This window comes from Triticum dicoccoides, chromosome 5B (assembly GCF_002162155.2).
Source record: "Triticum dicoccoides isolate Atlit2015 ecotype Zavitan chromosome 5B, WEW_v2.0, whole genome shotgun sequence".
Lineage (NCBI taxonomy): Eukaryota > Viridiplantae > Streptophyta > Magnoliopsida > Poales > Poaceae > Triticum > Triticum dicoccoides.
This window is the reverse complement of record NC_041389.1, coordinates 376,483,496-376,555,584: the sequence shown is the minus strand read 5'-3', so window position 1 is coordinate 376,555,584 and position 72,089 is coordinate 376,483,496.

Below are 72,089 nucleotides of genomic sequence, written 5' to 3'. Positions count from 1 at the left end.
TTTGTAGGAGAATAGTCCTTACACTTTTGTCATAAACCGGCCCACCATTAAACGTGAACCGGCCTTCTGGGCCTTGGGCCTCGTCATCCATTTGATCCGCCCGCCGGGTTACTAATGAATCGTCAAGATTGGGCGGGTTACCCGTGAATTGCCAAGCTCCGGGAGGGTTACCAGTGAGTCGCCAGTCCGGCCGGGTTATACTTTCGGCCGGGTTACGCTGCGGGGTATATCCCCGACACATCTGTATACTGATACGTCTCCAACGTATCTATAATTTTTTATTGTTCCATGCTATTATATTATCTGTTTTGGATGTTTAGTGGGCTTTAATATGCTCTTTTATATTATTTTTGGGACTAACCTATTAACCGGAGGCCCAGTGCCAGTTTCTGTTTTTTTGCCTATTTTAGAGTTTTGCAGAAAAGGAATACCAAATGGAGTCCAAACGGAATGAAACCTTCGTGATGATCTTTCTTGGACCGAAAGCAAACCAGACGACTTGGAGTTGAAGTTAGAGACGCAACAAGCCATCCATGAGGCAAGAGGGCGCGCCCAGGGGGGTAGGCGTGCCCCCCACCCTCGTGGGCCCCTCGTAGCTCCACCGACCTAGTTCTTTCGCCTATATATACTCTTATACCCTAAAAACATCAGGGGGCACGAAACCACTTTTCCACCGCCGCAACCTTCTGTACCCGTGAGATCCCATCTTGGGGCCTTTTTCGGCGATCTGCCGGAGGGGGAATCGATCACGGAGGGCTTCTTCATGAACACCATTGCCTATCCGATGAAGCGTGAGTAGTTTACCACAGACCTTCGGGTCCATAGTTATTAGGTAGATGGCTTCTTCTCTCTCTTTGATTCTCAATACAAAGTTCTCCTCGATGTTCTTGGAGATCTATTCGATGTAATATTATTTTGCGGCGTGTTTGCTGAAATCCGATGAACTGTGGATTTATGATTAAGATTATTTATGAATATTATTTGGTTCTTCTCTGAATTGTTATATGCATGATTTGATATCTTTGCATGTCTCTTTGAATTATCGGTTTAGTTTGGCCTACTAGATTGATCTTTCTTGCCATGAGAGAAGTGCTTAGCTTTGGGTTCAATCTTGTGGTGTCCTTTCCCAGTGATAGTAGGGGCAGCAAGGCATGTATTGTATTGTTGCCGTTGAGGATAAAAATATGGGGTTTATATCATATTGCTTGAGTTTATCCCTCTACATCATGCCATCTTGCTTAATGCGTTACTCCGTTCTTATGAACATAATACTCTAGATGCATGCTGGATAGCGGTCGATGTGTGGAGTAATAGTAGTAGATGCAGGCAGGAGTCGGTCTACTTGACACGGATGTGATGCCTATGTTCATGATCATTGCCTTAGATGTCATCATAATTATGCGCTTTTCTATCAATTGCTCGACAGTAATTTGTTCACCCACTATAATACATGCTATCTTGAGAGAAGCCACTATTGAAACCTATGGCCCCTAGGTCTCTTTTACATTATATTGTATCTCTTTTCCATTATATTGCATCTCTTTTCCATATTATTGAATCTCGTTTACTATTTTGCAATCTTTACTTTCCAGTCTATACATCAAAAGTACCAAAAATACTTACTCTATTATCTCTATCAGATCTCACTTTTGCGAGTGATCGTGAAGGGATTCACAACCCCTTTATCATGCTGGTTGCAAGTTCTTGATTGTTTGTGCAGGTATTTGGTGACTTGTGTGTCGTCTCCTACTGGATTGATACCTTGGTTCTCAAAACTGAGGGAAATACTTACGCTACTTTGTTGCATCACCCTTTCCTCTTCAAGGGAAAACCAACGCAACCTCAAGAGGTAGAAATAAGGATTTCTGGCGTCGTTGCTGGGGAGATCTGCGCCATGTCAAGCCATACTAAGTACACGTCATAAACTCTTTTCCCTTGCATTACATTATTTTCCATTCGCCTCTCGTTTTCCTCTCCACCACTTCTAAAACGATTTTCGAAAACCTTTGCCTTTTCTTCGCCCCTCTTCCATTCATCTCTTTTTGCGTGCTTCTTGTGTGTTCATGTGTTAGATCGTTTGTTTTGCCCTCATGGCTAGTCCTCCTATCATTTTTAGTACTCTCGCTAATGAAGTTCTCAATTTTAAACAAAGGGAGGGAAAAAATCTAAAAGATGCTTGGTATAGGATTTGCAATGCTCAAAATAGATCTACTAGAAAGCAATCCACTTCCGTTCTTCTTCGCAATTTTTATGTAGGCATTACTCCTTGGAATAGATATGTTCTTGACACCATTACTGGAGGGAATTCCTTGGTAAGCCATACTTTTGATTCTTATAATTCCATGATAGATTTGTTAGGCCCAATACCTCTTTTGGTCAATGGAACCATTTTAACCTTGGAACATGTGATGCAAAGACTTGATAGTATTGAAAATAAAATTGCTACTGTAGAGTTAATCGAAAATTTGGATAAAAAGATTCACAATCAAATTACTCAATATGGATTTATGGTAGGAGTCACTCTAAAGAATCTTAGGGAAAAGGAACCCATAGTTAATGAAAAGATAGATCAAGATTCTACTAGAATTGATAGACTCGAAGATATTATTACTAACTTGGGTTCCGCTTTTTCCGCTGATAAAAATACCTCTAATCCTCCTCCTTCCAAAGTTGCCAAGTTTATCTACGTTCCTAAGAATAAGGGTGAATCTTCTAGTAAGGAAAATAAAGATCTCAAATCAATAAGTGTTCACCCCAATTTTTTCGATATCATTAAGGAACCTTTTGCCACAAATGAATTTCTTGATTTCTTCCCTAGGAGTTTTATCATTAGAAAAACCAAAGAACCTCCTAAGGGTTATGTGTGTTCAATTTAAGATTTGCATGCCGAAGATGGCAATACATAGATCTATTCATATTTTTATGCCTAGCTAGGGGTGTTAAATGATAGCGCTTGTTGGGAGGCAACCCAATTTTATTTTTGTTCTTTGATTTTTGCTACTGTTTAGTAATAAATAATTCATATAGCTTATGTTTAGATGTGGTTTATGTTTTAATTAGTGTTTGTGCCAAGTACAACCTTTAGGAAGACTTGGGTGAAGTCTTTACAATCTTGCTGTAAAAAACAGAAACTTTTGCGCTCACGAGAATAGCTGTAATGTTTTACAGAAGAGTGATTTTAGGTTGATTATTTTTGAAGATGATTAATAGACAAATTCCCCACGTCCACCAATTAATTTCAGAATTTTTAGAGTTACATAAGTATTCTAAAGTTATATATTTCTGCAGACTGTTCTGTTTTTGACAGATTCTGTTTTTCGTGTGTTCTTTGCTTATTTTGATGAATCTATGAGTAGTATCGGGGGGTATGAACCATAGATAAGTTGGAATACAGTAGGTTTAACACCAATATAAATAAAGAATGAGTTAATTACAGTACCTTAAAGTGGTTGTCTATTTTCTTATACTAATGGAACTCATGAGATTTTCTATTGAAGTTTTGTGTTGTGAAGGTTTCAAGTTTTGGGTAAAGATTTGATGGATTTTGGAATAAGGAGTGGCAAGAGCCTAAGATTGGGGATTCCCAAGGCACCCCAAGGTAAAATTCAAGTACAAGCAAAAGCCTAAGCTTGGGGATGCCCCGGAAGGCATCCCCTCTTTTGAGCTAAACAATATTGCTCTAGTGCTTCACTTATATCTTTTTAGAGCACGGTGGTGGTTTTATTTTATAGAAATTTTTGATCTCTCATGCTTCACTTATATTATTTTGAGAGTCTTCTAGAACAGAATGGTAATTTGCTTTGGTTATAAAATTAGTCCTAATATGATGGGCATCCAAGATGGGTATAATAAAAACTTTCATATAAAGTGCATTGAATACTATGAGTAGTTTGATTCTTTATGATTGTTTTGAGATATGAAGATGGTGATATTGGAGACATTATAGTTGAGTAATTGTAAATTTGAGGAATACTTGTGTTAAAGTTTGTGATTCTCGTAGCATGCATGTATGGTGAACCATTATGTGATGAAGTTGGAGCATGATTTATTTATTGATTGCCTTCTTATGTTGGAGGTCAGGATCGCGCGATGGTTAACTCCTACCAACCCTTCCCCTAGGAGTGTGTGTGTAGTACTTTGTTTTGATGACTTGTAGATTTTTGCAATAAGTATGTGAGTTCTTTATGACTAATGTTGAGTCCATGCATTATACGCACTCTCACCCTTCCACCATTGCTAGCCTCTCTAGTACCATGCATCTTTCGCCGGTACCATACACCCACCATATACCTTCCTCAAAACAGCCACCATACCTAGCTATTATGGCATTTCCATAGCCATTCTGAGATATATTGCCATGCAACTTTCCACCATTCCGTTTATTATGACACGCTCCATCATTGTCATATTGCCTTGCATGATCATGTAGTTGACATCGTATTTGTGGCAAAGCCACCGTTCATAATTTTTTCATACAGGTCACTCTTGAATCATTGCACATCCCGGTACACCGCCGGAGGCATTCACATAGAGTCATATTTTGTTCTAAGTATTGAGTTGTAATTCTTGAGTTGTAAGTAAATAAAAGTGTGATGATCTTCATTATTAGAGCATTGTGCCAGTGAGGAAAGGATGATGGAGATTATGATTCCCCCACAAGTTGGGATGAGATTCCGGACTAAATTTAAAAAAAGGCCATAAAAAAGAGAAAAGGCCCAAATAAAAAAATGAGAGAAAAAAGAGAGAAGGGGCAATGCTACTATCCTTTTTCCACACTTGTGCTTCAAAGTAGCACCATGATTTTCATGATAGAGAGTCTCCTATGTCGTCACTTTCATATACTAGTGGGAATTTTCATTATAGAACTTGGATTGTATATTCCAATGATGGGCCTCCTCAAAATTCCCTAGGTCTTCGTGAGCAAGCAAGTTGGATGCACACCCACTTACAGTACAAAAAAATACACTTCTGTGATGATACATGTTTGTCACAGTAGGTCGCGTTTTTTGTCATGCATGTACATCCATGACGATTTTATGACAGAATCAATATAGTCATACCTTTGCTGTCGTAGAAGTGTTCCATGACATTACCAAAATTATCATCACGGAAGTTTCCACTTCCATGACGATAAATCGCGCATCACAGAAGTGCTTTTGTCAAGGGTGACCGACAGGTGGCATCCACCGTAATGGAGCACCGTTAAGCTATCGGGTCCGGTTTTGGATCCGATAACCCGTTAATAGCCCGGACCCATGGGGATTTTCCACGTGTAAAATCATCATTGGCCGCAGGAAACACATGTTGCCTCACCGTTGGGACAGATGTCATCCACTCATTGGACAGGAGGCACCTATTATAGGTCAACACGTGGCATGGCCCAACAGTGGTCCATTCCGGTGAAAAAGGTCGGCCCAGTAAAAATTAGCAGGCCGGCCATATAAGGCCTACTTGTGTCAGGTCCATTTAAGCCCATGGCCCATAGAAGATGTGCCAATTCGGCCCGTCAAGGGCCCATTAAAGATTTGACACCATTGCAGCCCATCGTAAGTTCGAGCCCGTTAAAAGCCCGCTATATATTTGGGCTCAATATCGGCCCGATGAGATTTCGGTTGTTAACGGCTCATTCAATGGATCGGCCAATTTTTAAGATGTACATCTTTCGGCCTTTTAGCGACCCATTTAAATGTTCGGCTAATTTCCAGGCCGCTGTGTCTTTCAGCCTATTAACGGCCCATAAATCTGATGGGCCATTTGTAGTCGGACCTGAGTTTCGGCCTTTTAGCGGCCCATTTAAGTGTTGGGCCAATTTTCGGCCCGGTGTCTCTTTCAGCCTGTTGACGGCCCATAAATCAGTTGGGCCATTTGTAGTCGGACCTGAGTTTTGGCCTTTTAGCGACCCATTTAAGTGTTGGGACAATTTCCGGCCCTGTGTGCCTTTCGGCCTGTTAACGGACCATAAATGAGTTGGGCCATTTGTAGTCGGACCTTAATTTTGGCCTTTTAACGGCCCATGCCCTTCATGGTCCAATACCATCCCGGTTTCTCTTTCGGCCTGCTAAAGGCCCACAACACAGTTGGGCCATTTACAATACGACTTGACTTTCGGCCTCTTAGCGGCCCATGCTCTTCATGGTCCAGTACAAGCCCGCTGTCTCTTTCGGCCTGCTAAAGGCCTACAGTATAGTTGGGCCATTGTAGCCCAAACTTAGTAACGGCCTGTTAAAGGCCCGTGAAATCAACTGGGCCCACCTGTTACCCACTTCGATGTCAGCCTGTTAACGACCCAGGAGGTAAGAGGGCCGACCATTAACTTTTGGCCTAGGAACGCCCCATTAACTTAATGGGCCCACTAAAGTTCGTACATGTCTTTAGGCCAAATTAGATAATTTGAGCCCATTACGACGAGCAATTATGCACAGGACCAAAACCGATCAAGCAAAGGTATGGCATACAGGGAATAATGTTGGACATGCAGCATATATTACAAGAAATTACATCCACTGGGCAATCAAAGATTGATGCGAGTGCAAATAAATGAGCAGAACCTAACCATCTACAACGTCACAATCTGCAACCTCAGCACAGATGACGCCCATAAGCATGTGGGCAAGTTCTTGCTGCTTTGCTACACTGTCTCTGAAAACATTGATCAGTTGTTGTGTCGCACGACTCTGCACCTCTGATTTATCCACCATTTCCATCATTGCTTCAGCCATTAATTGGTTCACAAACATACATTTATTCCGTTGCATTCGAGATAGAGGATACTGAACAGATTCAAATGGCGATTATGATAGGCTTGTATTATTGATAGTGGAGAGTGTCTCGACCACTACATCATAACATAAATTAGGAGGGGAACCAAACAGATTAATCATGAGTTATTGCCATATTACCTGGCCTAGATTTATTGGAAAGAAACAATGGGGTTGCCTTACTGTTTTCAGAGTTTGTCTTCTTATCTTCAGCAGCCTGGACAAAATTAACACACAAGCACTGCTATCATTGGCCAAGTAAGATAATAGGAAAGCAACATTGACACAACGAACGTTTGGGCAACTAGCCTACACCAAATTGACACAATATGGCACAGCTATCATCAGCCAGGTAAGGTAATACAAAAGCAACATTGACACAATGAATGAATGGGCAACCAGAAAAGCACTACAATTCAGTAATGTGCGTGATATGAGATAGTACACTCATGCAGCTCAGTATGCAAAACTACCAGGCAGTTTTCCTTACAAAAATCAACATTGGCGCCTTTAACATTTGCTACAACTAATTTTAGATCAGATAAAGGTTAGATACATGCTAATGTAAAAATATAGTGATATACAATAGGTACTTACATCAGCATTGGAGCACAGAGAATTCCCGCAAGATATTTTCCTCGAATACGATCCCAATGGAGGAAGTCTTCTATCATTTAACCTTATTTTCTAAAAGAGAGATGGGTAAGAAACATGTAGAAAATATAATCAGAATGCTATAAAATTTCATGATGCAAGGATACGCACACGCTTCTTAGAATGGAGTTGACATTCTTTTGCTAGACTGGAGCGCACTAGTTCTTTGGCCACTAGAATCTGCTTATTATCAGTGGGAGTTGGGTTTCGCTAGACTGGAGTGGACTAGTTCTTTGGCCACTGGAATCTGCTTATTATCAGTGGGAGTTGGGTTTCTCTGTGCTGGAGCAGTATCTATGAAAAATGGAGTTGGGTTATTATCTCCTGGCATTTGGATCTTTTGCAAAGACCTGGTTTGTAACCCTTCAGATTCTAACATAGTCGTCTTCCCCTTGCATGCCTTATATAGAAGAATGGTGCTTCAGTTATAAAACATGCTACAACAGAGATGGAATAGGTACTGAAGAATAGAAAGGCATGACATATTGACATGTATTCCCTCCATCCGGAAATAAATGGATGGATCTTGGCATATTTCAGTTCTAGATACATCCAGTTTATCCATTTCCGCGACATGTAATCCAGACGGAGGGAGTATGATGTAAGAGCTAGGGATACGACAGGACAAGACAGTAAAAAAACACTGAAAACCCACTGCAGAACCAAAGTATTCAAACCCAATGATATGAGATAATACACTCATGCAGCTCCGGATGCAGAACTACCAGGTAGTTTTCCTTCAAAAAATCAACATTGTGGCCTTTAATCATACATTTTGCTACAACTAAATTTAGATCAGATAAAGGTTGGATTCACGCCGACTAACAAAATACATGCTGATGTAAAAATATAGTGATATACAACAGGTACTTACATCTTCATTGGAGCACAGAGAATTCCTGCAAGAATCTTTCCTCGCATACGATACCAGTGCACAAATTCTTCTATCTATTAAGCTTATTTTCTAAAAGAGAGATGGGTAAGAAACATGTAGAAAATATGATCAGCATTCTATAAAATTTCATGATGCAAGGATACGCACACGCTTCTTAGAATGGAGTTGACATATTTTTGCTGGACTGGAGCGGACTAGTTCTTTGGCCACTGGAATCTGCTTAGTATCAGTAGTGTTGGGGAACGTAGTAATTTCAAAAAAAATCCTACGCACACGCAAGATCATGGTGATGCATAGCAACGAGAGGGGAGAGTATGTCCATGTACCCTCGTAGACCGAAAGAGGAAGCGTTAGCAGAACGTGGTTGATGTAGTCGTACGTCTTCACGGCCCGACCGATCAAGCACCGAAAGCACGGCACCTCCGAGTTCTTGCACACATTCAGCTCGATGACGTCCCTCGAACTCCGATCCAGCCGAGTGTCGAGGGAGAGTTCCGTCAGCACGACGGCGTGGTGACGATCATGATGTTCTACCGACGCAGGGCTTCGCCTAAGCACCACTACAATATTATCGAGGTGGATTATGGTGGATGGGGCACCGCACATGGCTAAGAGATCAATGATCAATTGTTGTCTCTAGAGGTGCCCCCTGCCCCCGTATATAAAGGAGCAAGGGGGAGAGGGCGGCCGGCCAGGAGGGGGTGCGCCAAAGGGGAGTCCTACTCCCACCAGGAGTAGGACTCCCTCCTTTCCTTGTCCAAGTAGGAGAGGGGGAAGGAAGGGAGAGAGGGGAGGAAGGAAAGGGGGGTGCCCCCCTCCTTGTCCAATTCGGACTAGAGGGAAGGGGGCGTGCGGCCTGCCCTGGCCGCCCCTCCTCTTCTCCACTTTGGGCCCAAGTGGCCCATTAACCCCCGGGGGGTTCGGGTAACCCCTCGGTACTCCGGTATATATCCGATAACCCCCGAAACTATTCCGGTGTCCGAATATAGTCATCCAATATACCAATCTTCATGTCTCAACCATTTCGAGACTCCTCGTTATGTCTGTGATCACTTCCGGGACTCCTAACTACCTTCGGTACATCAAAACATACAAACTCATAATATAACTGTCATCTAACTTTAAGCGTGCGGACCCTACGGGTTCGAGAACAATGTAGACATGACCGAAACACGTTTCCGGTCAATAACCAATAGCGGAACCTGGATGCTCATATTGGCTCCCACATATTCTACGAAGATCTTTATCTGTCAAACCGCATAACAACATACATTGTTCCCTTTGTCATTGGTATGTTACTTGCCCGAGATTTGATCGTCGATATCTCAATACCTAGTTCAATCTCATTACCAGCAAGTCTCTTTACTCGTTATGCAATGTATCATCTCGTAACTAACTCATTAGTCACATTGCTTGCAAGGCTTATAGTGATGTGCATTACCGAGAGGGCCCAGAGATACCTCTCTGACAATCGGAGTGACAAATCCTAATCTCGAAATACGCCAACCCAACAAGTACCTTCGGAGACACCTGTAGAGCACCTTTATAATCACCCAGTTATGTTGTGACGTTTGGTAGCACACAAAGTGTTCCTCCGGTAAATGGGAGTTGCACAATGTCATAGTCACAGGAACATGTATAAGTCATGAAGAAAGCAGTAGAAACATACTAAACAATCAAGTGCTAAGCTAACGGAATGGGTCAAGTCAATCACATCATTCTCTCAATGATGTGATCCCGTTAATCAAATAACAACTCTTTTGTCCATGGCTAGGAAACATAACCATCTTTGATAAATGAGCTAGTCAAGTAGAGGCATACTAGTGACACTCAGTTTTGTCTATGTATTCACACATGTACTATGTTTCCGGTTAATACAATTCTAGCATGAATAATAAACATTTATCATGATATAAGGAAATAAATAATAACTTTATTATTGCCTCTAGGGCATATTTCCTTCAGTCTCCCACTTGCACTAGAGTCAATAATCTAGTTCACATCACCATGTGATTTAACACCAATATTCACATCTGTATGTGATTAATACCCATAGTTCACATCATCATGTGATCAACACCCAAAGGGTTTACTAGAGTCAATAATCTAGTTCACATCGCTATGTGATTAACACCCAAAGAGTACTAAGGTATGATCATGTTTTGCTCGTGAGATAAGTTTGGTCAATGGGTCTGTCACATTCAGAGCCATATGTATTTTGCAAATATTCTATGTCTACAATGCTCTGCATGGAGCTACTCTAGCTAATTGCTCCCACTTTCAATATGTATCCAGATTGAGACTTAGAGTCATCTGGATCAGTGTCAAAAACTTGCATCGACGTAACCATTTACGATGAACCTCTTGTCACCTCCATAATTGAGAAACATATCCTTATTCCACTAAGGATAATTTTGACCAATGTCTAGTGATCTATTCCTAGATCACTACTGTACTCCCTTCCCAAACCAGGGCAGGGTATACAATAGGTCTGGTCCATAGTATGGCATACTTTTATAGAACCTATGACTGATGCATAGGGAATGACTTTCATTCTCTTTCTATTTTCTATCATGGTCGGGATTTGAGTCTTACTCAATTTCACACCTTTGCATCACAGGCAAGAACTTTTTATTTGACTGTTCCATTTTGAACTACTTCAAAATCTTGTCAAGGTATGTACTCATTGAAAAATCTTATCAAGCGTCTTGATCTATCTCAATAGATCTTGATGCTCAATATGTAAGTAGCTTTGCTGAGGTCTTGCTTTGAAAAACTCTTATTCAAATACTCCTTTATGCTTTCCAGAAAATTCTACATTATTTCTGATCAACAATATGTCATTCACATATACTTATCAGAAAGGCTGTAGTGCTCCCACTCACTTTCTTGTAAATACAGGCCTTTCAAAAAGTCTGTATAAAACCATATGCTTTGATCAATTCATCAAAGCATATCCAACTCCGAGATGCTTGCACCAGTCCATTGATGGATCGCTAGAGCTTGCACATTTTGTTAGCACCTTTAGGATTGACAAAAACCTCTTAGTTGTATCATATACAACACTTCTTTAAGAAATATCCATTTAAGGAATGCAGTTTTTGACATCCATTTGCCAGATTTCATAAAATGTGGCAATTGCTAACATGATTCGAACAGACTTGAGCATTGTTATGAGTGAGAAAATCTCATCGTATTCAACATCTTGAACTTGTCGAAAACCTTTCGCAACAAGTCGAGCTTTGTAGATAGTAACACTACTATCAGTGTCCGTCTTCCTCTTGAAGATCCATTTATCTAATATGGCTTACTGGGCAAGTCCACCAAAGTCCACACTTTGTTCTCATACATGGATCCCATCTTAGATTTCGTGGCCTCAAGCCATTTCATGGAATCTGGGCTCATCATCGCTTCCTCATAGTTCGTAGGTTCATCATGGTTTAGTAACATGACTTCCAGAACAGGATTACCGTACCACTCTGGTGCAGATCTTACTCCAGAAGACCTACGAGGTTTTGTAGTAACTAGATCTGAAGTTTCATGATCATCATCATTAGCTTCCTCACTAATTGGTGTAGGAATCACTGGAACTGATTTCTGTGACGAACTACTTTCCAATTCGGGAGAAGGTACAATTACCTCATCAAGTTCTACTTTCCTCCCACTCACTTCTTTCGAGAGAAACTCCTTCTCTAGAAAGGATCCATCTTAGCAACGAATATCTTGCCTTCGGATCTGTGATAGAAGGTGTACCCAACAGTTTCCTTTGAGTATTCTATGAAGACGCATGTCGGTGTCAAAACCGGCGGATCTCAGGTAGGGGGTCCCGAACTGTGCGTCTAGGCGGATGGTAACAGGAGGCAAGGGACACGATGTTTTTTACCCAGGTTCAGCCCTCTCGGTGGAGGTAAAATGCTACTCCTGCTTGACTAATATTGATGGTATGGGTATTACAAGAGTTGATCTACCACGAGATCAGAGAGGCTAAACCCTAGAAGCTAGCCTATGGTATGATTGTTATTCGTCCTATGGACTAAAACTCTCCGGTTTATATAGACACCGGAGAGGGCTAGGGTTACCACAGAGTCGGTTACAATGGGAGGAGATCTTCATATCGTATCGCCAAGCTTGCCTTCCACGCCAAGGAAAGTCCCATCCGGACACGGGACGGGGTCTTCAATCTTGTATCTTCATATTCCGGGAGTCCGGCCAAAGGTCATAGTCCGGCCATCCGGACACCCCCTAATCCAGGACTCCCTAAGTAGCCCCTGAACCAGGCTTCAATGACGACGAGTCCGGCGCGCAAGTTGTCTTCGGCATTGCAAGGAGGGTTCCTCCTCCGAATACTTCATAGAAGATGTTGAACACCAGGATAGTGTCCGGCTCTGCAAAATAAGTTCCACATGCCACCATAGACAGATTAACATTTGCACCAATCTAATCTGCTGACGTATTCCGTAGCGTGACCTCACGCCACGGCTAGGCTTTTATTCATTTTTCTGTTCCACCTCAGCGCGTTTAGCGAGGCGGTTTCCTTGGCACGTCTTGTCAAAGCAGAGATTGTGTCCCCTTATTCCGGGATTCTCATCAATACGGGCGTGGGTAACCCAACCGCGCCATTAACCGTGGCGGTTGGGAGATATGCGAGTTTTATTATGCCGGTGGGGGCTCGTAGTTTTGGCCGCCCATATAAGGGGATAAGAATCCGCCCTTTCCATTCACGCCTTCTTCCTCCTTTGCCTATTCGTCCCTGCGCACTCGAGCTCCAACGCCCAAGCCCATACTTCCCACCTCAACCTACTCCAATCATGTCCAGAGCGGGAGGTAGATGGATGGCCTCCTCCGTCACGGAGGGGCAAATCAAAAAATTGAGGACGCCCGGATACTTGTCTCACGACATCGCGCACCGGCTTCCAGATGCAGGGAAACTCATCCCCACCCCCAGGCCCCATGAGAGGGTTATTTTTATTCCCCATTTCCTCCGCAGACTGGGTTTTCCTCTTCATCCGTTCGTCCGAGGGCTCATGTTCTACTATGGCCTGGACTTCCACGATCTGGCCCTGAACTTTATCCTCAACATCTCAGCGTTCATCATCGTGTGTGAGGCTTTCCTCTGCATCCAGCCCCACTTCGGCTTATGGTTGAAGACTTTTAATGTCAAGTCGAAAGTGGTGAGCGGCTGCCAAGCGGAGTGCGGAGGTGCCATGGTGGGCTGGATGGCCAACGTCCTATGGCTCGAAGGCTCCTTCGTGGAGACAATAAAAGGATGGCAATCGGGGTGGTTCTACATCACCGAGCCACGCGACCCCAAATGGGAAGCGGCCCCCGAATTCTGGTCTGGCTTTCCCACACGGCTCACCTCCTGGAAAGAGACGGGCTTAACGTGGGGATATTCGGAAGAGCTGACCGGACTCCAAACCTGCGTCAAAAAGCTGGTCAGCAAGAACCTCAAGCTCGTCAACGTAGTCCAAGTCATGCTTATCCGCCGGGTCCTCCCATGCCAACAACGGGCCTTCAAATTGTGGGAGTTCGATCCGCCACATCACCAAGCCTTGAGCGGGCTCTTCGATAATATGTACGAACACGCCTGGAAGGTGCTGTTTAAGGGCGTCGAGGCCCCCGCATCCGCTACCGAAGATCACGGATTCAGCTCGCGGCGTCGGGCCAACGAGGTAAGTTATTCTACCCTTTATGGGACTCTCTTTTTTCATAGTCTGACTCTATGCGGGATCTAAACTCCCCTACCTTTGACAGGACTAGCTGAAGAAGTCCGGACAGGTTAGTTGTCCGGCTCCCTTACCAGAAGATCCAGCGGACGCCCGATTGACGGGGATGCTGGTTCCGGCACCTCACATGGTGCCGGAGAAGAAGGCCAAGAATAAGGCCACAGGGACTCGAAAGAGCTCCCGGCACCTGGTGGTGTCGGATTCATCGCCCAACAACCCCGACGCACCCTCCGCCTCGGAAGACGAGGAGGAGGAAGAAGAAGAAGAAGCCACTCCCTGTCGAACAGGGGGAGGAAAGAAAAGGAAGGCCGCCCCAACTGGGGAGGCCGGAGGGTCCAAGAAGGGGAAAACCCTTCCGCCGGACTACGCCTCCGATGCCGAAGATGGCGGGGAGGAATGACCATCCAGGGTCAAGCCCCTGGCAAAATCGTAAGTGTCCGATTACCCGAATGACTCATGGCACTCCTCTATTATTCGGTAATGTCTAACGCCGAATTTTAATCATGCAGTCCGCCCAGAGCTCAGCTTGGCGATTCATCGAGTGGCTCCCTGAATTCATCGGACGTGAACAGTGCTTCACTTCCGATGGCCTCCTCCCCTCTCCCTGCGGATGACGCCGAGGTGGGGTCCCGAAGGGGACCGAACCAGGAGGATGTGGTCCTGGAGGCGCCTCAAGGCGACCTCCCGGATTCCAGGCCCAAAGGGGGTAAAGCCTCAGAGGGGTCTAAGTCCGGCCCCGGGCCGGACAATGCTCCGGAACCACCAACGGTTCCAGAGTCCGACAGGCGGCACCTTCATAAGAAGGTCAAGCCTACGCTGCCGGCGACCTCCGTCCATCCGGAGGCGCCGGACAATTTGCTGGAGGCGCTTAACGGCGCCTCCATCGACGAGGAATACCGCACTGTTATGAGTGCGGTGATTCAAAAGGTTCAGTCCGCCAAGAGCGGGCTGATAGAAGCCTGTACAAGTCTGTTAACAGGCTTTGAGGGATGTGTTCAAAACATATAAAAATGTTACTACATAGACAGTAGCCCCTGATGCTCGGTTCGGTGTTCGGAAAGAAAAGCCGAGCTGAGGATCTAAAAAGATGTACGCAGGAGTCTAATAAAAATATGTCGATATGGGAATGCAGGCTGCGCTGCTGACCTCTGCCGCACTGACTGCAGAGGTCAATGCATTGAAGGGAAGCCTCGAGCGGTCTGAGAACGAGCTCCGCCATGCCAAGAAGCAGCTCGAGGACAAGGAGGGTGACGGTGTCCTAGACTAGGGGGTACTCAACGCGTCGTCTCCCGATCAGTTGGATTGGGCCGAGGACCCCCATGGCCGTATACTCATGGGCCAGTCCGGACAGCTGCCGCATACAAGGAAGAATCAACAAGACTTGGCGATCAAGACAAGGACTCCTTCCCCACCGGCGTATTCGGCTAGGACTCTTGTTATCCTAGGCCTCTGGTGCATTATATAAACCGGGGCCAGGCTAGTCGATAGACATATACAACAACAATCATACCATATGCTAGCTTTTAGGGTTTAGCCTCTACGATCTCGTGGTAGATCTACTCTTGTACTACCCATATCATCAATATTAATCAAGAAGGACGTAGGGTTTTACCTCCATCGAGAGGGCCCGAACCTGGGTAAAACATCATGTCCCTTGCCTCCTGTTACCATTGATCCTAACACGCACTGCTTGGGACCCCCTACCCGAGATCCGCCGGTTTTGACACCGACATTGGTGCTTTCATTGAGAGTTCCGCTGTGTGATCGGCGAAAGGATCAATGGCTCGACTGCAGGTCAACTGCGACATCGGCTTCTTCGTCACCAGCTCGACTGGTCACCTTGGCTTGACCGAGGACTTCGTCCTACCTCCGATCGTCATGTTCGGATGAAGGCCTTCATCAACACCAACTCCGATCTCTATCAAGATCATGGAGGAGTCATCCATGGAGCTCGGGGGCTCAACGTCAACATTGCCCTCAGGCGACTGTGCTGTTTTTCTGGACAACAAACTTGTATCCGCCGCCACCGCCTCCTCGAGTGTCGCCTAAATGATTATTTCGATGGAATTATGCGGAATTAAGTCTACAACAACCCTGCAAAAATTTCGTCGAGTTCCGATGGAGGAATCTCCGGCAATCTCCGATATACCGGAGCCCTGTTGAATCTGGACGAGAATCCGGACGAGTTCAGGGCGTGGTATCCAGCGTCTAGCTCGGATGTCCTTTGGAGGATCCAACCGTTGATTTTCTGCGGAATTCCCTTATCTACCACCTGCCAAAAATTCAGCTCGATCCGACCGTCCAAACTCCGGAAAACTTCCGATTAGTGCATCACTTTTTGGATCTGTTTTCTGTGCGAAAACGAAGCCGACCCGAGTTCGTCTTTTTTATGAACGGGGTTTCGGACATCCTTTTTGAAGGAAGTTTTGTATGGGGTATTGTGTTTTGTTCCCGAACACATCGCACTAACTTTAAGATCTTTTGAACATGATCTTCAACATCATGCTGGTGTCAAACCAGTCCGGCAATATTGCTCCACGGCTGCCGACCTGCGCTAGACACGTCGTCACTTTGTTGAGCCAAGTTCAACTTCTTTGGATCATCATCTTGGAAAGCCAAACAAGAGTCCGGCATCGCGAAGGATAAATCATCACCAACATCGCCGCCCCACGGATTACACGGAGCGGGCATACAGGAATCGCCGCACGGTCGTTTCATCAAGCCGGCGTCGACCACGTCACGACCTGCATCGGCAGGGCCGCACTATTGCTTCTTCAAGCTGGTGTCCATCACGCCGACCTACTTCGACATCTCGGCTGGACCGGGGGCTTCGCCATCTCTTCATCAACCTACTCCGGACACTTCGACGTCACTAGCCGACCAGGCATGGGTGCGCGGATCGAGTCCCAATTTTGGGAATCACCTTCCTTCGGATTGCTACAACAAATAAACCAGGTGCTATTAATCCTAGTATTTCTTTTTGCTTGTTTGGGTGAAATTTTTCCCAAGGAATTATTACTCTGGTTAGTCCAGCATATGTACACAGTTCTATCAAATGGTGGCCGCATTATCGACGGTCGCATGATGGTTCGGTCAGTTTCCGTACACAGTTCGGCGAACGTCGCATCCGGAACTCGGACCGACCTATGAATCCAGGCTTTGCCACGCCTTTATTGCATTACGCCGACGACCTGCATCGACATCGACTTCGGCGCCAGGCCATATTTCTTTTACTACTCACTTTGCATAAATTATTTATTATGCAACATTTTTTTTAATTCCTATTATTACTATTATCCCCGGTATGCACTATTTTTTGTGCACAGGAAAATGATCCAGCCGGACTATATCCTTTGACGTCACCTCGACTGGACGGGGGGCTTCGTCAACACTTCATTACCCCATGCCGGGGACTTCGGCATCACTCTACCGTCCTGCATTGACCGTGCTATGTCACCACTTCGGAGTGTCGAGCTCCTTGCTCCACCACCTCGGGACCGGCTTGGGGGATGGAACCTTGTCCTGCATCAAGCTCGGACCGCGTCGTCAATACCGAACACATTAACCAGCTAAGTTGCCTTCATGCTCAAAGTTTTAAATTTCTAACTTGTGTTCGGTTTGACCAAGAATTATACTTGTTTGTAAAAAAGTTGCTTGTAAAAATTTTCCTTGTCGAAACTTTGTTCGCACACACTTGACGCGCTACCCGCGCTCATTATACCTGGGGGCTTCTTTAACAGAAGCTTATTAATATGGGCTTTATGCCCAACACATGTGTCACACTTCTGCATGTACCTTTTATTCACCATTATATGCATCGATATGACTTAAATTTTGGCCAAGCTGGGTTGCCTGGCTCCTGTGCTTACCCCTACGTTCCCGATTGTTCGGCTAGGTGGTAAAGGGAGCACCTCTGCGATTGTTACTGCCGGGTCAGCCGGATGTGTACCTCAGACAGGGTGAAGCCGAAAGCTAGCGTTCTTAAGGGAATACTCGGTCGGTGAACTAAAAGATGATTTCTTACCTATTTATTTACCTGCCCCCAGATGTTTTTCTGCTCTTTTCGCAGTCCGGACATGCTCTTTAGGGCATGCCTCCCAGGGAAAGGAACCCCTAACGAAACTATTCTCCCTGGAAGATGTTTCTTACTAACCATGTAATATAACATAACTAGTTGGGCACTTGTCTGATAAAGCACTAATGACCCCTACGCCTGGTCTCCACGCATGCCCCAGTTTTCATAACCGCGAGGGTATTCGGACACACTCCGGACTATTGGGTCTAGAGGTTGAAGCGAAAAGGTCCGCTACGACAAACGATCTACAATCCGGCTAGAAGGCATTCTACATGTCACCTTACATTTTATAGTCAACTTTTACCCAAGTCGCTTGGGGGCTCTTATGTTTATTTGAGCCGTTTCATACTAAGTGTTTTTCTTCTTAGTCGTTGCAAAGTTAAAGCACGGCAGAAGCACTTTTTTTCTAAAGTCCAATTTTCGGATTGGAACCGAACACTTGATCTTGTTCGGACGTCATGTTTTTACTGACATTTTTTGGTTTTCTAAGCTTTTGGCACTTTTAACTATTTGTGTGTTTTCAGCACAAGTCTCACAGTGCAACGCCGGACACCTTTACAGATTCGGCAAAAACATTCTCGGATATTGCTATATATGCATCAGCTTCGAATTGTGTCTTCGGTCAATAGTTGGGTTGCCCGGCTCCCGCGCTTGCCTCCTACGTTCCGCTTTGTTCGACTAGGTGTGCAAAGGGAGAACCACTGCGATTGTGCTTCCAGCTCGCATGGTCAAGCACCTCAGTGGAGAAAGCCGAAAACTGACTGTCACAATAGGTGTAAACTGGTCAGCGATCCGATGACTATATTAAATGACGGGCCGTTCATAACATTGGCCGAAGTGTTTTCGGCTTGACCTCGACTGTCGCCGGACACTACCGGGGGCTATTAACTAGCCTCCCGAACTAAATCCTCGATCTTTTGCTCTTACATTGGAGCTGAGGTTTCATGATCATGCTTAGCATGACAACCCAAAGAAAGGAACCGATAGCGGGACTATTTTCTTTGGAAGACATTTCTTCTGTTAAACAGAAATATAACATATCTCTCTACGTACCTTTGTTTAGAAAGCCGTATGACCAGATTGCCTTGTTTGACGTAAATCTTTGCCCTCATAAAGGCTTTATAAAGTAGGACAAACACTCCTCGGCTATCGGCCGAGGAGGTTGAAGCCCATGGCCGGTCAACAAAGTTTTGTACAATGCGGATCCGAGCATTAATGACATAAAGTACTTGGATACATTGAGTCATTACACATAATTTGTGATTTTACTATGGATATTGATCCTTAATTCGGCCACCCGTGCCCGCATTAAGGCTCGGGGGCTACTGGGCTTCGGGCTTATTATTTACAAATATTAAAGGGGCACATTGATCCCCTGATCTGGTGTTGCCACCCGACCAGTGTCTCGGGGGCTACTGCATTGCTTGTTCTATGCAGAAAATCTTAAGTGCAATACAGTTTTCGAGGAGATTTTGATCCTCAGGTTGGTCGGCAGCACCCAACCTGAGTCTCGAGGACTGAGCACGCCGCTTTTTGTGTCCCGAAGTATTCTGCCGAGCTAGGACTTGATCCTTAGACCGATTTTGCAAATCAACTGAGTCTTAGCGGCTACGGGGATCAGCGGTCTTATGTCATCCTTCAGGTGCATCTCGGGTTTTAGACCGATACATACCTTGAGGGCTACTGGCTATATATCTCGTCAGAGAATAAATTACATCAATAAAAAACATTGACCAAAAATCAGCCCATGACCGAGGTGCTTAACCACCTCGGAAGCAGTTCGACATATAGCTCGGATGCAAGTGGCTGGCTCCTTAGAGGGCATTTCCGGCATTAAGCTCGGTTAAACTCCTTCAAACTTCTTTGAACCAAGGTGATTTATGACACCTCGGATAAAGTCCGGCGTTGGAGCTCGGATACATAGTCCGGCGTTGGAGCTCGGATATAGTCCAGCGTTGGAGCTCGGATACATAGTCCGGCGTTAGAGCTGGGAAGCAGTCCGGCATTGGTTCTCGGCTGCAAAAGATACCTCGAATGCAGTCTGGCGTTGGAGCTCGGACGCAAGAGGACGTTGCCACCCGGGAACAACTTCAAACCCGAGGCATGGCATAAAAATAACAAGGCATTGATGAAGGCCGTAAACTTAAAGGGGCTCCTCGGATACCCAACGCGTAAACTCGTCGAATGCATTTCGGCGATCCTCAAGATAGAAGATGAGAAGATTTGTTGAACCAATTTTCAAGACCGGCAACCGAAGATGAAGAACAGTTCGGAAGAATCGAGGAGCGTCCCTAACTTGAAGACCGGTTTAGGGGGCTACTGACGGTGTCCTAGACTAGGGGGTACTCATTGTGTCGTCTCCCGATCAGTTGGATTGGGCCGAGGACCCCCATGGCCGTATACTCATGGGCCAGTCCGGACAGCTGCCGCATACAAGGAAGAATCAACAAGACTTGGCGATCAAGACAAGGACTCCTCCCCCACCGGCGTATTCGGCTAGGACTCTTGTTATCCTAGGCCTCTGGTGCATTATATAAACTGGGGCCAGGCTAGTCGATAGACATATACAACAACAATCATACCATAGGCTAGCTTTTAGGGTTTAGCCTCTACGATCTCGTGGTAGATCTACTCTTGTACTACCCATATCATCAATATTAATCAAGCAGGACGTAGGGTTTTACCTCCATCGAGAGGGCCCGAACCTGGGTAAAACATCGTGTCCCTTGCCTCCTGTTACCATTGATCCTAAGACGCGCTGCTTGGGTCCCCCTACCCGAGATCCGCCGGTTTTGACACCGACAGAGGGTATGTAATACCGCATTTAAATGTATATAGAAATACTTGGTTGCAAATAATGACAGGACCAACTTAAATGTTGCAGGGGCCACGGCCGAGGTGGCGACCCTGAAGGAGGCGGTCTCCAAGGCCGAAAACAGTGCGGCCCTGGAGCGGGCCGAGCGAGAGAAGCAGGAGGCGCGGGTGGCGGAGGTGCGGCAAGAGCTCCAGGCTCTCGTGGAAAAACACGAGAGTTTGGAGCGTGACTCGAAGACTCGAGAGTCCGAGCTCGCCTTGGCTCTTGAGAGTGCCAAAAATGCTAAAGCCGAAGCCCAGAAGGCCCTCCAGGAGATCGAGGCGATGAAGAAAATAGCGGCAGGTAAGGCATTGTTTATGCAAAGCAAGAATATAAAAGTTAATTATCTGCTACTTACCCGAATCCGGAGCTCTCCAGGAGCGTTCGCCGATCTGCCCCGTAGTGTGTCTGATGCCGCCGCATACTACCGAGCCGAAGAGGGGAGCTCGACGGAAAAAGTGTTCTGGTCTCAGTATGCTGAGGCCGAACATCCGGTGCCCCTGAGCGACCAGCTGAAGCAGCCGGTCGAGCTCCACAAGGTGGCCGAACAGGCCATGAAGGGCCTCATAGCTCGGCTGTGGCCCGGAGAAGCCAGGAGCTACTTCGGTCTGGTGTGGCGGCTGGTGGACGCGTGTCCATGGATTGAGGTCATTAAGCGCTCCGTCTGCATCGAAGGTGCCCGTCGGGCCCTTGCCCATGCTGAAGTGCACTGGGGCAAGTTGGATGCTGAGAAGCTTTTGACGGACGCGCCACCGTCGGCAAGGAGTATCGCACACCCGAGATGTATTATAAGGGTGTCTTGAAGGGTGCTCGCCGTATAGCGGACAAATGCTCCAAAGATGTAATTTTTCAATAGGCTCGCATCTGTTATCCTGTACGCTGAAAACTTTGTTCATATGCGTTAAGCAACGCTTGTAAATTTAAAATATTACCTTCTGTGCGGCCCTTTATCAAATCTGAGAGACGCAAGTCGTCGGCATCGACCCCCATGCCACGAGTGCTGGGGTGTTCGGGATAAACCTGAGCGCTCCTGTTCCCATTCTTGGGTCCATCTAGGGAGGCGCTCAGCACAACGAACCAGGCCGTCGGACTTATAATGCTTTATCACTCTCACTTAGCCATAGAATTCTATAATTTTAAATTTCGGCAAAGCCCCTAGTATTCGGAAGACCGAGTTCGGGGTGCTATCCACGCCTAGGCCGGATAAGTCCGGTTCCTCGCTCTAAGCGGCATAAGTCTTTAAGGACTCAAAAAACCTCGCGAACAGCGACCGGTCTCTCGCACTATCATGACAGTCAGTTTTAGCTTTCTCTACTGAGGTGTTAACCCAGCTCAACTGGGGCACAATCGCAGTAGTTCTCCCAGCGCTACCTTAGCCAACAATGCGGAACGTAAGGTACCAAAACATGGGATCCGGGAAAACCCAACTATTGACCAAAGACATGATTCGGAGCCGATGCATATAGTGCTATAAGTTCGGGGTACCGCACTCATGAGAGTGTTCGGTCTTCTCACACCATGTTATGGGGTGCTTAAGCCCCTGGTGTATTGGTCGTACCAAAGTGTATGGATGCATAATGTCATGACTGAACATATATATAAAAAAGGAATACAATAATAGATAGAAGCTATGTATTGTTTATTATTAAGGGGCTGCTATGAAAGCAGAATGATACAAATAGTGCGATAAGCAAGAGATGGGATTATTTGACATGTCCCCCTCCAAGGGCAAGCTGCGGGTTTTGTAAGTAAAAACAGGTATTTAACTCGTTATAGAGGCCACCTGGACATTCGACGCGGCTTGTCCTCACCCTGGCTGTTGCATCGTGTGTTCGGCGAGTGTATTGCCGGACAGGCCTTCTGAGTAGTTGGGTCCTGAAAGTATATATATATATATATATAAAAGGAAAACGGCCAAATAGGGAGCCCCTAACTGCGGTTGAGCCGCATTCTGGGCGTGCCGTAGTTGTGCCCCTCCCCTTATGCCCATGGTATTTTCAAAGCGTAATTATGTACACGTGGTACCGATAGCACCATCTGACGAGGGCTGGGGTTGGGGCCGCACTGCTATGCTTGCTCGGATCGTGCCGGTTGGCTCTGTTGTAGGTTGCTTCGAGCGCGCTTGATGTTGTCCGGACGTTTGATACCCGGATTGGAGAGCTGCCTTGACAGGCTGCTCTGTACTTCCGCCGCCAGGGTTGCTGTGTGCTCCTCTGTTCGGAGAGAGCGTTCGGTGTTTCCATTGACCGTGATGACTCCGCGAGGGCCTGTCATCTTGAGCTTGAGATAAGCATAGTGTGGCACCGCATTGAACTTTGCAAATGCGGTTCGTCCGAGCAGGGCGTGATAGCCACTGTGGAATGGGACTATATCGAAGATTAACTCCTCGCTTCAGAAATTATCCGGGGATCCGAAGACCACTTCGAGTGTAACTGAGCCTGTACAGCTGGCTTCTACACCCGGTATGACACCTTTAGAGGTTGTCTTTGTGGTTTGATCCTTGAGGGATCTATACCCATTTTTCGCACTGTATCCTGATAAAGTAGGTTTAGGCTGATGCCGCCGTCCATGAGGACTCTGGTGAGGTGAAATCCGTCAATGATTGGGTCTAGGAGCAATGCGGCGAATCCGCCGTGACGGATGCTAGTGGGGTGGTCCCTTCGATCAAACGTGATCGGGCAGGAGGACCATGGGTTGAACTTTGGGGCGACTGGCTCCAACGCATAGACGTCCTTGAGAGCACGCTTCCGCTCCCTCTTGGGGATATGGGTTGCGTATATCATGTTCACCGTCCGCACTTGCAGGGGGAATCCCTTCTGTCCTCTGTTGTTCGGCGGCCGGGGCTCCTCCTCGTCATCGCTACGCAGCCCCTTGTCTCTGGTTTCAGCACTTAACTTGCCTGCCTGCTTGAACACCCAACAATCCCTGTTGGTGTGATTGGCTGGTTGTTCGGGGGTGCCGTGTATCTGGCATGAGCGGTCGAGTATCCGGTCTAAGTTGGATGGGCCCGGAGGGTTTCTTTTGAATGGCTTCTTCCGCTGACCGGGTTTAGAGCCTCTGAATCCGACTCTTGTGCTTGTTGCGACGTGACCTGCCATTGTTGTCCTTGGTATCCGAATTACCAGGGCTCTTGGTTATGTTATTGCTACGAGCTAGCCAGCTGTCTTCGCCCGCGCAGAAGTGGGTCATGAGTGTCGTGAGGGCTGCCATAGATTTCGGCTTTTCCTGTCCTAGGTGCCGGGCAAGCCATTCGTCTCGGATGTTGTGCCTGAAGGCTGCAAGGGCCTCGGCGTCCGGACAGTCGACTATTTAATTTTTCTTGGTTAGGAACCGTGTCCAGAATTGTCTGGCCGATTCTTATGGCTGCTGGATTATGTGGCTTAGGTCATTGCCGTCTGGTGGTCGCACATAAGTGCCCTGGAAGTTGTCAAGGAATGCGGATTCTAGGTCCTCCCAGCAACTAATTGACTCTACTGGCAGGCTGTTAAGCCAATGTCGCGCTGGTCCTTTAAGCTTGAGCGGGAGGTATTTGATGGCGTGTAGATCATCACCGCGGGCCATGTGGATATGAAGGAGATAATCCTCAATCCATACCGCGGGATCATTTGTGCTGTCGTATGATTCAATGTTTACGGGCTTAAAACCCTCGGGGATTTGATGATCCATTACTTCGTCTGTGAAGCATAGTGGGTGTGTGGCGCCCCTGTACTGGGCTATATCGCGGCGCAGCTCGGATGAGCTTGGTCTTTTATATTCGGCCTGGTCGTATTTATCATATCTGGTGTGACGGTTATCATCACATGATGCGGGGCGCCCATGCGATCCGTAGATCGATCTTGCTTGCCTTGCCTTGTTCTCCAATATGTCTGGCAGGTCTGTTGCGTCTCCCCGTACTCTGGCATGTTTTGAGCGGTGCCGGGGTGCGGCTTGGGTTGAGGGCCTGAAGGCCTCTCTGTCACGGCCACGAGGTGGCCGATCAGGTGCATCGTACGCTGGTGACGTAGGTTTAGTTGCTTCCTCCTCAAGTTGGCGTAGCAGCCTGCGCTTTGGGTAGCTCTTGGAGGGGCGCTCGAGTTTATACTCTTCGGCCGCCAGGACTTTGGTCCATCTGTTGGCTAGCAAGTCTTGGTCAGCTCTAAGCTGCTGCTATTTTTTCTTGAGGCTGTGTGCCGTGGCCGTAAGCCTGCGTTTGAAACGCTCTTGTTCGACGGGATCCTCTGGCACGACGAATTCGTCGTCGTCGAGGCTTGCCTCGTCTTCGGAGGGAGGCATATAGTTGTCGTCCTCAACCTCTCTATCGGCCGCTCTCTCATGAGGGTTGGCTCTTTCGTCCTCCTGCACTGAATCCTGCTGGAGGGGGTTATCTTCGGCACTGTCCGGCGTGTTGTTATCTCCGGTGTCGGATTCGCCGTTCTTGCTTTGGCGGGATTTAGAGCGGCGCCGCTGACGTTGGCGCTTGGGTTGCTTCTTGGAGGGGTCATCCTCCGTTTTTTCCTCGCCATCCCCTGCTTTGGGGGTGTCCACCATGTATATGTCATATGACGAGGTGGCTTTCCAGTTCCCTATAGGTGCTGGTTCTTGGTCGTCTCCTTCATCGGTGTCCATATTGTCGATGTCTTCGGAGTCAAAGTCGAGCATGTCGGTTAAATCATCGACAGTGGCTACAAAGTGGGTGGTGGGTGGGTTTCGAATTTCTTCGTCGTCCGTATCCCAACCCTGCTGACCATAGTCCAGCCAGGGCTCTCCTGACAAAGAGAGAGACTTTAGGGAGTTCAGGATATCGCCAAAGGGCGAGTGCTGAAAGACGTCCGCGGCGGTGAACTCCATGATCAGAGCCCAATCGGGTTCGATCGGAAGGGGTGCAGAAGATTCGGAGTCTGGAACGGAGTCCGACACCTTGGAGTCACGGGCCTTACAAAGGACTAGGCTAGCATTCAGCTCTATCGCCGTAGAGATTGCGGCTCCTAGGGCGGCGTCCAACCGTCCGTCCCTGGTTAGCGCAGTCGGCTCCGAGCTAATGGTCGGAGCGGACTCCTGAGCGGCACTCTGGGCGCTGTCCGGCGGCAGAGCTAGATCATGCCCCTCGAGACAGTGCGGCGCGCTCAGCCGTGGCTCGAATCCGTCGAAGATCAAGTCCCCGCGAATGTCGGCCGTGTAGTTTAAGCTTCCAAACCTGACCTGATTGCCAGGGGCGTAGCTTTCGATCTGCTCCAGATGGCCAAGCGAGTTGGCCCGTAGTGGGAAGCCGCCGAATACGAAGATCTGTCCGGGGAGAAAAGTCTCACCCTGGACCGCGTCGTGGTTGATGATCGAAGAAGCCATCGCGCCTAAAGGTGACGACACAGAGGAACTCTCAATGAAAGCACCAATGTCGGTGTCAAAACCGGCGGATCTCGGGTAGGGGGTCCTGAACAGTGCGTCTAGGCGGATGGTAACTGGAGACAAGGGACACGATGTTTTTACCCAGGTTCGGGCTCTCTCGGTGGAGGTAAAACCCTACTCCTGCTTGATTAATATTGATGGTATGGGTATTACAAGAGTTGATCTACCACGAGATCAGAGAGGCTAAACCCTAGAAGCTAGCCTATGGTATGATTGTTGTTCGTCCTATGGACTAAAACTCTCTGGTTTATATAGACACCGGAGAGGGCTAGGGTTACACAGAGTCGGTTACAATGGGAGGAGATCTTCATATCGTATCGCCAAGCTTGCCTTCCACGCCAAGGAAAGTCCCATCCGGACACGGGACGGAGTATTCAATCTTGTATCTTCATAGTCCGGGAGTCCGGCCAAAGGTCATAGTCCGGCCATCCGGACACCCCCTAATCCAGGACTCCCTTAACGCACTTCTCCGATTTAGGTTCGAGCTTATCAGGTTGAAACTTTTTCACATAAGCATCGCAACCCCAAACTTTAAGAAATGACAACTTTGGTTTCTTGCCAAACCACAGTTCATAAGCCGTTGTCTCAAAGGATTTCGTTGGTGCCCTATTTAAAGTGAATGCAACTGTCTCTAATATATAACACCAAAACGATAGTGGTAAACCGATAAGAGACATCATAGGTCGCACAATATCCAATAAAGTGCGGTTACGATGTTCGGACACACCATAACGTTGTGGTGTTCCAGGTGCTTTGAACTGTGAAACTATTCCACATTGTTTTATATGAAGGCCAAACTCGTAACTCAAATATTCTCCTTCACGATCAGATCGTAGAAACTTTATTTTCTTGTTACGATGATTCTCCACTTCACTCTGAAATTCTTTGAACTTTTCAAATGTTTCATACTTGTGCTTCATTAAGCAGATATACTCATATCTGCTCAAATCATCTTGTGAAGGTCAGAAAACAATGATACCCGCCACGAGCATCAATACTCATTGGACCGCATACATCAGTATGTATTATTTCCAATAGGTCACTAGCTCGTTCCATTGTTCTGTAGAACAGAGTTTTAGTCATCTTGCCCATAAGGCACGGTTCGCAAGCATCAAATGATTCATAATCAAATGATTCAAAAAATCCATCTTTATGGAGTTTCTTCATGCGCATTACACCAATATGACCCAAACGGCAGTGCCACAAATATGTTGCACTATCATTATCAACTTTGCATCTTTTGGCATCAATATTATGAATATGTGTATCACCATGATCAAGATTCAATAAACAATCAACATTGGGTGTATGACCATAGAAGGTTTTATTCATGTAAACAGAAAAACAATTTATTCTCTGTCTTAGATGAATAATCGTATCACAATAAACATGATCTAATCATATTTATGCTCAACGCAAACATCAAATAACATTTATTTAGGTTCAACACTAATCTCGAAAATATAGGGAGTGTACGATGATGATCATATCAATCTTGGAACCACTTCCAACATACATCATCACTTCACCCTCAACTAGTCTCTGTTTATTTTGTAACTCCTGTTTCGAGTTACTAATTTTTAGCAACCGAACAAGTATCAAATACTCAGGGGCTACTATAAACACTAGTAAAGTACACATCAATAACTTATATATCAAATATACCCTTGTTCACTTTGCCATCCTTCTTATCCACCAAATATTCAGGGCATTTCCGCTTCCAGTGACTGATTCCTTTGCAATAGAAGCACTTAGTTTCAGGCTTTGGTCCAGCTTTGGGCTTCTTCACGGGAGTGACAACTTGCTTGCCATTCTACTTTAAGTTCCCTTTCTTTTCCTTTGCCTTTTTCTTGAAACTAGTGGTCTTGTCAATCATCAACACTTGATGCTCTTTCTTGATTTCTACCTTCATCAATTTCAGCATCACGAAGAGCTCGGGAATCGTTTTCATCATCCCTTGCATATTGTAGTTCATCACGAAGTTTCAGTAACTTGGTGATGGTGACTAGAGAACTCTGTCAATCACTATCTTATCTGGAAGATTAACTCCCACTTGATTCAAGAGATTATAGTACTCAGACAATCTAGGCACTTGCTCACTAGTTGAGAAATTCTCCTCCATCTTTTAGGCGAAGTATTTGTCAGAGGTCTCATACCTCTTGACACGGGCATGAGTCTGAAATATCAATTTCATCTCATGGAACATCTCATATGTTTCGTGGCGTTTTAAAACTTTTTTGCAGTCCCGGTTCTAAGACACAAAGCATGGTGCACAAAACTATAAAGTAGTCATCATATTGAGCTAGCCAAACGTTCATAACGTCTGCATCTGCTCCTGCAATAGGTCTGTCACCTAGCGGTGCATTAAGGACATAATTCTTCCGTGCAGCAATGAGGATAAACCTTAGATCACGGACCAAGTCCGCATCATTGCTACTAACATCTTTCAACGTAGTTTTCTCTTGGAACACATATAAAAACATAGGGAAGCAACAATGCGAGCTATTGATCTACAACATAATTTGCAAAATACTACCAGGACTAAGTTCATGATAAATTAAAGTTCAATTAATCATATTACTTAAGAACTCCCACTTAGATAGACATCCCTCTAATCATCTAAGTGATCACGTGATCCAAATCAACTAAACCATAACCGATCATCACGTGAAATGGAGTAGTTTTCAATGGTGAACATCATTATGTTGATCATATCTACTATATGATTCACGCTCGACATTTCGGTCTCAGTGTTCCGAGGCCATATCTGCATATGCTAGGCTCGTCAAGTTTAACCTAAGTATTCTGCGTGTGCAAAATTGGCTTGCACCCGTCGTAGATGGACGTAGAGCTTATCACACCCGATCATCACGTGGTGTCTGGGCACGACGAACTTTGGCAACGATGCATACTCAGGGAGAACACTTTTATCTTGAAATTTAGTGAGAGATCATCTTATAATGCTACCGTTAATCAAAGCAAGATAAGATGCATAAAGGATAAACATCACATGCAATCAATATAAGTGATATGATATGGCCATCATCTTGTGCTTGTGATCTCCATCTTCGAAGCACCGTCATGATCACCATCGTCACCGGCGCGACACCTTGATCTCCATCATAGCATCGTTGTCGTTTCTCCACCTATTGCTTCTACGACTATTGCTAGCGCTTAGTGATAAAGTAAAGCAATTACAGGGCGATTGCATCGATACAATAAAGCGACAACCATATGGCTCCCGCCAGTTGCCGATAACTTGGTTACAAAACATGATCATCTCATACAATAAAATATAGCATCATGTCTTGACCATATCACATCACAACATGCCCTGCAAAAACAAGTTAGACGTCCTCTACTTTGTTGTTGCAAGTTTTACGTGGCTGCTACGGGCTGAGCAAGAACCGTTCTTACCTACGCTTCAAAACCACAATGATAGTTCGTCAAGTTAGTGTTGTTTTAACCTTCTTAAGGACCGGGCGTAGCCACACTCGGCTCAACTAAAGTTGGAGAAACTGACACCTGCCAGCCACCTATGTGCAAAGCACGTCGGTAAAACCATTCTCGCGTAAGCGTACGCGTAATGTCGGTCCGGGCCGCTTCATCCAACAATGCCGCCGAACTAAAGTATGACAAGTTGGTAACCAGTATGACTTGTATCGCCCACAACTCACTTGTGTTCTACTTGTGCATATAACATCAACGCATAAAACCTAGGCTCTGATGCCACTGTTGGGGAACGTAGTAATTTCAAAAAAATTCCTAGACACACGCAAGATCATGGTGATGCATAGCAATGAGAGGGGAGAGTATGTCCACGTACCCTCATAGACCGAAAGAAGTAGCGTTAGCATAACGCGGTTGATGTAGCCGTACGTCTTCACGGCCCGACCGATCAAGCACCGAAAGCACGGCACCTCCGAATTCTTGCACATGTTCAGCTTGATGACGTCCCTCGAACTCCGATCCAGCCGAGTGTCGAGGGAGAGTTTCGTCGGCATGACAGCGTGGTGACGATCATGATGTTCTACCGACACAGGGCTTCTCCTAAGCACCACTGCGATATTATCGAGGTGGATTATGGTGGAGGGGGGCACCACACATGGCTAAGAGATCAATGATCAATTGTTGTGTCTAGAGGTGGCCCCTGCCCCTGTATATAAAGGAGCAAGGGGGAGGGGGCGGCCAGCCAGGAGGGGGCGCGCCAAAGGGGAGTCTTACTCCCACCGGCAGTAGGACTCCCTCCTTTCCTTGTCCAAGTAGGAGAGGGGGAAGGAAGGGAGAGAGGGGAGGAAGGAAAGCCCCCCCCCCCCTCCTTGTCCAATTCGGACTAGAGGGGAAGGGGGCGCGCAGCCTGCCCTGGCCGCCCCTCCTCTTCTCCACTTTGGGCCCAAGTGGCCCATTAACCCCCCGGGGGGGTTTCGGTAACCCCCTGATACTCCGGTATATATTCGATAACCCCCGAAACTATTCAGGTGTCCGAATATAGTCGTCCAATATACCAATCTTCATGTATCGAGCATTTCAAGACTCCTCGTTATGTCCGTGATCACATCCGGGACTCCGAACTACCTTCGGTACATCAAACATACAAACTCATAATATAACTGTCATCTAACTTTAAGCGTGCGGACCCTACGGGTTCGAGAACAATGTAGACATGACCGAAACACGTTTCTAGCCAATAACCAATAGCGGAACCTGGATGCTCATATTGGCTCCCACATATTCTACGAAGATCTTTATTAGTCAAACCGCATAACAACATACGTTGTTCCCTTTGTCATTGTTATGTTACTTGCCCGAGATTTGATCATCGGTATCTCAATACCTAGTTCAATCTCGTTACTGACAAGTCTCTTTACTCGTTATGCAATGCATCATCTCGTAACTAACTCATTAGTCACATTGCTTGCAAGGCTTATAGTGATGTGCATTACCGAGAGGGCCCAGAGATACCTCTCCGACAATCGGAGTGACAAATCCTAATCTCGAAATACGCCAACCCAACAAGTACCTTCGGAGACACCTGTAGAGCACCTTTATAATCACCCAGTTACGTTGTGACATTTGGTAGCACACAAAGTGTTCCTCCGGTAAACGGGAGTTGCATAATCTCATAGTCACAGGAACATGTATAAGTCATGAAGAAAGCAGTAGCAACATACTAAACGATCAAGTGCTAAGCTAACGGAATGGGTCAAGTCAATCACTTCATTCTCTCAATGATGTGATCCCGTTAATCAAATGTCAACTCTTTTGTCCATGGCTAGGAAACATAACCATCTTTGATAAACGAGCTAGTCAAGTAGAGGCATACTAGTGACACTCAGTTTGTCTATGTATTCACACATGTATCATGTTTCCGGTTAATACAATTCTAGCATGAATAATAAACATTTATCATGATATAAGGAAATAAATAATAACTTTATTATTGCCTCTAGGGCATATTTCCTTCAAGTAGGAGTTGGGTTTATCTATGCTGGAGCAGTATCCATAAAAACTTGAGTAGGTTTGTTATCTCTTGGCGTTTGGATATTTTGCAAAGGCCTTGTTTGTAACCCTTCAGGTTCTAACATAGTCGTCTTCCCCTTGCATGCCTTGTATAGAAGAATGGTGCTTTAATTATAAAACATGCTACAACAGAGAGATATAATAGGTACTGAATAATGGAAAGGCTTGACATATTGACATGTATTCCCTCCATCCGGAAAAAGATGGATGGGTCTAGGCATATTTCAGTTCTAGATACATCCTTTTTATCCATTTCGGCAACATGTAATCCGGACGGAGGGAGTATGGTGTAAGAGCTAGGGATACGATAGGACAACACAGCAAAAAAACACTAGTTGAATGTAAAACTGTATGCTAGCGGAATATGTACAGAAAAAACTAATGCAACATACACGTGTATGATTGGGAAACTTAGATGGCATTGCAACAGAGCACCAGAATAGCACTACAATGTAAAAAAACATGGTATGGTAGACAGATGAAGTACATACTGATGAATAACAATGCATAAGATATTCAGAAGCATGATGTCCAAATTAAGGAGATGGCATTGCGATAGAGTAGAATGATAGTACTTGAATTTGAAAACATGTTATCATGAATGGAATAGGTACTGAAAAACAAGGCGTGACATATTTACATGCATGATCAGCATGCTAAGCACATGGCATTACAACAGAGTAGATACACTCCAGGACATTATATGCATGTTGTACCCATATCACCGGCCAAGTTAGAGCAAGGACCTTGTGGGGTGAAGAGGATTCATCATCTTTCTGCAAGTCTTCTGAAGAACTACGTTTACATGTTCCATCATATTGGGTATCATTGACATCAAGTTTATTGGCCTTTACATTGCTCCGTGAGGTTCTTGTGGATATATCAGTGTGTGCAATTATATCTGACATGCATGGAAGACAACTAGTAGTTAGATTTATGTAATGAGTGCCTGTAGGAGACGACATAAATAGTAAGACTGGGGTTAACTAGCAGCAACAGGTCTCATAAACTAAAGGGAGAACACAGATGAAAGCTAGAGAATATGTATCGTTTTTACTCGAGATTAACTAGATGGCACACAAAAGTATTAAAGAACAACATAGGTAATACTAGAAGTGGTACAATACTATAATCACCAGCCTGTGGGATAGCATTGGCTGATGTATGATAACTATAGAACAACGTTACCTAAAGAACAAGTATCTTAGCTGAATTATGGAACAACGTTAACTCCTGAACAAGACCCATAAGAGATCAGCATGAATATACAGTGAAATGTGATGATCTATTTTCCATGCTTAGATAAATAACAAAGCCATAAATGTTGCACACAAGTAAGATGAGGGTACAACCTATCTGGCCGCCATCCATAAGAGTGAGCATCATGTGCTGACTTGTCGATGGCCCTGCAGTTGTTCTGGTTGTCCATGTCGGGCATGCGCATTCGATGTAGGGAACTGTTCAGTGGGGAATATAGCTCCCTTATGGTGTATGCTTCCCTTGTTGGAGCAGCTGCGGTGAGTCAGAAGACTGTGTGTCTGAAGATGCAGATAACGCATAATGTTAAGAACGACATATCTCTTTGATCTGAAGACATACACTAAGAGATCAAAAGCAAGGTACGAGAGTGGTCACATGTGTGTTGACTGAAGACTAGATTGGGGTCACATGATTTTATTTTATTTTGGTACTATCCAATCTACGCCAGATGGCTTGATGGCCGTCTTGTGCCTCCCGGCTGACACTGTTCGAAATCTTCCCCGAAGAGCCAGCGACCAATGGCAACGCAGCCTGCCTCTGTCATCTATGGCGCCGGCCAAAACCCGCTCCCAGCCCCACCGCACTGCCGTAGTTGCGCCTCCCCCGGGCCAATCCACAAAGACTCCCTATCATCCGGATCCGGCGGCGGCATTACCTTCAACCCACGGAACTCTAAGATAGCCATCTAAGCGCTGCTTCCACGGCGAACTTGCGGCCCCGCAACCTTACGTTAGACACCAGCCAACCGGCAGCCTAGGAGCTCCGCCGCCTCGAGGGGTGCTGCTTCCCATTGGGAATCAATTGCCCAGAATAAAAATTCAGACTACTGACGCCTAAATAAAGTGATTTGAGATGAAGGTGCGACCTATCTGGCGGCATGGTGAAGTAGGCAGGTCCAGGTGCCGAGTTAGTGAGGCCGGCGCGGCTGCGGTGGCGACCAGCGGCAGGGAAACAATGATGCCACGATGGTCGACTGCTATGGGGAAGCAGCGCCGGGACTCTGGACGGATCCGAAGTTGGAGCCACTCCGGTGCCGTGAACAATGGCGGGGGTGAATCGGCTCCGGTACGGTTCACACGGCTGTCGTCGAGGCACCTCCAGCAGCACGGAGTAAGAGGCACACGACCCAGTGCATGACGGCAAATGGACAGCGTCTCCGGCATTAGGGAGGAGGGCGGCTCTGAAATTGGTGCTGTGGGGGCGCCATGGAGGAGGGGCTGAGGTTTCGCGGCTCAGGAGAAGGGAGCTTCCCGGGGAGAAGGTGATTTGGCGCCCACGAGGTATGAATGGGGGGGCGGGGGGATTGGGAGGGGAGTGGAACCATGTCTTACAGACGCATTTGTCTGAAATGTGAGGGGGAGTTACAGTTCTACCCCTGCCTTTAGGCTTCTCGGCTTGGGTCTGTGTATTGAGGGTCGGGGATAGTAGAGTAACTTTGCTTCTCCCCAAATAGTGGGCGGGAGCGATTTCGAGTGAGGAGGGCGTGTTTTGAAATATAGTGGGCGCGAGCGATTTCGGGCGAGGAGAGCGTGTTTTGAAATAGTGGGCGCGAGCTATTTCGGGCGAGGAGAGCGTGTTTTGCCGACCATGGTTTATGAATTATTCGGCACATGTCATTTCGGTCGAGGAGAAGGCGCGCTTGGATGAACTTACGAACCTACCCTCGATGTACAACGGGCCAATTGATGTGTGTCCCACATAGGACGGTAATTTCGCGTCTCCCATTTATTTTCTCAGGCGAATTCCACCGAGCAGAGGATGTTTAACGGCTCATTCAAATTTTGGGAGAACGAGCATCCACGTCTACCTTACCAAGTTGATTCGAATCAAATTTTGAAATATTAGCTTGCCACTTCTTTTTTAGATGGAGAGATGATGCTCGGGAGTAATGTGTTTTTACATGCTCGTTGCTACCGATTTACTATATGACAAATAGTTGACCCACTCAATGAAGGAAATATGCCCTAGAGGCAATAATAAAGTTATTATTTATTTCCTTATTTCATGACAAATGTTTATTATTCATGCTAGAATTGTATTAACCGGAAACATGATACATGTGTGAATACATAGACAAACATATAGTCACTAGTATGCCTCTACTTGACTAGCTCATTAATCAAAGATGGTTATGTTTCCTAACCATAGACATGTGTTGTCATTTGATTAATGGGATCACATCATTAGGAGAATGATGTGATTGACATGACCCATTCCGTTAGCCTAGCACTTGATCGTTCAGTATATTGCTATTGCTTTCTTCATGACTTATATATGTTCCTGTCACTATGAGAATTATGCAACTCCCGTTTACTGGAGGAACACTTTGGGTACTACCAAACGTCACAACGTAACTGGGTGATTATAAAGGAGTACTACAAGTGTCTCCGAAGGTACATGTTGAGTTGGCGTATTTCGAGATTAGGTTTTGTCACTCCGATTGTCGGAGAGGTATCTCTGGGCCCTCTCGGTAATGCACATCATTATAAGCCTTGCAAGCAATGTGACCAAATGAGTTGGTTACGGGATGATGCATTACGGAACGAGTAAAGAGACTTGCCGGTAACGAGATTGAACTAGGTATTGGATACCAACGATCAAATCTCAGGCAAGTAACATACCGATGACAAAGGGAACAACGTATGTTGTTATGCGGTTTGACCGATAAAGATCTTCGTAGAATATGTAGGAACCAATATGGGCATCCAGGTTCCGCTATTGGTTATTGACCGAGAATAGTTCTAGGTCATGTCTACATAGTTCTCGAACCCGTAGGGTCCGCACGCTTAACGTTACGATGACAGTTTTATTATGAGTTTATGAGTTTTGATGTACTGAAGGAGTTCGGAGTCCCGGATGAGATTGGGGACATGACGAGGAGTCTCGAAATGGTCGAGATGTAAAGATCGATATATTGGACGACTAGATTCGGAGTTCGGAAAGGTTCCGAGTGATTCGGGTATTTTTCGGAGTACCAGAGAGTTACGGGAATTCGCCGGGGAGAAGTATTGGGCCTTATTGGGCCATACGGGAAAGAGAGAGGGGCTGCCTAGGGCAGGCCGCGCGCCCCCCCAAGGCTTAGTCCGAATTGGACTAGGGGGGAGGGCTGCGCCCCCTCCTTCCTTCCCTTCCCTCTCCCCCTTCCTTGACTCCTACTCCTACTACTTGGAAGGGGGGGAATCCTACTCCCGGTGGGAGTAGGACTCCTCCAGGGCGCGCCATAGGGGCCGGCCCTCTCCCCCTCCTCTCCTCCTTTATATACGGGGGCAGGGGGGCACCTCTAGGAATAACAACACAAGTTGATCTACGGATCATTCCTTAGCCGTGTGCGGTGCCCCCCCTCCACCATATTCCACCTCGGTCATATCGTCGCGGAGTTTAGGCGAAGCCCTGCGCCGGTAGAGCATCATCATCATCACCACGCCGTCGTGCTGACGGAACTCATCCCCGAAGCTTTGCTGGATCGGAGCCCGGGGATCGTCATCGAGCTGAACGTGTGCTGAACTCGGAGGTGCCGTACGTTCGGTACTTGGATCGGTCGGATCGTGAAGACGTACGACTACGTCAACCGCGTTGTCATAACGCTTTCGCTTACGGTCTACGAGGGTACGTGGACAACACTCTCCCGTCTCGTTGCTATGCCATCACCATGATCTTGCGTGTACGTAGGAAATTTTTGAAATTACTACGTTCCCCTACAGTGGCATCTGAGCCTAGGTTTTATGCGTTGATGTTATATGCACGAGTAGAACACAAGTGAGTTGTGGGCGAACAAGTCATACTGCTTACCAGCATGTCATACTTTGGTTCGGCGGTATTGTTGGATGAAGCAGCCCGGACCGACATTACGCGTACGCTTACGCAAGACTGGTTTTACCGCCGTGCTTTGCACACAGGTGACTAGCGGGTGTCAGTTTCTCCAACTTTAGTTGAACCAAGTGTGGCTACGCCCGGTCCTTGCGAAGGTTAAAATAGCACCAACTTGACAAACTATCGTTGTGGTTTTGATGCGTAGGTAAGAACGGTTCTTGCTCAGCCCGTAGCAGCCACGTAAAACTTGCAACAACAAAGTAGAGGATGTCTAACTTGTTTTTGCAGGGCATGTTGTGATGTGATATGGTCAAGACGTGATGCTATATTTTATTGTATGAGATGATCATGTTTTGTAACCGAAGTTATCGGCAACTGGCAGGAGCCATATGGTTGTCGCTTTATTGTATGAAATGCAAAGCCCTGTAATTGCTTTACTTTATCACTAAGCGATAGCGATAGTCGTAGAAGCAATAGATGGCGTAACGACAACGATGCTACGATGGAGATCAAGGTGTCGCGCCGGTGACTATGGTGATCACGACGGTGCTTCGAAGATGGAGATCACAAGCACAATATGATGATGGCCATATCATATCACTTATATTGATTGCATGTGATGTTTATCCTTTATGCATCTTATCTTGCTTTGATTGACGGTAGCATTTTAAGATGATCTCTCACTAATTATCAAGAAGTGTTCTCCCTGAGTATGCACCGTTGCGAAAGTTCTTCATGCTGAGACACCACGTGATGATCGGGTGTGATAGGCTCTACGTTCAAATACAACGGGTGCAAAACAGTTGCACACGCGGAATACTTGGGTTAAACTTGACGAGCCTAGCATATACAGATATGGCCTCGGAACACAGAGACCGAAAGGTCGAGCGTGAATCATATAGTAGATATGATCAACATAATAATGTTCACCATTGAAACTACTCCATCTCACATGATGATCGGACATGGTTTAGTTGATTTGGATCACGTGATCACTTAGATGACTAGAGAGATGTCTGTCTAAGTGGGAGTTCTTAAGTAATATGATTAATTGAACTCAAATTTATCATGAACTTAGTCCTGGTAGTATTTTGCAAATTATGTTGTAGATCAATAGCTTGCGTTGTTGCTTTCATATGTTTATTTTGATATGTTCCTAGAGAAAATTGTGTTGAAAGATGTTAGTAGCAATGATGCGGATTGGATCCGTGATCTGAGGTTTATCCTCATTGCTGCACAGAAGAATTATGTCCTTAATGCACCACTAGGTGACAGACCTATTGCAGGAGCAGACGCAGACGTTTTGAATGTTTGGCTAGCTCATTATGATGACTACTTGATAGTTTAGTGCACCATGCTTAACGGCTTAGAATCGGGACTTCAAAGATGTTTTGAACATCATGGACCATATGAGATGTTCCAGGAATTGAAGTTAATATTTCAAGCAAATACCCGAGCTGAGAGATATGAAGTCTCCAACAAGTTCTATAGCTAAAAGATGGAGGAGAATTGCTCAACTAGTAAGCATGTGCTCAGATTGTCTGGGTACTTCAATCACTTGAATCAAGTGGGAGTTAATCTTCCAGATAAGATAGTGATTGACAGAATTCTCTAGTCACCATCACTAAGTTACTAGAAGTTTGTGATGAACTATAGTATGCAAGGGATGATGAAAACAATTCCCGAGCTCTTCGTGATGTTGAAATCGACGAAGGTAGAAATCAAGAAAGAGCATCAAGTGTTGATGATTGACAAGACCACTAGTTTCAAGAAAAGGGCAAAGGGAAAGAAAGGGAAACTTCAAGCAGAATAGCAAGCAAGTTGTCACTCCCGCGAAGAAGCCCAAAGCTGGACCAAAGCCTGAAACTGAGTGATTATACTGCAAAGGAAATGGTCACTAGAAGCGGAAATGCCTTGAATATTTGGTGGATAAGAAGGATGGCAAAGTGAACAAGGGTATATTTGATATACATGTTATTGATGTGTACCTTACTAGTGTTTATAGTAACCCCTGAGTATTTGATACTTGTTCGGTTGCTAAGATTAGTAACTCGAAACAGGAGTTACAGAATAAACAGAAACTAGTTGAGGGTGATGTGATGATGTGTGTTGGAAGTGGTTCCAAGATTGATATGATCATCATCGCACACTCCCTATACTTTCGGGATTAGTGTTAAACCTAAATAAATGTTATTTCGCATTTGCGTTGAGCATGAACATGATTTGATCGTGTTTATTGCGATACAGTTATTCATTTAAAGTTAAAGAATAATTGTTATTCTGTTTACATGAATAAGACCTTCGATGGTTATACACCCAATGAAAATAGTTTGTTGGATCTCGATCATAGTGATACACATATTCATAATATTGATGCCAAAAGATGCAAAGTTAATAATGATAGTGCAACTTATTTGTGGCACTGCCGTTTGGGTCATATCGGTGTAAAGCGCATGAAGAAACTCCATAAAGATGGATTTTCGGAATCACTTGGTTATGAATCATTTGATGCTTGCGAACCGTGCCTTTTGGGCAAGATGACTAAAACTCCGTTCTCCGGAACAATGGAACAAGCTACTGACTTATTGGAAATAATACATACCGATGTATGCGATCCAATGAGTGTTGATGCTCGTGGCAAGTATCGTTATTTTCTGACCTTCACAAGATGAATTGAGCAGATATGAGTATATCTACTTAATGAAGCACAAGTCTGAAACATTTGAAAAGTTCAAAGAATTTCAGAGTGAAGTGGAGAATCATCGTAACAAGAAAATAAAGTTTCTACGATTTGATCGTGGAGAAGAATATTTGAGTTACGAGTTCGGTCTTCAATTAAAACAGTGTGGAATAGTTTCACAGCTCACGCCACCTGGAACACCACAACGTTATGGTGTGTCCGAACGTCGTAACTGCACTTTATTGGATATGGTGTGATCTATGATGTCTCTTATCGGTTTTACCACTATCGTTTTGGGGTTGTGCATTAGAGATAGCTGCATTCACGTTTAAAAGGGCACCATCTAAATCCGTTGAGACGACATCGTATGAACTATGGTTTAGAAGTAAACCTAAGCTGTCGTTTCTTAATGTTTGAAGTTGCGATGCTTATATGAAAAAGGTTTTCAACCTGATAAGCTCGAACCCAAATCGGAGAAGTGCGTCTTCATAGAATACCCAAAGGAAACTGTTGGGTACTCCTATCACAAATCCAAAGGCAAAACATTCGTTGCTAAGAATGGATCCTTTCTAGAGAAGGAGTTTCTCTCGAAAGAAGTGAGTGGGAGGAAAGTATAACTTGATGAGCTAACTGTACCTGCTCCCACATTTGAAAGTAGTTCATCACAGAAATTTGTTCCTATGACTACTACACCAATTAGTGAGGAAGTTAATGATGATGATCATGAAACTTCATATTAAGTTACTACAGAACCTCGTAGGTCTTACAGAGTAAGATCCGCACCAGAGTGGTACGGTAATCCTGTTCTGGAAGTTATGTTACTAGACCATGACGAACCTACGAACTATGAAGAAGCGATGGTGAGCCCAGATTCCGCAAAATGGCTTGAGGCCATGAGATCTGAGATAAGATCCATGTATGAAAACAAAGTATGGACTTTGATTGACTTGCCCAATGATCGGCGAGACATTGAGATTAAATGGATCTTCAAGAGGAAGACGGACGCTGATAGTGTTACTATCTACAAAGCTAGAATTGTCGCAAAAGGTTTTTGACAAGTTCAAGGTGTTGACTACGATGAGAGTTTTTCACTCGTATCTATGCTTAAGTCTGTCTGAATCATGTTAGCAATTGCCGCATTTTTATGAAATCTGGCAAATGGATAAACAAAACTGCATTCCTTAATGGTTTTCTTAAAGAAGAGTTGTATATGATGCAACCAGAAGGTTTTTTCAATCCTAAAGGTGCTAACAAAGTGTGCATGCTCCAGCGATCCATCTATGTACTGGTGCAAGCATCTCGGAGTTGGAATATACGCTTTGATGAGTTGATCAAAGCATATGGTTTTTTACAGACTTTTGGAGAAGCCTGTATTTACAAGAAAGTGAGTGGGAGCACTATAACATTTCTGATTAGTATATGTGAATGACATATTGTTGATCGGAAATAATGTAGAATTATTCTGCACAGGATAAAGGAGTGTCTGAAAGGAGTTTTTTTTAAAGAAAGACCTCAGTAAAGCTACTTACATATTGAGCATCAAGATCTATTGAGATAGATCAAGACGCTTGATAAGTTTTTCAATAAATACATACCTTGTCAAGATTTTGAAGTAGTTCAAAATGGAACAGTCAAAGAAAGAGTTCTTGCCTGTGTTGCAAAGGTGTAAAATTGAGTAAGACTCAAATCCCGACCACGGCAGAAAATAGAAAAGAGAATGAAAATCATTCCCTATGCCTCAGTCATAGGTTCTATAAAGTATGCTATGTACTAGACCTATTGTATACCTTGCTCTGAATTTGACAAGGGAGTACAATAGTGATCTAGGAGTAGATCACTGGACATTGGTCAAGAATATCCTTAGTGAGAACTAAGGAAATATTTCTCGATTATGGAGGTGATAAAAGAGCCCATCGTAAAGAGTTACATTGGTGCAAGCTTTTACACCGATCCAGATGACTCTAAGTCTCAATCTGGATACATATTGAAAGTGGGAGCAATTAGCTAGAGTAGCTTCGTGCAGAGCATTGTAGACATAGAATATTTGCAAAATACATATGGCTCTGAATATGACAGACCCGTTGACTAAGCTTCTCTCCTGAGCAAAACATGATCACACCTTAGTACTCTTTGGGTGTTAATCACATAAGCGATGTGAACTAGATTATTGACTCTAGTAAATCCTTTGGGTGTTAGTCACATGACGATGTGAACTATGGGTGTTAATCATATACATATATGAATGTTAGTGTTAAATCACATGGCGATGTGAACTAGACTATTGACTCTAGTGCAAGTGGGAGACTGAAGGAAATATGCCCTAGAGGCAATAATAAAGTTATTATTTATTTCCTTATTTCATGATAAATGTTTATTATTCATGCTAGAATTATATTAACCGGAAACATGATACATGTGTGAATACATAGACAAACATATAGTCACTAGTATGCCTCTACTTAACTAGCTCATTAATCAAAGATGGTTATGTTTCCTAACCATAGACATGTGTTGTAATTTGATTAATGGGATCACATCATTAGGAGAATGATGTGATTGACATGACCCATTCCGTTAGCCTAGCACTTGATCGTTCAGTATATTGCTATTGCTTTCTTCATGACTTATATATGTTCCTGTAACTATGAGAATTATGCAACTCCCGTTAACCGGAGGAACACTTTGGGTACTACCAAACGTCACAACGTAACTGGGTGATTATAAAGGAGTACTACAGGTGTCTCCGAAGGTACATATTGAGTTGGCGTATTTCGAGATTAGGTTTTGTCACTCCGATTGTCGGAGAAGTATCTCTGGGCCCTCTCGGTAATGCACATCATTATAAGCCTTGCAAGCAATGTGACCAAATGAGTTGGTTACGGGATAATGCATTACGGAACGAGTAAAGAGACTTGCCGGTAACGAGATTGAACTAGGTATTGGATACCGACGATCAAATCTCGGGCAAGTAACATACCGATGACAAAGGGAACAACGTATGTTGTTATGCGGTTTGACCGATAAAGATCTTCGTAGAATATGTAGGAACCAATATGGGCATCCAGGTTCCGTTATTGGTTATTGACCGAGAATAGTTCTGGGTCATGTCTACATAGTTCTCGAACCCGTAGGGTCCGCACGCTTAACGTTACGATGACAGTTTTATTATGAGTTTATGAGTTTTGATGTACCGAAGGAGTTCGGAGTCCCGGATGAGATTGGGGACATGACGAGGAGTCTCGAAATGGTCGAGACGTAAAGATCGATATATTGGACGACTATATTCGGAGTTCGGAAAGGTTCCGAGTGATTCGGGTATTTTTCGGAGTACCGGAGAGTTACGGGAATTCGCCGGGGAGAAGTATTGGGCCTTATTGGGCCATACGGGAAAGAGAGAGGGGCTGCCTAGGGCAGGCCGCGCGCCCCCCCAAGGCTTAGTCCGAATTGGACTAGGGGGGAGGGCTGCGCCCCCTCCTTCCTTCCCTTCCCTCTCCCCCTTCCTTGACTCCTACTCCTACTACTTGGAAGGGGGGGAATCCTACTCCCGGTGGGAGTAGGACTCCTCCAGGGCGCGCCATAGGGGCCGGCCCTCTCCCCCTCCTCTCCTCCTTTATATACGGGGGCAGGGGGCACCTCTAGGAACAACAACACAAGTTGATCTACGGATCGTTCCTTAGCCGTGTGCGGTGCCCCCCTCCACCATATTCCACCTCGGTCATATCGTCGTGGAGTTTAGGCGAAGCCCTGCGCCAGTAAAGCATCATCATCATCACCACGCCGTCGTGCTGACGGAACTCATCCCCGAAGCTTTGCTGGATCGGAGCCCGGGGATCGTCATCGAGCTGAACGTGTGCTGAACTCGGAGGTGCCGTACGTTCGGTACTTGGATCGGTCGGATCGTGAAGACGTACGACTACATCAACCGCGTTGTCATAACGCTTCCGCTTACAGTCTACGAGGTTACGTGGACAACACTCTCCCCTCTTGTTGCTATGCCATCACCATGATCTTGCGTGTACGTAGGAAATTTTTGAAATTACTACGTTCCCCAACACTCGAAAACGCGAATCAAACCCAAAATGAAATATCTCGATTCAATGAAATAGCTTGTTCGCTAGGTCAAAATAGTGAACCAAATCCAAAATTGAACACCTCAATTGAGTAGCATGTTGTACAGTATTATAGTACTCCATGAACATGTTGAAAGTCAAATTAATGAACTTGTTTGATATACGCATATATCCGTTCATGTGTGGATTGCAGACAACATATTCTCCAATTTAAATATTTGAATGCAAGTTTATATTGAAACATGGTTTTATATCAGTCTTTGATGCATAAAACGCGACCTCCCCCTCTCCCAAACTCCTGTTCTCTCTCTCTCTCTCTCTCTCTCTCTCTCTCTCTCTCTCTCTCTCTCTCTCTCTCTCTTCCTAGTTCACATGCATATATACACCATCTATAGGTCTCTCTCGCACACTATGTATGGTACTCTAGCTAGTCCAAGCTAGATATCTTGGGTGCACTCATCGTACGCACACAAATTCCTTGGCTCGTTGCCCGTAACTCTCTCACACACCACTCTGTCGCCTCAGAGCTCTTCCCCCCTCTCTCAAACTCTCCATCCACCTGGGTCACACATACACATGCATATATCACTCGCACTCGATAGGCCCATCTAAAACTCTATCTCTATCCCTCGTTCTCTCTCCATATCACACACACACATAATCGCATGCCTAGCTAGCCAAGTATGATAGTCTCTCACTCAATTGTAGGCACATGCAGTACCCCCTATATGTATATGACTAGCTAATCTTAGTCTCCATCACAAACATGTGCATGGTCTATCTCGATTTCTCTTGGGGCATCTTTCTATTGCGCACACACCTCACTCGATCTCCCACCCATATAGTCCCCTCACGATCTCGAGGGGATCTCTCTATCACAAACACACCCTCTCTCCCTCCCCATGCGTCCATGTCCTCCATGTGTCCCTCTCGACCTTTGTTCCTTGTTGGCCAGACCTCTATTGGACATGTGCTACAGGGGGGTCTCTCTCTGTTCCAAACAATCACACACTAGCTATCTTCGTGTATCTCCTCGCCTCGCTTTTCTATCTCAGAGATGCATGCGTGATATGTTCGCATAAGAAACGAAAAAACACACTCTCTCTAATTTATCGTTTGTTGTCACTTTCTCTTTCATACACATACTCTTTTTGCACACTTACTCATTCTCCTTCACACGCACTTGATCTATCTCGACTTAGGCACTCTCATCGGTCCATAGCATATAGATTTATTGAAAAGTCAAACATCACAAAGTTTGACAATGTACATGGAGAAAAACAATTATATCTAGAACGACAAACATATACCATTAGATTCACCATGAGATGTAGTTTTGTATGATGTATCTTTGGTATTGTAGATATAAATAACATTTGCGTAAACCTGGTCAAAGTTTCCAAAGTTTGACTTCTAAAAAATTTACATGCACTGCATTATCAAGCGGATGGAATATCTCTTTCCCCCTCTAAGCTATCTGACGCACCACTCAACCTTATCGGGGCTCCTCAATCTCGCTCAAACTTTATTGGTCAGTTTGGTTCGTGACCTGACCCTCATGCCTTGATGGCCAGTACTGTCTGGTGTGGACGTCAGGCTTGTGTGGTGCTGAAGCGTTTGGTTCATGCTTGGGCCAGGCAAAGCATCAACGTCCCATCAATCAATCCATGCAGCAACTATTTAATGCTAATATCCATCCAGGTTGCTGTTAGCCTCGTGGCCGCACGACCAGGCTCGGCTAGGATTGCAGTGTCTGGAGTCCAGCCAGGCTAATTAAAGTGCAAGGGAATCCAGGCCAGGCGGGCTTTCTTTTTCACAGGGTAGACACCAAACAAGCGTGCATGAAATCCAGCCACAACCCCAGGCCAGGCAAAAGATGCTCAGGACGCAAGCCAAACTGACCTTATATCTCCCTGGTTCACACATACACATGTCTCGCTCGCGCTATACATATAGACCCATCCAACACTCTCTGCCCTTGTTCTCTCTCCATGTGACATGCACCCCCCTAAGTACCATAATCCCTCACCATCATAGGCGCAAGCACTCCCCCCCCTCCTAAGTATGATTATCTCTTACTAGCCATCAGGAACACACGTATTGTCTCCTTCCATCCATACGTCTATCTCGATATCTCTCGGGGCATCTTCTATCGCGCACACACCTCGTTACTCAATCTCCCACCCATGTAGTCCCATCACGATCTCCAGGGGATCTCTCTATGACAAACATACACTCTCTCCTCCCCATGTCTGCATTTTCTCCGTACGTCTCTCTCGACCTCTCTCCCTTGTTTGTAAGACCTCTCTCCCTTGTTTGTCAGACCCCTCTTGCTCTCTCGGTTCCAAACAACCACACACTATCTGCTCACCTTGCCTCCATTGTCGAAGATGCATGTGTGATATGTTTGCATAAGACACACACGCTTTTTCTCTACTTTTATTGTGTGTTGTCCATGTCTCTTTCACACACGCACACACACTTTTTTCACTCACTCTTTCTATTTCTCTCTCTCTCTTTCTCTCTCTCTCTCTCTCTCTCTAGTTAGGGACTCTATCACGTCCATAAGCATATGGATGTTTTGAAAAGTCAAACCTTAGAAAAGTTTGACCAGATATATGTGGAGAAAAACATTTACATCTGGAACGATCATTAGATTCATCACAACATGTACTTACTTCATAATATCACTTATCTTTGGTATTATAGATATAAGTAATTTCTTTATAAACTTGGTCAAAGTTTCAAAAGTTTGACTTTAAAAAAAATGTTGGGACTACATTATCGAACGAAGGGAGTAGCTCTTTTCTCTCTCTGCTATCTCTCACGGGCCTCCCCTCTCACTCGAACTCTCTATACCGACACACTCACTGTGTCAGCGTATAGCTTCGTATATTGTTTAGTTGACTGGTCAACCAGTCCACATGCTGCCTTGTCAGCTCGTGTTCTGTATCTTCGTGTGCTGGCCCATGTGGCAGTGGGTGAAAATAAGTAAACTAGAGGCCCATCTGACACGCGGTGAAGTAAAAAAAGTTGAAACCACTCGGGGTAGCACCCCGCACGCTACTAAATTGAGGGCGCATTGAGGACAAACTTCTTGCGCATGAAGGACGCACTCGCGCACAATTCACCACTGCGCGGCGGCATGCACAGAAGGACGCACTCGCGCACACCCAGCACACAACACACGCCAGCACACATGTACATCGGTGTCGCCGCCGGTTGAGATGGACAGTGAGGCATCCAACAAGCAGAGGTGGCTCAAGCCAAAACCGCATCCGGCAAGCCTGGACTTCATCAGCAGCCTCCCCGACGACATGCTGCTCGTCATCATCGGCCTCCTTCCCACCAAATCTACCGTGCGGACCGCCCTGCTCTCCCGGTGGTAGCACCGAGTCCCCCTCAACCTCACTGTCGACAGCTGCCTCTGCGACGGGGACCGCAAACGCATGGCAGCAGTCTCCAAGATCCTTTCATCGCATCCTGGGCCAGCCAGACGCCTTGACATCTACATGTTCATTACCAACTACAAGGTCCAACCCAAGTTCGATGAGTGGTTCTTATCCCCCGCCCTAAATCAGCTCGAGGAGCTCATCTTTGAAGCTGGAAGATGTCGCTCTCTGCCGTCGTCCGCGCTCCACCTCACGACAACGATGCGCGGTGCCAGCTTCAGCTCCTGCTATCTTCCCCAGATTAATGTCGCGCCCGCCCTTCTTCTCCCTCAACTCAAGCAGCTCGACCTCTTCGACGTTGTCATCTCGAAGAAGGCTATGGAGCACCTGCTCCGCAGCTGTACTGGGTTCGACTACCTTCATCTTGAGCAGATCCACGGGTTCATTAGCCTCCACATCGCCTCGACGAATCTCCGATGGATTTATGTGTCTTGTTGTCCTCTCAACAAGACATCAATTGGGAAGAGATCACTCCAGCTATTCCACGTTATGGTCATTGAGAATGCGCCTTTCCTTGAGAGATTGCTTGTATCGGATCTAGAAGGTCCAACAAAAATCAGGGTCATTGACGCGCCGAAATTGACAGCGTTGGTGTACTCATCTGCCAAATTCTCCGAACTCTTTATTAGATCCGTAATCGTTCAGGTACAACACTCATCTTCTTCTCCGTCTTCTTGATATTCACATTTTTAAATTTCTTCTTGATGTATTTACGACCGTCTTCTAGAAAATGTTTCCCACAAGCTTGACCTAGTCCATGCACAAAGTGAAGATCTTGGCACTAAAATCTATCGGCCCAAATCTGGATCAATTTGTTGGATTCCTTACATGCTTTTCGTGCAGGGAGAAGCTACTCATTGAGGTGAAACTTCTTTCCTATTAGTAAACGGTAATCATAATGTATCTCAATGTGTTTGTAATTTTCCCAAATTACGATGACAAGTGTAGTGTTCAAAACTGCATATACGCACTGCACCGAAAGAAATGTTTTTAGTATTTTTTTCTCACGTGATCACCTGCATCATTTTTATGTTGTACTACTATAGTAGCCTAGGCTAGTCATAGTGGAAAGTTAATTAGACTACTCTAGTAACTCTATGGTTACCCTAAGAGCAAGTACTACCTCCGTCCTGGTTTACTCTTCCAATTTTGTAGTATCAAAATTTGACCATAGATTTAAGTGACAAAATGTTAATGCATGTCACTAAGAACCATATCGTTGGATTCGTATTTGAACATAATTTCAAATGGTGTAATTTTTAGTGACATGCATTGGCATTTTCTTAGGTAAATCTATGGTAAAAAATTTATACTAAATACGAGGTAGTATTCCCTCCATCCCAAAATTCTTGTCTTACATCTGTTTAGATACGGATGTATGTAACACTAAAATGTAACTAGATACATCCGTACTTAGACAAATTAAAGACAAGAATTTTGGGACGGAGGGAGTACAAAAGTGGGCTATGTAGGCCAAAACACGTGCCAAATTCACTTGTGATGCATTTGGCATCGATGCCCCTCCATTGCTCACCTGGTGCCCCAATCTGGATCACCTACTTTGCTCTAGTGACAAATTAAGTCACGCAATGAAAAACACTGCATGGGAGAGAGAGAGGACTGAGGCAATAAAAAACACTTGTTTGGGAGAGTGAGAGGCTGTTGTAGAAAAAGTTGGTTTGATTGATTTGTTTATACATGTGGGTCTGTGTGCACAGCGGTGCCAACTCTCTCACATCGTGAGAGCAGTGCCAAAATCTTTGATTTGACATCGATGTGTATTATGTGGCATACTTTTGCGAAATATGGCATCGGCCACATAGTGGAAGGCAACAAATGCCCAAGCTCTTCACCTGCTCCTAGTTAAATGAGAGGAAACAGGAAGAGAGAGAGAGGGAGAGAGAGAGTGAAAAATATCACTAGCCAGCCAACCCTATCGTATGAGCGAATGATATTGGTACCTCTTGATGACACGGCAATCTTATATAGCCAGCTGCTCTAATATGTTCTCTTCTTTTGCAGATAAAAAGACCCGAAAGTGAAAAATGTGCTGCACTATAACAATCTCATCGAATGCCTTGATCTCCATCTTACAGAAATTGATTTGATCGACTACCAGGGCAACACATCTGAGATTAAATTGGCTAGGTTCTTTGTTCTGGAGGCAAGTGTGCTCAAGGTAATGAGGTTTGGCGTTCTCTAGCGCAACAATGAATGGCGTGCTGATCACCGCAAGCGTCTAAGCCTAAATGACAAAGTCTCCGCAGAAGCTGAATTTGTTTTTGAAACATCAAGTGGCCAGAGACTCGAAAACTTATTTGCCCATTAGTGACTTGTCAAGGCGGTGGATTTTAGTTTGTACGATAATGCTGCATCCACCTAAAGTAACAAAAGTTCTTGCATAAACTTCCTAGTAATTCCCTCTTCGTAGGTGCAGCTTTACTCCTAACATTTGTAATATTAGTTTGAAACTTGTAATATTGTTGTGTCCTATTCCTGTGTTTTCAAAATCCTGCAAATCAAACAGGTCCTGAGTTGGTGATTATGTTGTGCCTCCCATTTTTCACCAATAGCCGTCGGATCTAGATATGACGCATACAAACCAAACTTCTGCATTTTTGCAAAAAGATGCCCGCACTTGTTCCCTATTTACAAACAACTCCTTGTCTCTCACAATTAGCCTTATCTCCTCCCCAACACATCTAGAAGGTTGTGGAAAAATCTGGCATGATGGCCGCTGCCGGCGTTGTCCACCCCCAATCTTGGTGTTCTGTGCAATGCACGGGCATCTACGCACGGGAAATTATGTCGAACAGGTCTAGTTGTAAGCAGGCTAGCTCTACAGCCATGATGATAGTGACTGCAGACGGTGAGGCTGACTATGGTATACCGAACACGGCGCCTATACTCAGGTGTCATCTCCGGCGTAGGGTCTTGTCACTTCACTGTGAGGAACAACACGTAATAATTTGACCAATGGGTAGTACAGTGCTAATACTCCTACTACATTGGTAGTACTACTAGTAGTACTAGTAGCACCACCGTCTAGATTTAGGAGTACTACCACGTCCATCTGGATTTTAGTATTTGACTAGCAATATCTAGTAATGCATGTCACAAAAAATCTACTACTCCCTGTGTAAATAAATACATGGTGTATTGTTTTATTCCTATCGGCGAGAGAACTTAATGTCTTTTTGCTAACTAATAGGATTACATGCAATGAACAAAACACTTCATGTCATGTTTGGTAGTCTCAAGTCATTGAAAGCATGCACGGCCCACATCTCTCATTGGTTGATATGTCACGAAATAAGAAACGAGGAGGGAGTTAATGTACCGTGCCTAAGTGTTTTGGGATTATTTGGTTTTCATAAGGTGACTTACACAACATTTTTGTTTACATGCATTAACATTTTATTAGTTAAATCAAAGGTCAAAACTAGGCGCAAAATGCAAAGGGGACCAATAAACCAGTAAACATCAAACTTCTCTCGTTTGGCCCCAACTAGAGGTCCGATGAGATGACTATACTGCACCGGCACGGAGGGGACGCAGCTTCATTGACTTATTGCAACTGCCTTTGGGTGAATGACACGTGGGCCAATGGGTGGCTGGCCCACCTATCATATAGCCAAAGGCAGGTGCAGTAGAGGATCGAGGAGTAGTATGAAATCCTACACACCTACGCATGCTAACCAAGGGCAAGAGTGATCACTCGAATCGCAAGATCAGTTGACTAGAAGCTAAGCTAGAGCCATGGAGGCGATGAGCGCGAGCATCAGTCGGCTGTGCCAGATGGTCCACGACACCGGCCTACGGCCCGGCACCGAGGAATGTCTCCAGGTATTGCTTGAGGCCGCCAGGGCAAGGGGCCGCTTGGATGACAGCTTTGTCTCCTTGTTCGACGAGGTCCTCGTTGGTTTCCTCGACAAGTTCACCGTCGTCAAGAAGCTCGCGAACGACTTTGACGTACGCCTCCAACCGACGCGCCCAGGCTTTGCGATGCCCGCCACCCTCAACGGCCACTATGGTGACAACCTCTTAGACGCACTGGTGTCCCTGCGACTGCCCGCCGTCACGCCGGAGAATGTCCACCTCGAGGTCGCGCTCGCCGCACAGCGCCTGGTGCAGCAAGACACCATCGAGATAATCACCCACATCTACGCGCAAATCGTCCACAAGGACTACTACATGCAAGAGGAGGACGATAGGACGCTGGCCTTCTTGGACCGCAGGGCAACCTTGGACGGCATTGTTCAGAAGCACGTTGAGCTTGCCGCCAACGCCGCTGCTCCTCACACGTCAGTTGGTGACCCATCGCACTAGGGCGTGAGGATGTTGTTGATGGATCCGTATGTATTTTTATCTTTCCGTCAAATCCATGTAGTAGTATATGGTACTACTAGTAATTATCTTACCTTTCGCATCAACTTCATAATTTTCATATGTACTCCATGCATGAATGGCACCAGAACCAAACTTCTCATTACTCTAGGAAAAATCGTTATTTTCTATCTATCGGTCGCGCCATAGAGCAGAACCAAATTTTACAAGTTATGAGTTCGAAAGGAAAAGCCCGCCGTGTTCACGTCACACCCCCACACGGTTGGTCCGGCATGCCTCTCTAGGGGGAATGTGTGCGGTGTTGCATTTTCACTTACAAGTGGGACCGCATTTGAGAAAACCAACTATCGGCAAACCCCCACCCTTCCCACCGCGTGATGGCTGAGAAAACAAGAGGGAGAAGAGATGGCTGTAGCACGGACTCCAAGAAAATTGGTGTCGGATGGGACTCGTGTGGGTGGCGTGTGTCGTACTGGTAGACATGAATGCTAGTTATGTCACATGCCACCCCACTATATCAAGCCTATAACGAGGTGTTGGTTATGTAGAAAAAAATTCCTGGAGTCCGGGCTCAGCCCTCCTCTATCTCTCTTCACAACCAGCCAGCGGACGCACGGAGCCCATCATCTGTTTGCTCACATGCGGTCCCACATGTCAGTGAAAACGCAAGAGGACCCACTGAACCTACACATCTTTCACCTCGACGTGCTGGTGATGAAAAACAAATCCAATAAAGATCTTCGGTGGCTCCTTTTGGAGTTACTCAAGACTAGTAAGATTCTATTTACAGTTTAACCCAAGATGCACATCACGTGGCTTCAACTACCACTCTATTTTCTTGCATGACACGACCTAGATGCTGGTTGTCCCACATGTCGGCAAAAGGAGGAAGAATCCGACCAAATCTTCGATTGTGCTCTCGGATTAGACTAGTTGTGCTAACTTAAAAAATTTATTGTGTACTAGAATGGATGCAAGTTTTGGTATTGGGAAGAAGAGTACATCGATATATCGATAGAGCGCAATTTAGTAGATGTTCTAGCACTTTTAGCTAACATAGAGGCTAGAGATGAGACTAGTGCACTTGTTGATACTCCTACTAGAATAGAGGCTAGACATGAGACTAGATGCGAGGAAGCAATGTCTACTTCTTTACACTCGAAGAAGAAAGAAGCACGCAAGATCGAGCCTCCGCAGATCAACAATGAATGCATCAAGAAGGCACTAATCCAACTTATAGGAGCAGTTATGGAAGTTGGATATCTTCTAAAATGTATTCTTGTGGTTCTTGTTTTCTTTGGTCTTGCTTTTCTAGTCAAAATTATCGTTGGAGTCCGTGCAAAACGGAGGTCCGTTTGGGGTCGTGCATTGGAGTTGGCCTTACAAGTGGGACCGCAGTTGAGGAAACCGACTATCGGCAAACCCCCCACCTCGCCCGCCGCGCGATGGCTGAAGGTAGAGAAACGACGAGGTTGAAGAGATTGCTCTAGCACGGACTCCAAGAAATATGGAGTCAAATGGATGTCGTGCTAGTGGCGTGTGCCGTACTCCTGGACGTGAATGCTTGTTCTGGCCCATGCCACCCTACTACCCCTACTACTTATATAGTACTCCTACTAGTAGTATCGAGGATTCGAGGTGCTGGTTACGTACATCGAACACATTAACATATGGCTATAGTAACAAACACCCGCCCAACACGTGAAGCATGTGAACCTAGTACAAATAGTGTACTACTATTGTTGATTGGCCTCATCCGATAACCTATTGCAATACACGTATAATTATGTATTCGGAAAATATATTTTTCCCTTGTCGCACCACTCACTCAAAGAAGCGACTCGAAAGCCATTCATAAATTTAGTAAGTTTATCACAGGCATATCATTTTATTACATACAATAGGTCATCAACCCACATCGACAACGAGGATACATTATATATACTAAAGTTTTCATCACACAACAAATAACAAGCAATGAAATGAACTTCAACTCAACCAATCCTCGGCGTTGGAAACGCTTGCTTTGAACCACAAGTGATTCTCTGGGAAGGGCCATCCATTGTCAATCTCGAGACCAACGGAAGACTGATCATCCAGACTGAAGCGGCCTACTATATCAGTAACAGGATAAGGAACCACCCAAATGTCCGAGGTATAGATACAATTGCTTCTCATAAATGGTAGTAACATTGTGTCAACAGCAGTTGGATCGCCTTTCAGCATCATTGGATAGTTTTGTCCAAGGAAGAGCGAGTTTTCTCCAAGACTATCAATTTTGTACCAGGGAGAAGGTGTTGGCTCTAGCACACTAGTATCCATCCCGAATACCATGCAACGAGTGTTGGAATAGGTCCGGAGAGTGCGACCATGGGAGACTACACCTTCTTCCTTAGTAGTAACATCATCAGTGGGCTGTATACACACAAGAAGAGGTGATTCATCGGAATTAGTTGACAGGCGCCACTGAGTATATGGGCGCTGCTCGTCCTCATGCTCATGATCATCACCATCTCTCATCTCCCCCTTGGTTATAAAATTTTTCAAGTATAGGTGGTGGAATGTTCACAGGATCTTGGAAACACAAGAAGAAGGTTAATTAGTAAAGGGAAACTTGCTAACCCGCATGCATGTGGATGAAATAATTATAATTACGGTGGAATACAAATGTACCGAAACTACGAGGGTCCCATGCAAAAACAGTGCCATGAGTGGTGGAAGCAAACACAAGGCCCTCATATTGAATTGCATCACAGTACTCATCCGTGTACAGAAACTAATTTTTGAGCAATATCCATCTAGTCGAACCACGAAGGACGGCAACAAACTTGTTGAAGATAGCAACAACTTCATAGTTCTTGTAATTCCAAGAGCGGTTGGGAACTCGAAAAATTGCTATCTTCCGTAGAAGACAGTCACCATGATCGTATTTGAACGTGCGTACAATACCGGTGTGCTCAACCTCTGGGCAGTCTGCTAAGATTTTTGGAAGTGGAACCCGGTGACGAGTGTACACATTCACAAGTTCCCACTCGCAGTTGGACCCAATATAAACAACCCAATCTCCATTTGCGCCTGCCCAAGCCTTACCCTCAAGCAATGGCATCTTAACATCATACGTATCATTTTCAAGCGGCATCAACTTGCACAAGGCGAGGCCTCCGTCGTCCCCGCACCAGTCATCAAGGTCACGACAAAGAAGATAGGGGAGATCAAACCGCTCCTTGACCCTTGGGTTCCTTGTAATGTTGTTATTAGTGGAGTCGAGAATGGTCCTGAACGAACCTGCCATGCTAGCCGAGGTGATGATGTCGCATCGATCAATGAGTTCCTCCACCATGTCATCTTTCAGATCGGGGCAAGAATAACGGGGTCGTTTCTGGCCTGTTCCCTCCATGGAGAAGATGATCGAACAATGACAGAAGGAAGGGTGAAGGCAAATGGAGGAGGGAGAGGAAGAGCGTGCGACAGCAGTTCCAAATCGAGAGGGAAAGGCGAAGAGTTGGCGGACGGTTGCCAGTTTGCCACGGTACACGAAGAGGCGCCCCGGCCTACACGTCCATTAGGAAATACTAGTAGAAAAGGACTCACCGTCGTCTCACTGATATGTTGGAACGGGACCACATGTCAACGAAACATGGTGTGTAATTTCTCGTGCAAAATGCAATCTGGCCGCATTGGTCCGAGGTGCTGCATTAGTTATCGACCTTTATTTTTTTTAATGGCGTGTCATTCAGTTTCGAAGCACGACTAACTGGTACTGTACGTAGAGAAAATATAAACTACTCTACCACTACTCCACCTCCAGTACTAGTAGTATAAAAAAGATATATAGGCTGGAGCTTTAGCGCTTTCTTTCTAAGGGTTGCCCACTTGCTTCTCACACTATCACCCTCTCTCCAGATCTAAAAAAGATGGCCTCTCTCTCCCTCCTCACTGGTGGTCACAAATCCGTCGGGGAAGAAAAGGACGTGCAGCGTTGACGCACTCGTCGTGGACGAGCAAGGTCATGCACTAACGACAAGGCCGTCCTCTTAGACCTAGCGCCCGCGCGGGATGGCCTCCGTCCCCAAGCTCGCTGCCATAGTGTGTGCGGAGGACGACGACCACGAGCTAGGCCACTTCCCGCCGACCCTGAGGTATGCTACCTATTTTCGAACCATACCCTTGTTCTATTGCCCCATCTGCCACATCGTTGCATGTGGATCTTTTTCCACTCCACCATCTTCCCAATTTGCTATCCTCTGCTCTGCTGGCCACGCAGACGAAAACCATAATTTGCACTATTAAAGGAAACCCTACTTCATGTATACTAATTTATGTCTGGGTTGAATAAGGAAAGGAAGGCAGATTGTACTGTCCAAGAGAGTAGGCATCGAACCCGCATCTAGGTTGAAAAGGGGAAAATCAGTAGCTAAGGAACGAGTCTCGTGTCTCTTGGTGGAAGAAGGGTAGAAAGGCATGACAACGCAATAGAGAATGACCAGGTCGATCGGTTTGTTGTCCTCACATAGGAAAAGGTGGCTAAAGAGAACAAAAATGGGACGTAATCCACATATGCTGCCTAGATATTTGTTGCTCTAGGCAACCATACCTCCCTCACCACTCTATGTCCGTGGAGGTACATCGTACTAGTGCCCCCACTGTCTGAATGGGCCTCCCATGCTCTTATTGCCACTTTTTTGCTATTAGTATAACGCCAGCAGTCAAGTCAAGCAATGCTACTGCTAAAGTGATGCCACATTTAGCTAATGCCGCTCGCAGTCTAATGCCATGTATAAACTTAAGCAATGCCATTTAATGTCACTGGATTATTTCAGGGTTAGCTGTTGATTATGGATGTATTAAAGATTTTTCAGCTAAGGCATTCTAATGCTATTGCACAGCCAGTATAACAATGATGAAACTTGTTACTACCTTCAGATTTTTGCACTGTTAATGCTTATAGATTACATATCTCACTTTCATGAGATAAGTTAATTTTTTTGTACAGTGTCACCAAAATGCCAAGGCACTGATGTCATTTTATTTTGGTTAAAATGCACAAAAAATTATGAAGACAAGAGGAAAGGTCAAGAGTGGGCACCTCCTCCTCCGGCTGTTCTCTTGATTCGTTCGATCAGCAATTTTTAAGGTCCCCACGAGTTCGAAATGATATTTACCTTGGAGGTACATGGTTTGCAATTTTTTATACTGTTATTAGTTAATAATGCTAGTTACCTTCAGACTTTTGTATTTGGTTTAATGCTCATGCACAGCTAGTATACCAATGCTGAAACTTGTTACCTTTACATTTTGTATTGTTAATTCTTATAGAAATCTTCTAGTGCTAGAGTTTATTGAAATCTATTCAGTAAAACCATTGTATTGTACCTTGTAATAAACTAACTACTCTACTATTACACTAGCCACTGGATTAGTGTATATTTGTAGTATTTGAATGGTGTTGCATTAGTGTATGGACATAAATAAAGTGTGGCAAGCTTTCCCAGATATGTGCTCAAGAAAACTACTACCTGTTTTTCTAAATACTAGACGTTTGGGTACTTTAAATTGAACCGCAAAAATGTCTTATATTAAGGAACAGAGGGTGCAGAGTTCACTCAAATTATCCCGGTAAAGCTAGTCACACCTTTGTTAAAATTAATGATCATTATGTTATCGGAGGAGGTCTGTATGTTTGTCTCTAATGCCTGTTGACTACATACCTGACATCATGATGTAATGTTAAGTCATTTCCTTTTGTACAATGTCACTGAATTGTCAAGGCGGTGATGGCATTTTATTTTAGTTGAACTGCACAAAATATGCTTCAAAGAAGAGGAAAGGTCAGGAGTCGATCATTCTTTCAAAAAGAACTATATATGCCTTTCTGACATCAGCCGATGTTGCCTTATTTATTCCTTCAAACAGGTGGTTAGAAACAGTCTTGGTACCTTTTCCATTAAGAAATTGGAATGATTATATTTGTGAGTATATGCTTCAACTAGTGTCGTTTTTATAGTAATCACACTTTCAATATCTATGCAAACAGGGATGCTCGATTTTAGTGGAACTGCACAAAAAGTCCAACTGGTTCAACATTAGGAGCATGTTTTCTTCCAAACCTTTATATCCAATTGGTGTAACTATGAGTTGTTCATTACGAAGGTACATGGTTTGCTACTATCTTGCTACTCTTTTTGTACTATCATTAGATAGTAATACTAGTGGTTTGCATGTGAATTTATTGGCAGGGTGGACCTACATTGGAGGTGCAGGACAGGATTCAATGATTGGATGCTCAATTTCGGTTGTATCGATTTCACCTCTTCCATCATTGCGAACATGGATACCCTTGGTCTGATGAAGAATAGGCGCTATATTTCTGCTCTGAACCAACAAATCAATTCAGTATGAAATTTTCCAGGGCAAAACGTAACTGTATCAGATTGTCCAGTGCAGAACATGACAGATGCTAAGCGGAAGAGACCTGTTTAAACCGAAAATACAAGGTGTGGTATATGTTCACTAGCTGCTTGATATTTGTGCAGACAGAGATGTCTGCCCGTTGCTATTTGGCAAACAAACAAAGTGATCGCAATTTTGGTTGAACTGCACAAGAGAATAGTATAGTCACTGCATTCAGTGCCATTTGAAAATAGACACAGAAAGATTGGATAGTCACTTCATGGACTGCAGAAAAGTAGTGCTATAATATTTATTGGCCAACACTAGGTGCTTCATTGCTTTGGTCTGATTATACAATGGGCATCATTTTTCCTAAGTTAAAGTTTGTATTCCGAAAATAGTCTCACGGTGTGATCGAGAGAAGACCAAATCATATTGCAGTGGATGTTCCTCCATCATGTGTGGTTCATTCTCATGGTTCCAGCTGTTGGTGAAACCACTTACGTTTGCAAGAGGAATTGTAGACTTCACAAACAAATTTGTCTTTCAGTCTATACTGAATGTTGGCCAAGAGAAGCATCCATGTTAGTAGGAAGAACATATGTTTTTTCTAGATCTTTGCTTTTGGAGCTACATATTTGTATATGATTCGTGAATCATTGAGATGCATTAACATGTTGATCTTATGTATGAGAATCATACTAGTTGGTTTTAGTTGCGACGCAAGATCCGAAGTGGCTGATCTTTTCTTTTGGAGCTACATATTTGTATATGATTTGTGAATCATTGAGATGCATTAACAGTTACTTATTTCTGTTCGCTCAGTGTTTACAAGTTACTGATCGATCACTAGCTAGCCTACTAATGCGCTCCTGGCAGTTTTATTTGCGATGCAAGATCCGAAGTGGCAGTTTTTTGAATAAAAATGCCTACCTCTAAAGAAACTGACAAGCTACACTATCCTACCTACTCGATCCGACATGGATAAATAGCGGATCACGCATGTACTACCTCCTTTCTGGTTTGCGGGGCTCAATTCAAGAAACGACCTACTCGATCCTACATGAATAAATAGCGGATCACGCACGTACTAGTACCTCCTTTCCGGTTTGCAGGGCTTAATTCAAACCTCTCACTAACAAAGGTACTCCTTCCGTCCGGGTTTATTAGTCCCGTGAGCAAAGCAGCAAGACCAAGGCATGGCAATAATTAACGGCATGCAGAAGTTTAAGCCTAATTAATTCCAGCGATTTAAGTGGCTGCATGCGTGCCCTCGGCTGCAAATTGTTCCATGCTGCTCCGCGTACTAGCTATGAGTGATTCTGAGTGCCTGCATGCAGCCAGTCATAATTAAGGCAGCTAACTGATGCGTAAAAAGATGCGCTTTAATTGTTGTAGGCTTTTTAAATCCGTACAATCATTATTGAGAAGGAGGGAGATGATTCGAGTGCACTCATTTGACCGTCATGCCGGCGTGCGACCCAGAAGGGACGGGACGACACAGTCATAATTTCAGTTTCTCTAGTTTTCCACGGCAACCTGGCGTGCTAAGCCATGCCTGCTTATGCATTGAATTCTGATGACGGTCGCGCTACCTTCCGCCTATAAGTACTGTTTCTCGGCCTTCTCCGGTGGCACCGTGACCCAACTCACCATATCCTCATAAGCACCCACCGGTCTGATGTTGCTCGCCACGTCCGCCATGCCCCCGCCCATCCGTGGTAGGTGAGGCCGGAGGCGGTCACCGCCGGAACTAGTGTTCGGTTTTTCACCGGAAGGCAGACGGAGGGAGGAGGCATTCTATCTGTCTTTAGATGGCAATGCAGAGATCGAGGACTTTTTGGAGCGCGACCGCCTGGCGGAGGAGCAGGAGTTGTTGGAGCACGACCGCCTGGGGGAGGAGCAGCATATCGCCGATTTGCGCCTCCAGTGGGACATGGAGCAGCAGCGCACAGACGCTCTAAGTCGCGAGTAGAGCGCCCGCTGTCGGTGTCAAAACCGGCGAATCTCGGGTAGGGGTTCCCGAACTGTGCGTCTAAGGCTAATGGTAACAGGAGACTGGGGACACGATGTTTACCCAGGTTCGGGCCCTCTCGATGGAGGTAATACCCTACTTCCTGCTTGATTGATCTTGATGATATGAGTATTACAAGAGTGGATCTACCACGAGATCGTAGAGGCTAAACCCTAAGAGCTATCCTATGATTATGATTGTTGATGTCATACGGACTAAACCTTCCGGTTTATATAGACACCGAAGGGGGCTAGGGTTACACAGAGTCGGTTACAGAGAATGAGATCTAACATCCGAATTGCCAAGCTTGCCTTCCACGCAAAGGAGAGTCCCATCTGGACACGGGACGAAGTCTTCAATCTTGTATCTTCATAGTCCAACAGTCCGGCCAAAGTATATAGTCCGGCTGTCCGGATACCCCCTAATCCAGGACTCCCTCAATAGCCCCTGAACCAGGCTTGAATGACGATGAGTCCGGCTTGCAGATTGTCTTCGGCATTGCAGGGCGAGTTCCATCTCCGAATCCAAAGTACCTGTCGTAGCGAACAGTGCCTGGCTTCCCATTAATGTTGTACTCCTCGGCTTCTGTGCTTCAATAATGGCTATCTCCATGTGTCGAGTGAATACGAGGAGCCGGGGCATTATTACATTTGCCACCCTGACCCTATAAGTGAACCATCTATTTTAAGAGACAGGGATCCTCACATCCAAATCTCACCATCTTCTCCCAAGCAAGCATTCAACAGAGCGCGTTCGGAAAAACCATTCCATCATGGCTGGTCGCCACAACTCCTCTTCTTGCTCCCGTAGCTCTACGCCGGGTGATTGGAAAAAGTGTTATGTACCCCATAGCTATTTAGTAGAGTTGCAGACCCAAGGGTTTCTTCCACCTGCATACATGGTCCCCGTCCGAGCCGGACTAGCCACCTATAACGGCGGGGAGCAAGCGGAGAACTTCCCTAACCCATCTGGGGGGGAGCGGATATGCCTTGTCCCATATTTGCTGAGAGGACTTGGGTTTCCAATCAACCCATTCCTCCGCGGGCTCATGGAGTTCTACGGCCTCCAGCTGCATAACTTCACTCCTGCCTCCATACTGCACATCGCAGGTTACGTTGCCCTCTGCAAGCTATTTCTGGGTTGCGAAGCTCATTTCGGGTTATGGAAGAGGCTATTCTGCCTCGTCCCTCGCAATTAGGAGGGATCTATATATCAAGTGGGTGGAGCCGAGATATGGCGCGTTGCCCAGACCGGATACCTGTCCGGCACTCCAAAGAAGGCATCCGAAGACTGGCCTTCGGAGTGGTTTTATGTAGATGATGTTCCCCTTCCGGACCCAGTCCGGACAGGCCTTCCTAAGTTCACCAAAGCCCCGCTAAAGAAACACCAAAGTTGGCGCCCTCGGAGCCCCCAGGAGGAAGATGACAGAGAAGTCCTCTATCTGATGGGCAGGATAAAAATACTGGCCCAATCAGGACTGACAATAATAGAAGGCATGTCAATATGCATAATGCGGGGGGTGCAGCCACTTCAATATCGAGGGAAACCCATGTGGCACTTCAACGGAGAAGACAACGCCACCCGCTGCGGTCGTAAAGGTCTGGACTCCGCCACCGCTCTGGAAAGAATATTGTCTGATTTATATAAAGTAGAAGAAGAGGAGTTCCTCCGCATTAAGCCGTGGGATGGATTTTCCATGTACAACCCCCAAAGCTGGGTAAACTGCCATTCTTTACTCGACGCTATTCATTCTTGTGTCCTTTGTCACCAACATTCACCTTGCTATTTTCAAAGTAGGAACTGAAAAAGGCCGTGAAGGAGTTCAACAGCCCATCTCCGCAGCCAGAGGATCCTGGCCGGGCTCTCGACCCCGGACTTGAAGAAGATCCGGATATATCTGTGGAGCTTGTTGACGGGACATTCTATCAAGCAAGCTGTGTCGGCGCCTTGGTGGCCATCCTCGCCGATTATCCCGGGCTGCTCCCGGTGTCGAATGTAAGTAAAGTCGGAGCCCTAACTTCCAAATTATGCCATACCTTATGCACACATGTTGCATTTTTATAGAAACGGCCATCGGGACGCCGTGCTGAGCCCGCGGGGGCTCATCAGCAAAGGGTACCCGGGCCGGGCAGGCTTAAGAGGAAGGCGGTTAGGATTGAGACGCCGGCACAGAGGTACAAATTAAACTTGCTTCGTGATTATTTTTGCTAAAATTTGACAGTTTTCATTATGTCCTGGCAGAAATAGTAGCCGCCGGACTATATTCGGAGACCCTGCCGGCCACGCGTCAAGCAGCCGGATTCCTGAACCAGACTCATGGGTGGAGGTTGACGTGGGGACAACGCCAAATTGTCCTCCTACAGAGGATGCGGACAGGCTTTCCGCTACAAATTCCAAAGTGGAGAGCGCCATGAATCACCGACGCAGACGGGCCGTACTCCGCAATGGTATTTTTTCCGAGGAGGCGTTCAATGCCTTCAACCCCGGAGACGCATATATCCGTGCCGCTCAAGATGGACTTGCCAGAGCAATGGACCAGTATGCGAAGGATATACGGGTAAGAAAATTTGATAAGTATGTGTAGTAGTAGCCCCTGAGACTTGAAACAGTTGGCACAACTGATTTAAGGATCATTGTATGCATAGGTTCTTGTAGAGAAGAATACCCATTTATCTCAAGAGCTGGAGGAATGCAAGACCCAGCTAAAGGCCGCAGTTTCCGGACTAGAGGAATCCCAAAAGGCCTCTTCTGGTAATACTTACCTTGATAAAGGAATTTGTAAGGACGTATACCAGTTATTTATTTGGCATGGTTTACAAATCTAACAAAAGATTCTATAGACAATCCCGGGGAGAATCTGAAGATCGTGAAAGATAATGAGCCACATCTACGAAGTCAGCTGAAGGCGGGCGAGCGCATGCTGACGTAGGTTATTGAAGAGAAAAATAATCTCCAAGATGCCAATATCCGACTGAGCGTCGAATTGGCAGATGTTCGAGCTCAGCTTGCTGACTCCGTAAAGGAGAACAGGAGGCTTCGATGCGACATTTATAGTAAGTGCTTAAACGAACTACAGAACAGTTCGGCGAGGAAGAGAACTAACAGAGTTATGTCTGTAGGTATGCTGACGGGCCGTCCTGAAGAGGAGATGCCCGGATCCGCAAATGATTTGCTGCAAGATCTTTCACAACTGCACGAACGAGATTGGCAGGTGATGTAGGGTATTGCCCAGGCCTTGTGGTCGTTCTCTTCCCTGCCAGGAGGCATGGGGGAGCTTGTGGATATGCTTAAAGGATCACGGCGGCGCTTCCGGTTATGGAAGGTATCAGCCTGCCGTCAAGGTGCAAGGGAAGCCTGGGCCATGGTGAAGACGCGATACGCCAAGGCTGACCCAAACCATATGGCCGAAGTCGGACTGGTGGGGCCAGATGGGAAGGAGATTCCTGTAAGTCTGGTGTATGACCAAGTAGCATTAGCCGCAAAGTATCCCCAATAGGATTGTAGGCTAGACAACCTGTTGGATGGTATAGAAGAAGAATTTAGCCAGTCCAAGTGACTATATACTTCAATGGACTTTTTAGTCCCTAGCCGGATTGTAAATCATTTGTCATGGCGGACCTTTTTGTTTCAGCCTCCGGACCCGACAGTCCGAAGTGTATCCAAATACCCGCTCAGTTATGAAAAACCGGGGTATGCGTGGAAACCAGGCGTAGGGGTCATAAGTGCTTGAACAGACAAGTACCCAACTAGTTATGTTATATTACATGGATAGTAATAAACATCTTCGAGAGAGAATAGTTCCATTAGGGGTTCCTTTCCCTGGGTACGCATGCATCGATGTGCATGCCCGAACTGCGAACAGAAGCGCAGGATACAAAACATCTAGGGATTCATGTTGTAATAGACGAAAAACATATTTTGTTCACCGATCAAATATTCCCTTAAGAACGCTAGCTTTCGGCTTCACCTAGTCTGAGGTACACATTCGGTTGAACCGGTAGTAACAATCGCAGAGGTGCTCCCCTTATGCCCTAGCCGAATTAACGGGAACGTAGGGCATAAACACAAGAGCCAGGCAACCCAGCATGGCCAAAACTTAAGTCATATCGGTGCATATAATGGTGAAGAGAAGGCACATATGGAAAGAAGACGCATATGTTGTGGGCAGGAACCATGAAAGTAATTATATTAAGCTTCCGTATAGGAAGCCCCCAGGTATAGTGAGCACGCATAGTGCCGCCGGAGCGATCAAAGCATCCGTACAGTATTTAAGGCTTTGTGTGAAAAAGGTAAAGAGCGCGAGAAAGGAAGACGGAGAACATAGTTGAAAGAGCGGAGGTAAGGAGACGAACACTAAGTTCGGCACTAGGCGTAGAATCTTCGGAGTCTGGCCGCGTTCCATGGGTTCGGCTCGAGTCTGTTATCAGATGTGTTGCGCATACAGTATGCTCCTCCCATGAGAACTTTATCAATGATAAAGGGACCCTCCCACTTGGGTTTGAGCTTGTCCTTTTTCTTCTCCGGTAGGCATAGAACGAGTTCCCCAACATTATAAGTTTTGGCCCGTACTTCTCTGCTTTGATACCTTCGAGCCTGCTGCTGATAGAATGCGGAAAGGGCTTTTGCAATGTCACGCTCCTCCTCCAGGGCATCTAGGTTGTCCTACCGATCTAGCTCGGCTTCCTTCTCTTCGTACATGTGCACGCAAGGTGAGTCATGGATTATGTCGCAGGGTAGCACTGCTTCTGCGCCGTACACCATCAAAAATGGTGTGTATCCGGTGGTAGGATTCAGCATGGTCCATAGCCCCCAGAGTACGTAGTCGAGCTCCTTGACCCAGTGCGTGTCTGATTCCTTCAAGGATCGCACTAGTCTAGGTTTGATGCCGCTCATTATTAGACCATTTGCACATTCGACTTGACCGTTTGTTTGGGGATGATAGACAAAGGCGAAATCGAACCTAATGCCCATGTTGCCGCACCAAGTTTTCCCCTCATCGGCTGTGAAATTTGAGCCATTGTCAGTGATGATGCTGTGGGGGACACCGTAATGGTGTATCACCCCTGATATGAAGTCTATCACTGGTCCGGATTCAGCCGTTTTAACTGGTTTGGCTTCTATCCATTTGGTGAACTTGTCCACCATGACCAATAAATATTTTTTCTTATGGCTTCCCCCTTTAAGAGGTCCGACCATATACAGCCCCCAGACTGCGAAGGGCCAAGTTATGGGGATTGTTTGGAGAGCGGTAGGGGGCATATGGCTTCTGATTGGCCAAGAGTTGGCAGCCGACGCAATGTTGGACAAGGTCCTGTGCATCTGCCCGAGCTGTCGGCCAGTAAAAAGCTGTACGGAAGGCCTTGCTTACAAGTGCCCGGGCTGCAGTGTGGTGCCCACCAAGTCCGACATGGATCTCGTCCAAGAGTTGTCCCCCTTCCTCTTCGGAGATGCATCTTTGGAGCACTCCGGTGGCGCTTTTATTGTAGAGCTCTCCCTCATGGACTTTGTAGGCCTTGGAACGCTGCACAATACAACGTGCCTCATTTGGGTCCTCGGGGAGCTCTTGCCTATTTAGGTAGGCTAAGAAGGGCTCGGCCCACGGGGCGATGACAGCCATGATTTCGTGGGCCGAAGATGTTATTTTGGTGGCAGAGCCTCCGATTACGTCGGATGGTTCAGAATCTAGGGTTGTATTCGGGGCCGGACTGATATTGCCGTACTCCCCTTCCCCTACCACGGATGGCTTGAACAGCCTTTCCAAGAAGATATTAGGTGGCACGGGGTCGTGTTTCGCGCTGATGCGGGCGAGGATATCCGCCGCTTGATTGTTTTCTCTGACCACATGGTGAAATTCAAGCCCCTCAAATCGAGCTGACATTTTGAGGATGACATTATGGTAGGCCGCCATTTTCGGATCCTTGGCATCAAAGTCTCCATTTATTTGTGATATTGCGGGGTTCGAGTCCCCACGCACTTCTAGGCGTTGAATGCCCATAGAGACTGCCATCCGAAGACCATGCAACAGAGCCTCATATTTGGCTGCATTGTTGGAGTCTGTGTATAATATTTGGAGTGTGTATTGGACCATGTCTCCGGTGGGGGAAGTCAGGACAACACCCGCTCCCAATCCGGCCAGTATTTTAGAGTCGTCTAAGTGCATGATCCAATTGGAGTACGCGCTGTACTCTTTAGGGAGTTTGGCTTCTGTCCATTCGGCGACAAAGTTAGCCAGTACTTGCGACTTGATGGCTCGCCGTGGTTTGTATGTTATGTCGAACCGAAGGAGCTCAATAGCCCATTTGGCAATCCGGCCTGTGGCGTCGCGGTTATTTATTATGTCATTGAGTGGTACTTCGGAGGCCACCATAATCGAACACTCTTGGAAGTAGTGTCGTAGCTTCCGAGATGCCATGAAGACCGCGTATGCTATCTTTTGATAGTGTGCGTATCGGGATTTGCATGGAGTGAGGACAGTGGACACGTAATATACCGGCTTTTGGAGCGGGAACTTGTGTCCATCTGCTTCTCGTTCGATGACAAGTATTGCGCTTACAACCTGGTGTGTTGTAGCTATGTATAATTGCATAGGTTCGCCAATATTTGGCGCGGTCAGGACTGGATTGCTGGCCAATAGGGCCTTTATCTCTTCCAGTCCGGCTGTGGCCGCATCTGTCCACTCGAAGTGTTCGTTGCGTTAAAGAAGGCGATAAAGAGGTAGTGGCTTTTCTCCTAGTCGAGAGATAAAGCGGCTTAAGGCAGCCACACATCCAGTTAGTTTCTGGATCTGCTTGAGATTTGTTGGGATAGCCAACTGTGACAAGGCTCGGATTTTTGCCAGATTTGCTTTGATTCCTCTATTGGAAATGATGAAGCCAAGCAGCTTCCCGGAGGGTACGCCGAAGACACATTTTTCCGGGTTGAGCTTGATGTCGTATGTTCGGAGGTTGTCGAACGTGAGTCCCAAGTCATCTATTAAAGTTTCGACGTGTCTTGTTTTGATGACCACGTCGTCCATGTATGCCTCCACTGTTTTGCCGATTTGCTTCCCCAGGCATGTCTGAATCATGCGTTGGTAGGTTGCGCCGGCGTTTTTGAGCCCGAAAGGCATAGTGTGGAAACAGAAAGGGTCATATGGCGTTATGAAGGCCGTTGCGGCTTGGTCGGATTCCGCCATCTTTATCTGATGGTAGCCGGAGTATGCGTCGAGGAAACACAGTGAGTCGTGTCCTGCGGTGGTGTCAATAATTTGGTCAATTCGAGGGAGGGGGAAGGGATCCTTAGGGTAGGCCTTATTGAGGTCTTTGAAATCGACACATAGGCGCCAGGATTTGTCCTTCTTTGGTACCATTACCAGGTTTGCTAGCCAGTCCGGATGTTTTATATCTCTGATGAATTCGGCCTCGAGTAGCTTGGCTAGCTCTTCTCCCATGTCTTGCCGCTTAGGCTCTAAGAAGCGCCTAAGAGTCTGCTTGACTAGCTTGTATCCTTTTAGTATATTGAGGCTGTGTTCGGCCAGCCTGCGTGGGATACCCGGCATGTCTAAAGGGTGCCAGGCAAAAATGTCCCAATTCTCGCGTAGGGAATCTCGAAGTGCGGCGTCCATTGTGGGGTTCAACTGTGTCCCAATGGAAGCTGTCTTTGTGGGGTCCGTTGGGTGGACCTGGAATTTGACTATCTCGTCCGCGGGCTTGAAAGAGGTGGACTTGGGTCGCTTATCGAGTATTACGTCGTCCCTGTCCACGGTGGCGCGTAGCGTTGTTAGTTCTTCGGCCATGAAGGCTTCGGATAATGCCTCCAGGGCCAGTGCGGCAGTTTTATTTTCGGCGTGGAGTGCGACGTCCGGATCACTAGCTAGAGTGATGGTTCCATTGGGCCCGGGCATTTTGAGCTTCATGTACCCATAATGGGGTACAGCTTGAAAGCTCATGAATGTGTCCCGCCCTAAGAGGGTGTGGTACCTGCTGCTGAACGGGCCACTTGGAATGTGATTTCGTCGGACCTGTAATTCTCCGCCGTGCCGAATACCACATCCAGTGTGATTTTTCCCGCACATCGTGCCTCTCGACTAGGGATGATTCCCCTGAAGGTCGTGCTACTTTGCCCAATGCGGCTTTTGTCAATTTCCATCTTGTTGAGGGTTTCCTCGTAGATGAGGTTCAATCCACTTCCTTCGTCCATGAGCACTTTAGTGAGTCGGCAGCCGTCCATGATTGGACTAAGGACCAAAGCGGCTGGTGCCCGGACTGTTCTGAATTGAGGTTCGTCACTCGCATTGAAGGTTATAGCCATGTCGTTCCACGGATTTATTGTTGCCACATGGCAAACTTTGGCGAGACTGCGGTGAGCTCGCTTGCGCCTATTATTTGAGGCGAAAGTCTCGAAGACTGTCAATACCGCATTGTTATTTCTGGCGGATGTGGCTCTGCTGTATGGTTTATGAGGAGATCCTCACCGCTCTTTGCTACCTGCCGGAGTATCCAACATGCTCTAAGGCTACGTGTTGACGTGGTATCCGGTGTGCTGTGAATTTTGCATGGCCCACTGAGTCGTTCCTCCAATACGGTTCCATGCCCTGCGCTGGGCTTTGGTTTTTTGGTAATTGAACCGGATGACATACGAGAGTTTGCCCTTTTAGTTCGGACGAAAGGTTTAGTGAGAGCCGGATTATCCCAAAAGTTTGTTTGGGTTTTCCAGGCGCTTTCCATCGTGTAGTACTTCTGTACTATGGCCGCTAAGTCAGCAAAGTGTACTATATCACGGCGACTTATAGCGTTGAGGGTCCTTTGTCCGTGCAATTTTTGCAAAAGAGTGAGATTGCGTCTTTCTCGCGACAATCCTTGACCTTGTTTATCACAAGGAGGAATCTGGCCAAGTAATGATGTACTGTCTCTTGGGGCTCTTGTCTGATACACGAAAGATTGAATAAATCTGGGTGGGTGGGCGGATTTAAGTTCAAATCCTGACCCAATCTGAGACCCAGGGGCAGAGAAGCTTATGAGCTTGGCGGCTCGGGCTCCGGGATGTTGCCCAATTTTTTCGGCCTGCCGCCCGATTCTAAATTTGGGCTTTGGGTCATGTCCTCCCGCGGGCGGGTATCCAGCTCAGAGAGCTCGGAAATCCGGACATAGTTTGTCCTCAAAATAAAGGGAGAATTCATACGATGCTCTTACACTACGGCTATCTCATGGGTGACCGTCGGAGAGTAAATCTCCCTTTGGTCGGGTTTGAGCCTGATCCGGTCATAGTCCGTAGCGATGCCCAGAGCAGCGATGCGATCCAAGAGCTCATTAAGGAAGGAGAGCACCATTGGGTCCATCTATTCGGAAAGTTCCGAATCGACATGGAGGCTGTTTTTGATGACCCGAGAGGTCATCGTCGGCGCGACAGTCGATCGGGCGGTCATAACGAAGCCGCCCAGCCAGAGAGTTTGGCCTAGAGCCAGGGCTCCCCCAGAGGTGATGTTGTCCTTGACAACGAGACGAGCCATCAAGCCTTATCGCGATGACACAGTGGAACTCTCAATGAAAGCACCAATGTCAGTGTCAAAACTGGCGGATCTCGTGTAGGGGGTCCCGAACTGTGCGTCTAAGGCTAATGGTAACATGAGACTGGGGACACGATGTTTACCCAGGTTCGGGCCATCTCGATGGAGGTAATACCCTACTTCCTGCTTGATTGATCTTGATGATATGAGTATTAAAAGAGTGGACCTAACATGAGATCGTTGAGGCTAAACCCTAAGAGCTAGCCTATGATTATGATTGTTGTTGTCCAACGGACTAAACCCTCCGGTTTATATAGACACCAGAGGGGGCTAGGGTTAACAGAGTCGGTTACAGAGAAGGTGATCTAACATCCGAATCGCCAAGCTTGCCTTCCACACAAAGGAGAGTCCCATCCGGCCATGGGACGAAGTCTTCAATCTTGTATCTTCATAGTTCAACAGTCCGGCCAAAGTATATAGTCTGTCTGTTCGGATACCCCCTAATCCAGGACTCCCTCACCCGCAACTGGGCCAACTACATGGAGGCCGGCGCCCAGCAAATAGCCTTGGAGGCTGTCGGGCACGCACGCATTCGCGACGCCGATTTTACTACCAGCTCGTCAAGTGGGTATCCCGCTTGGAAGCCAAAGCTTCGGTGGACCATGCCGGCATGGAAAGGGCTAACGTGCGCGAGCAACGCGCCCTATCGCACGGTGTTTAGCTGTACCACAGATGGCGGCCGACATTGTCTAGTTAGCTAAGAGTAAGTTAGTACTTGTACGCTACTAGAGTATTAGTGGGAGTAGATAGTTAACTTGGCTATGATGGTTGTCAACGTGGAAGTTCAGTACTCTATATGTGGATCAGGCCTGTTACTTTTCTCTGAATGTTGAACTTTTCGTTTGAACTTATGGAATGGGCGGTTATTTTTTTTAATGGGTTGTATTTGTCCTCCACGGGTTTAGAGGCTGACTTGTGGGCCTACCAAGTTGACGCGTACACAATCAGGAGATGATTGTACATGGAGAGGATGACAGCAGGGACCCGCCAAGGTCATGGCAGTATGCAAGCAAGTGCCTCCTTATTTCAAGCCAATAAAAAAATGGGTCCTCCTAGTGGATTTCTGACATCTGGGTCCCATGCCATTGTCAATGTAGTCAATAAACGAGAGAATTGCACAACGAGCGGCTGACACCAGGCAGCAGCTCACCCAGTTATTTTTGTTTTGGGTTAATTTGATAAATGCCACTCCAAATCTGGTGTTTCCGAGAAATGCCACTGCAATTTCCAAACTATGAAAAATGTCATTTCATGCCATTTCTAGTGGCATTTTTCGAAGTCTGGAGTGGCGTTTTTCAAAGTTTGCAAACTGCAGTGGTGTTTTTAGAAGTTTGCAAAAATTGCAGTGGCGTTTTTCAAAGTTTGGGAATTGCAGTGGCATTTTTATGAATCACCATAATTGGAGTGGCATTTATCTAATTTGTTTTTGACGGAAGCAGGGTGTCAACTGGGCTGTGCGGGACACTCTGGTCTGTCTAGACAGCCTTTTCTTTTATGTTTACCACAGACCAGCCCAGTAGTTTTTTTTTCTTTCTGAAAATGGCTAGCCCAGTTTTTTTGTGATTTGTCAAGTAGTAAGTCACTTGATCAAGCCTGTTGGGCTGCAAATCTTTCAAGACGAGGAGAGCTTCATTCGGCTGGCCGAGAAAATGGCCTATCAGTAATGACAAATGGGATGTACATTTTTAAAACACATCAAACCGGCAATTAGTTTGAAATATCTTTTTTTTTCATTTCAAGATTTTAAATTGCATTGATTTTTATGCGTGGACAATTTATTGGATTTTATATTGGTATACATTTATTTTTAAGATGAGTCTGAATGTGACTCGAAATTTCAGGATTAAAAACTGTTCAGACCGCACCGACATATGCAAAACTTCGTATAAATTTTTAACTGTGGCCACAATATGGGCTGTAATGCTAACAAAAAGAATATGGGCTCCAAAAAAACCGTAAGAATTAGCAAATGGTCTGTAAATTATTAGAAATAATGGCAGATGGCATGTATGTTGTTTTCCGTAGATTTGAGGCTTTGCTAAAAAAAGGTTGACGCACAAGCAGTGACTATTGGATGTCCATCCACGGCCGTCGTGCTTCTTCAATCTCTGCTCTTCCTGCTCCAGCCGCTCAAACAAGCGTCGGCGGGACTGCCTGCTCCCTCCTCCCCGCGGCCGGCTATGCTGCCGCGCAGGCCTCACCGCCCCACTGTACTCCCATCGCTGGCCTAGCCATCCCTCTACTCACCCTCACCTGCTGTTATTGTCCGGCGAGGGCAGACAAACCAGTAAACCCTCGTACAGTCGTACTCCCCTCCTCGTGGAAAACAACTCCCAAGTCTTCCCTGGCTCCGTGTCATTCCCTTCCTAGGCCTCGCCGTTGTCCACCGCCCTGGTGCTCTCGGCGTGGCGTGGTCAATGTGGTCAATGACCGACATGCATCTGAAGTGGACTGTATGTGGAGAGGCTGACAACTGGGTCCACGGTCGCACGCAAGGAAATGCCTCCATATTACGCGCAAAATAATGATTCCTCCACCTGACATTTCTGACCCACCGAAAGGGCCTATGTATTTCGCAAAAAAACGTTACCGCCGCTGACAGCTCGGACCCACCAGCTATATCTTCGCACGCAAGGAAGTGCCTCCTTATTACGCACA